We start from the raw sequence: 72,089 nt of genomic DNA, 5'->3' as shown, positions 1-72,089 counted from the left end.
AGATTGTGAACCACTGAATTAAGGGGGTCATTCAGACCCGGTCGTTAGCGCCGATGTGCTCGGACCGGGTCGATGGCCCCCCACAGAGCATGCGCACGACGGCACCGGTGCCATCGTGCGCATGCGTGAGACCCGCTACGACCGGCGCTGTCGATGTTGATTGACAGCTCGCCCCGTTTGGAAGGCGGGCCGGGGGGTGGCAGCCCAAACGGAGGCGTTCCCATGGGAACGCCTACCGTTTGGGGGCGGCCCCACTGACATCACTAGTGATGTCAGTGGAGAGCTTCCGGCTCAGACAGAGCCAGAAGCTCTCCGGGGCTTACGACAAGGGAGACCCTACCCTAGGGTCTCGGCGTAAGCCCCGATGGTCGTGATGGTCTCTGACCATCGCGTCCATCACCGGAGTGGTCGTTAGAGCTGTGGGTGTTAACCCACAGCCTAACGACCGCAACAGAGGCGGGCGGTCAGGATGCAAGTGGCCGCCCAGTTTCTGAGCGACCGCTTGCATCCTTCGACCGCCTCTGAATGAGGCCCTAAGTCCTTTCTTCTGCTTTGGTATTTTAGCTTCTACATAAAGCTTCTAAGTGACACAGGCCCAATATTTGGAAATATTACTTAGAAAGAGTAAATTATTTGATTGTATATGTCAGCCAGCTGCAACATATACCCCTTACATTGTCACACAACTATGCACTATATATGGTTGTATGTAACAAAAGCTACTTCATACTTCATGTACATACGTGTAAATGTATGTTGCAGACTTTTAGTTCGACCTTCTAAATCATGCCCAGAAAGTAACTAATTCCTAATTCATTGAATGTTATATCCCAGTAGCTAATAGTTACCAAAAATGTTTTCAGAAGCAGCTTCTGCTCTGGAGAGATGGGTTCTGGTTCTGTGTAGGTTCCCTTTTTTGCTGGTCCGAGATATCGCTTACAATGCTGCTCCTCCCACGCTGCGGTCACTGATCATGCTCCACAGTGGATTGTAGGACAGGTGACATAGATCAACATAAACAGGACAAAGAAGTCCTGAGATGGTTGCTAATGAAGTTGGAGATGACCACTGAGGCATAAGGCAGAACACACTGAAGAGAATAGGAAAATCACTACAGAGCCCATAGATATGCTAATGGTTTATCCGTGGTAAAGGGGTAGATGGTTCCCAGCTATCGTGGCACACGGATCCAGGAGAACAGAGACACAACCCAGGAGTATGGAAACACACAGAACCGGAAGAATGGAGACAGTCAGACACAGGAGAACAGCGACACACAGTTCCAGCAAACCGGAAACACAGACCCAGGAGAACAGAGACACACATAACCAGGAGAACTGAGGCATACAGAACCAGGAGAACTGAAATACACAGAACCAGGAGAACAGAGACACACAGAACCAGGAGAACAGAGACACAGAGGACCTCATTCAGAGTCGGTTGTTGCGGCCGCACGGTCGTAAGGTAAAAGGGGCCGAATATGCAAATGAAGTGCTCGCAAGTTGCGTCGTTAAGATGGGATCGTTAGCTGGATGAGCGAGGGGAGGATGCGCCCGTAAGACTAAAAATATGCCCCCTTCTCGTTCCCATTACACGTCATCTCCGGGCATATAAGGATTAATCGAGACCATTGGGAACCATCGGAGCTGGTCATAGACCTTAAGGTTGACCATACCCTCTCTTAAGCACTACGATCAAGTCAGTGTAAAAACCTCCCATGTCACATGTGCCATGACGCTACTTAGTTAATTATGCACTCCCATAAAACGCCGTTTGCATAGTCAGGCACGCCTGCGTTCGGATCTCCACTCCCCCGTTCACAAGCACCTTCCCCTGTTACCACCCACAAACGCCTCATCCTGTCACTCAAACTAACGACCTGGCCAAGTTGAAGGAGAGATCAATTTCTGATCGTAATAGCTAGTTTGCGCACGCGCATTACGAATTTAACGCATGCGCAGTTTAGCGAACATCGGTGGCGTACGACCATGCGGCCGCAACGACCGACTCTGAATGAGGTCCAGAGATCCAGGAGAATGGGGACACACAGACACAGGAGAATGGGGACACACAGACACAGGAGAACAGAGATACACAGAACCAGGACACCAGAAACACAGAACTAGGAAAACTGAGGCACACAGGACCAAGAGAACAGATACACAGAGATCCAGGAGAACAGATACACAGAGATCCAGGAGAACAGATACACAGAGATCCAGGAGAACAGATACACAGAGATCCAGGAGAACAGATACACAGAGATCCAGGAGAACAGATACACAGAGATCCAGGAGAACAGATACACAGAGATCCAGGAGAACAGATACACAGAGATCCAGGAGAATGGAGATATGCAACAGAAGGAAAAAAGAGACACATAGATCCAGGAGAAACACAGACCCTGGAGGATGGAGACACATAGACCCAGGAGAACAGAGACAGACAGAACTGGGAGAACAGAGACACACAAACCCAGGAGAACGGACACACTGAGAACCAGGAGAACGGAGACTCTGAGAACCAGGAGAACAAAGACAGACAGAACTGGGAGAACAAAGACAGACAACCGGGAGAACAGAGACACACAGACCCAGGAGAACGGAGACTCTGAGAACCAGGAGAACAGAGACACACAGACCCAGAAGAAAGGAGACATACAGACCCAGGAGAACGGAGACATACAGACCCAGGAGTACAGAGACATAAAGACCCAGGAAAGGCGAGACACACAGACCCAGAAGAACAGAGTCGCACAGATCCAGAAGAACAAAGACAAACATACCCAGGAGTACAGAGACACAGAGCACACCAACTGTAATTGACAAGGCTTATGTTATACCTTGCAGATTATCGAGACACTGGGAGAAACATGAGCAGAACATTACATTTCAGATGAAAATAGAAATTTTTTGGAAGCTACAGTTGTGTTTTTATTAAGGGTCTTATTTATCAAATCATTTATGCAGATAGTAAGGATCCCTCAAAAGTATGAAGGAGGAACAGCAGATCTACTCTGGGTCCTCTATATCAACAGCAGCCAAAGCCCCCAAAGGTTACTATGGAGGAATGGAATGCTGTCAGATTTACCAAGCCGTTTGGCCCTGATAGGATAGCTCCATCTCCAGATGGCATTACCCTATATTAGCCTATGGGCTACTACTTAGCAGAAAATTACCGGGAGAGGATTGCTTCTAAACCCTCTCCATTGCCATAACCTTCCCTGCAATGGCCGCCGCATATGCGTGGACTGCTGACCGCACTTGTGCAGAATGGCCCCAGCTCCAGATATGGAAGAGCAATGATTGCTTTTGTGACACATTGCAGGGCCAGGCGCCTTTCGGAGCACCTCTTCCTGCATGTGATTATTAGTACATTCTGGCGAATGTGAATTTTTCTATTGCCACAAATGGTGTCGATAAAAAATTCTAATTATTGGGTCTGAAACCCGATAATTAGTAAATATGTCCCTAACAATTTAATATCTGTAAGTGGCTGTAGTATCACAAACTTGGATTTTGTCTGCTTGAAGGATAATGTACAGCCCGTTATTCCCTCCCTGACCTGTATTCCTGTATAAAAGCATCTGAGACAAATATGTTCAGACCACGCAGCGGCCTCCCCATCTGGTTCATCATTCTCAATTAAGCAACCCTCATTTGTTTATAACCAGGATACGTCTTGTTGTTGAGCGATACAAACACGAGCTTCTCAAGGGCTCTTGTATGGGAGACGGGGCATTGTGAGCTTCAGTTCCCGCATGCCAGTGCCCATAAACCCAGACAAACGCGCTTTCTGTTTAGTCACAGTGGATCAGAAGAAGATGTGATTGCACTAATAATGCGCTTTGTAGGGGAACTTCACTTAACAATGTTACACTTACATGTACTCAGTTTATTCAAGCCGGAGACATATGCACAGTGCAATTATTGGTCCCCTGCAAAAAGAAAAAATGTTTTACCATTTTCTATGGGGTCAACCCAATTGCGAAGGGCACGAATTACAAACGGCATAGAAATGCCAGCAACGGCATGCCAATTCCTCCCTCCCCCTCGCGGCTCGAATCTCACCCCGGACTGGCACATTTTTACTCGCAGCAAATGTGCGAGTCCAGTGTCACCGTAAATGCATCATAGTCGCACTTACTCGTGGACGTGAGGATGGTTAGGTCTAGAGCGAGGTGCTGTAAAGGACCTCTGACGTCACAACCACGTGACACGCGGCAAAAGGGGAAGGGGCAAGGTTCAGAACGGGGGCCAAAAGTGTCCCTACGGCTCGCTTCGCTCACCACGCTTCGGGCACGGTGGCTTGCTTCGCTCGCCACAAGTTTACATTCCCCCTCTATTCCCACGTGGATATAAACACTGGTTGTGGATCGGCCTTGCCGTAGCGGTCACGTGGTTGTGACGTCAGAGGTCCTTTCTCCAACTTGGATCTGGCAACAACCGTGCGAGGATCTCGCACCTAACTGGAACGCCCCAACTGCGCAATGCAAAACTCGGGTGCATGCGGAGTGCGGCTGACAAACCGTGAAACATTTTGTCGTATGTGGCAGAAGTTAACTTATGTCCAACTCCAAAGTGCGCCCTTGAGGCGCTACCACCACTGAATTGAATGGACAACACATGGAAAATGTATGTCCGAGCATTTGGGGGGGGGGACATGGGCTTCACACACCAGAAAATGATCACAGCAGCGAAAAAACATTTTCTTGATAATTCACCGGGATTCAGTTGATCTTCTGACCGATTGCTCACAGTACAATAAAACCTTTCCTGCTCCTACAGGTCATTAGGTCAGTTGCTCTTGGTGACAACTGTTTAAAGGAAACATGGGCTATCGCTCAGCAGTGTTGATGGTGTGTGGTGGGATGTTAGGACTTGGCTGGAGCAACGGTTGGCGTTTAGAATCAAGGGGATGTTCGCTTTGGCTGGCTCTTTATGCTGGTAAAAGGCTACAGATATAGGATATGGTCAGACTGTCACATTTATTCAGCAATGTACATCAGGCACATTAGGGTTAGGTGGTATGCAGTAAATTCTGTATTTAGTGCTCTTCCATGCCAGCAATTACCATATCTATGTTACAGATTTATTTTATTTTAGTTAACAGTGACATTTTAATTACATACAAGAAGCTATTGTCCTCTGTTGTCAGTCATGGGTGGCTTAAAGAGCATATCCTTTTAGAAACTTGGGGGCAACCTGTACTGCGCATTTTTGCGCCTATTACGGTAGGCAGATTCTGCTCGCACCTCCACAATCTGCCCTCCAGAGTTAACCCTGCAGAAACCGGCAGTCTCTGTGCCTCTTAAAGTCAGGAAGATCCCATGATTTTGTTCTCGGATATCTTTAGTCTTCGGCAAATTGACATATACAACCTGGGTTCCACTCCCTCGAGGTCGCCAGATAGAAAACTCCTGGAGTGACCAATCTGGTTTGACGCAACTTAGTCCAAGGGCGCAGAATCTATCAGGGGGTCAGGGGTGTTGTGGAATCTGCTCAGGCTGCTGTGTAGTGAGGAGGCCTGATCTCTGCCACTACTAGGTCAACATACGGAGTCCAGATAGACCAGGTAAAAATATACAGATGAAAACAACACGCTGCATGGATCTAAACTAACTGCACAGCCCACTTCACTGCTAACCTACGCCAGCGGCTGGTAGGTCATGCTAGGACTTGTAGTCCAACAGCCGAGACATGAGCCATGAACCGTCTGCCTCCTTTAAGCTCTTCACACACAAAAATATCTGCAGGGTACGCTGCTAGAGGCTCAGCGCACTCTGGGACATGTTACCTAATTGCCAGACCATGTTTTTCCAAGCTGCTGGGCTGTGAAAACTTTGTGTAAGAGAAGTAGATGAAAATAAATCTGTGGCAGACGGGTTATGTTTATCAGGCACTAACCTGGCGGCTTGTGGGGCAATTATAGAAAACCAGAAGTTTCTGACTCTTCTCAGCTTCCAGCTTGGAAGGACCTGAGGAAAATCTGGCAGTGTGGATTCTTCTGTATAGAGATGCCCACTCTATGGGGAGCTCGCCTGCACAGAAACATGAGTGTAAGCTCCATAGGTTACATCTGATATTCAGTGCCAATAGGCTCAGCACCTTCCCGGACACACGAGTGTAAGCTCCATAGGTTACATCTGATATACAGTGCCCATAGGCTCAGCACCTGCCCGGACACATGAGCGTAAGCTCCATAGGTTACATCTGATATACAGTGCCCATAGGCTCAGCACCTGCCCGGACACATGAGCGTAAGCTCCATAGGTTACATCTGATATACAGTGCCCATAGGCTCAGCACCTTCCCGGACACATGAGTGTAAGCTCCATAGGTTACATCTGATATACAGTGTCTATAGGCTCAGCACCTGCCTGGACACATGAGTGTAAGCTCCATAGGTTACATCTGATATACAGTGCCCATAGGCTCAGCACCTGCCCAGACACACGAGTGTAAGCTCCATAGGTTACATCTGACATACAGTGTCTATAGGCTCAGCACCTTCCCGGACACACGAGTGTAAGCTCCATAGGTTACATCTGATATACACTGCCCATAGGCTCAGCACCTTCCCGCACACACGAGCGTAAGCTCCATAGGTTACATCTGATATACAGTGCCCATAGGCTCAGCACCTGCCCGGACACATGAGCGTAAGCTCCAGAGGTTACATCTGATATACAGTGCCCATAGGCTCTGCACCTGCCCGGACACATGAGTGTAAGCTCCATAGGTTACATCTGATATACAGTGCCCATAGGCTCAGCACCTTCCCGGACACATGAGTGTAAGCTCCATAGGTTACATCTGATATACAGTGTCTATAGGCTCAGCACCTGCCCGGACACATGAGTGTAAGCTCCATAGGTTACATCTGATATACAGTGCCCATAGGCTCAGCACCTGCCCAGACACACGAGTGTAAGCTCCATAGGTTACATCTGACATACAGTGTCTATAGGCTCAGCACCTTCCCGGACACACGAGTGTAAGCTCCATAGGTTACATCTGATATACACTGCCCATAGGCTCAGCACCTTCCCGCACACACGAGCGTAAGCTCCATAGGTTACATCTGATATACAGTGCCCATAGGCTCAGCACCTGCCCGGACACATGAGCGTAAGCTCCATAGGTTACATCTGATATACAGTGCCCATAGGCTCTGCACCTGCCCGGACACATGAGTGTAAGCTCCATAGGTTACATCTGATATACAGTGCCCATAGGCTCAGCACCTGCCCGGACACTTGAGTGTAAGCTCCATAGGTTACATCTGATATACAGTGTCTATAGGCTCAGCATCTGCCCGGACACATGAGTGTGAGCTCCATAGGTTACATCTGATATACAGTGCCCATAGGCTCAGCACCTTCCCGGACACATGAGCGTAAGCTCCATAGGTTACATCTGATATACAGTGCCCATAGGCTCAGCACCTGCCCGGACACATGAGTGTAAGCTCCATAGGTTACATCTGATATACAGTGTCTATAGGCTCAGCACCTGCCCGGACACATGAGTGTAAGCTCCATAGGTTACATCTGATATACACTGCCCATAGGCTCAGCACCTGCCCGGACACATGAGTGTAAGCTCCATAGGTTACATCTGATATACAGTGTCTATAGGCTCAGCACCTTCCCGGACACATGAGTGTAAGCTCCATAGGTTACATCTGATATACAGTGCCCATAGGCTCAGCACCTGCCCGGACACATGAGTGTAAGCTCCATAGGTTACATCTGATATACAGTGCCCATAGGCTCAGCACCTGCCCGGACACTTGAGTGTAAGCTCCATAGGTTACATCTGATATACAGTGTCTATAGGCTCAGCACCTGCCCGGACACATGAGTGTGAGCTCCATAGGTTACATCTGATATACAGTGCCCATAGGCTCAGCACCTTCCCGGACACATGAGTGTAAGCTCCATATTTTACATCTGATATACAGTGCCCATAGGCTCAGCACCTGCCCAGACACATGAGTGTAAGCTCCATAGGATACATCTGATATACAGTGCCCATAGGCTCAGCACCTGCCCAGACACATGAGTGTAAGCTCCATAGGTTACATCTGATATACAGTGTCTATAGGCTCAGCACCTTCCCGGACACACGAGTGTAAGCTCCATAGGTTACATCTGATATACACTGCCCATAGGCACCTGCCCGGACACATGAGCGTAAGCTCCATAGGTTACATCTGACATACAGTGTCTATAGGCTCAGCACCTTCCCGGACACACGAGTGTAAGCTCCATAGGTTACATCTGATATACACTGCCCATAGGCTCAGCACCTGCCCGGACACACGAGCGTAAGCTCCATAGGTTACATCTGATATACAGTGCCCATAGGCTCAGCACCTGCCCGGACACATGAGCGTAAGCTCCATAGGTTACATCTGATATACAGTGCCCATAGGCTCAGCACCTTCCCGGACACATGAGTGTAAGCTCCATAGGTTACATCTGATATACAGTGTCTATAGGCTCAGCACCTGCCCGGACACATGAGTGTAAGCTCCATAGGTTACATCTGATATACAGTGCCCATAGGCTCAGCACCTGCCCAGACACACGAGTGTAAGCTCCATAGGTTACATCTGACATACAGTGTCTATAGGCTCAGCACCTTCCCGGACACACGAGTGTAAGCTCCATAGGTTACATCTGATATACACTGCCCATAGGCTCAGCACCTTCCCGGACACACGAGCGTAAGCTCCATAGGTTACATCTGATATACAGTGCCCATAGGCTCAGCACCTGCCCGGACACATGAGCGTAAGCTCCATAGGTTACATCTGATATACAGTGCCCATAGGCTCTGCACCTGCCCGGACACATGAGTGTAAGCTCCATAGGTTACATCTGATATACAGTGTCTATAGGCTCAGCACCTGCCCAGACACATGAGTGTAAGCTCCATAGGTTACATCTGATATACAGTGTCTATAGGCTCAGCACCCGCCCGGACACATGAGTGTAAGCTCCATAGGTTACATCTGATATACAGTGCCCATAGGCTCAGCACCTGCCCGGACACATGAGTGTAAGCTCCATAGGTTACATCTGATATACAGTGTCTATAGGCTCAGCACCTGCCCGGACACATGAGTGTAAGCTCCATAGGTTACATCTGATATACACTGCCCATAGGCTCAGCACCTGCCCGGACACATGAGTGTAAGCTCCATAGGTTACATCTGATATACAGTGTCTATAGGCTCAGCACCTTCCCGGACACATGAGTGTAAGCTCCATAGGTTACATCTGATATACAGTGCCCATAGGCTCAGCACCTGCCCGGACACATGAGTGTAAGCTCCATATTTTACATCTGATATACAGTGCCCATAGGCTCAGCACCTGCCCAGACACATGAGTGTAAGCTCCATAGGTTACATCTGATATACACTGCCCATAGGCTCAGCACCTGCCCGGACACATGAGTGTAAGCTCCATAGGTTACATCTGATATACAGTGTCTATAGGCTCAGCACCTGCCCGGACACATGAGCGTAAGCTCCATAGGTTACATCTGATATACAGTGTCTATAGGCTCAGCACCTGCCCGGACACATGAGCGTAAGCTCCATAGGTTACATCTGATATACAGTGTCTATAGGCTCAGCACCTGCCCGGACACATGAGTGTAAGCTCCATAGGTTACATCTGATATACAGTGTCTATAGGCTCAGCACCTGCCCAGACACATGAGCGTAAGCTCCATAGGTTACATCTGATATACAGTGCCCATAGGCTCAGCACCTGTCCGGACACATGAGCGTAAGCTCCATAGGTTACATCTGATATACAGTGTCTATAGGCTCAGCACCTGCCCGGACACATGAGTGTAAGCTCCATAGGTTACATCTGATATACACTGCCCATAGGCTCAGCACCTTCCCGGACACATGAGCGTAAGCTCCATAGGTTACATCTGATATACACTGCCCATAGGCTCAGCACCTGCCCGGACACATGAGCGTAAGCTCCATAGGTTACATCTGATATACAGTGTCTATAGGCTCAGCACCTGCCCGGACACATGAGTGTAAGCTCCATAGGTTGCATCTGATATACACTGCCCATAGGCTCAGCACCTGCCCGGACACATGAGCGTAAGCTCCATAGGTTACATCTGATATACAGTGTCTATAGGCTCAGCACCTGCCCGGACACATGAGCGTAAGCTCCATAGGTTACATCTGATATACAGTGTCTATAGGCTCAGCACCTGCCCGGCTCCAATCCCGGGATTCAAATACTCCCTACTTCCCAGGGACCTGGTCTTACATTATGCATCTGTGCAGTATAGCAATATTGTAAACTGTGCGAGGTGCAGCCATTTGTTTGGTGGGGATGTAGTTAAAATCCTGGCTGTTGAGATGCCGGTGCTCAGAATGCCGGCGCCGGATTCCAGACACCAGTCAGAATCCCGGCATTAGTATCTCAATGGTAAGTAGTTGGGTAAGGGGGAGGGTTAGGCACTAGGGGGAGGATAGGTTTAGGCACTAGGGGGGGGTTAGGTTTAGGCACTAGGGGGGGGTTAGGTTTAGGCACTAGGGGGAGGATAGGTTTAGGCACTAGGGGGGGGTTAGTTTTTGGCACTAGGGGGGGTTAGGTTTAGGCACTAGGGGGGGAGGTTAGGGTTAGGCACTAGGGGGAGGATAGGTTTAGGCACTAGGGGGGGGTTAGTTTTAGGCACTAGGGGGGGAGGTTAGGTTTAGGCACTATGGCGGGGTTAGGTTTAGGCACTAGGGGGGAGGTTAGGGTTAGGCACTAGGGGGGAGGTTAGGGTTAGGCACTAGGGGGGGAGGTTAGGTTTAGGGACTAGGGGGCAGGGCTGGATTATAAGCGGGGCGACAGGGGCGGTCGTCCTGGGGCCCCCACGCATAAGTGGCCCCCACGCACTATCCCCAGCCACATTCTCCTATTGAACCCCGGCCACCTGCCGCCATGACTCCGGGCAAGGTCCCACTGGGCTGGTGCTTTTGGTGGCCGGCGGCCGCACAGCCAGCCCTTCACTCACCCCCCTCCCCAGGCTTCCGCGATCGGGCAGCTTACACAGAAAAAAACTGGCCGGCGGGGGAGCTGCCGCAGCATCTCCTCCCATGAGCCTTTGCAGAGCCCAGAGCCGTCACCACTGACGGCTCCGCCTGCAGCTTCTCCGCAGCCAGTCTCCAGCCTCCTCCGACGTCACAAGTTCAACCAGTCAGCAGATGCAGCACAGTGCAAGGCTGCCAGCGTCCACCGGTGAGTTCTGTGAGTCCCCTCTCTTCCCTTCTACCTCCCTATACTCAGATACCTCATACATATAATATATATATATAAATTTTATATATATGTATAAATCATATATGATATGTATTACTTTTCATTATATAAATATATATATATTTAATTATACATATTTACTCTATATACACAAATACACATATATGTATATACATATATATATATATACATACATATATGTAAAATATACATATATATGTGTTAAAATATGTATTTACATACAAACACGTGTGTATATATATATATATATATATATCAGGCTAAGGGCCGCACTCACATGATAAAATTCGCAAAATATCCTGGGGTGTCGCCCATGACGTCCAAATCGAAAGTCCGAAAATATAGAAAAAATAAGGGGCACTCACCAGATTAGCACATAAAGTGACAAAAAGTTTATTCCTCACATATTGAGCAGACAAATAAAACAATGTGGTCTCGACGTTACGGTCCCATCAGAACCATTTTCAAGAGGCACAACCGTACAGCATGCACATCAGGAGATCAATCGATCCCTACACGGGATCTGTAGGGATTGATTGATCTCCTGATGTGCATGCTGTATGCTGTTTATATGTATATATATATATATACATATTATTATTATTATTAGCATTTATTTATATGGCGCCACAAGTGTTCCGCAGCGCCTTACAAAGTACAAAAACAAATTGTATACAAGTGACTTACAGAACAATACAATACAGGACATGGATAATATATATTGCTACATTAGAGACCATATCACCCAGATAAGCAACAGAACATAAGCAACCAAGTGTTAGGTGCCCTAGTGGTGAGTAAGAAGTAAATGACACTATAGTAAGGAGAAGCACAAGAGGGTAGATGGCCCTGCTCGTGAGAGCTTACATTCTAAAAAGGTGGGGGAAGACAAACTGGGTTGACACAGATGGGGTAGATGGGGACGAATGAGCATGTAGCAAGGAGTTAGAATGATAGCTGGAAGGCTTTGATGAACAGTATATAGACAATATATCAGCACCAACTGGAGACACTGAGCGTCTTCATAGAAAAGTTATTCTTGATAACGGGCGGAGGCCCGAAACGTAGGATATAAAATTATAACTTTTCTATGAAGACGCTGAGTGCCGCCAGTTGGTATTGCTCCTAGGAGGGCACAAGTGCATTAAACATCTCATCAGGAGCGAGTGCCAGGAATCTAGAAGATTGGTATATATATACACACTATATATATATATATATATATATATTCAACTTCTATTGATAGGGACCCCCACAGGTTTGTTGCCCAGGGGCCCCCGCAGACCTTAATCCGGCCCTGCTAGGGGGCGAGGTTAGGTTTAGGTACTAGGGGGCGAGATTAGGTTTAGGGTGCGGGGAGGGACGGTTAAGATACTCACCGACAGGTGTCGGTATCCTAACCCTGTCAGGGTGCCGGCGTCAGGATTCTGACCACCGGGATCCCATATCCAACTCGTTTGGTGACTGGTCTTCAATAGCGATGTGTTGTTTATCTAGGGAGTGAGCGCCTGCTGTATTTTCCCTTTCGTGCATGCCCAGGTGTAAGCTAGCTCCACGTGGGAGGACAAACACTAGATGTAAGGAAGCATGTATCGTACGTATGGCAAGGTGTCTGCAACGCAAAATACAGACGTGGAAACCGCAAGTGGACAGACACATCTCTATGGGACAGCTTTACATCCCACCTTATATCGGGCCTACGTCCAACTTGTGTTTAGTGACATGATTGGCAGCCTATAGTTACCACCTTCCAGGCGCAGTCCCAGTTCTAGCGATTTGTTCCAGTAACCGCTTGTACTCACTTCTCGCCCCCTTTGCTGTACAGTTCTGCGTACCGGATGTATATCTCCCTATCTACCCTTACGGTCTAATTAAGAGGTGGCCGCACTGCCAATGCCGGACGTATTAGTGCGATTTCTACTTTAGGGTCCATAGGGTTCCACAGGATACCTTGGGGTATAGGCGATGCGGCAGCATCAGGCACCACAGAGTTAAAACTTTAGCCTCCCAGGATGCACTGGGGTCCCCTCTATACCCTGCCCCCCAGCCAAGGCCATCAGTTTTTGTCGGTGCCTGGCCAGGAGTCGGAGCACATGTAGCAGAGTGGGGCTGTTACAGCCCCTGAAGACTTTTCCAAAAGCAGCTGTGGCTGCACATCTAGAGCAGTACAGCATGGACAGTCTGTTCAGACATCCATGCTGTCGCTCCTTCACCCCACCGGTACCAGAACGCCGGTACCGATCCGGGGATGTTGGTGGGGGTCTGGGGTCACGGCTAGCGGTGACCCCGGACCACCCGGACTGCGGCCGGATCTAAGGGGACCAGGTAAGCGGCGGGTCCTGCGGAGGGTACCCTCCGGAAGACACAGTCCTCAGTCCCCAGACAGGGGGCTCCCTGGGGACTGGCTTGCGAGTGGAGCCAGGTATTAACCTGCGCTTCCACAAGCCCCAGGGACAGCGGGCCGCAACTGAGCGGAAAGCGTCCCTGGGGTTAAATGCATGCCAGGGGAGCGCGCCTTCCCTGTTTACAGCCGGCGCCTCCCCCGCTGCACAGTGCCTCTCCACAGCGGTCTGGCGGGCTGTGTTCAGCGTTCCTTCCCCGGGGCCCGCCTCCTCTCTGCTCCTCGGCGGCCATTTTATGAATAATGTGCAAGCGCTGCTGGACGCTGATGACTGGTGGCTGTGTGGTCCGGGTCCCCCTGCATACCTCTCCTTCGAGCAACGATAAGGTCAGTGTATGCTGCGCTGTTTCCTACCAGGCTCTGTGTCTGTGTAGTTGATCTCAGTGCTGGTAGTGCAGGGATTTATTTCTGCATTGTATGTGACTTAATGCTAGCGCTGTCTGCCTGTACTCTCACTTCTGACTGTCAGCCATATTTTCTATCCGTTTTTCCTCTGCTAAAGCCCTTCCGGTGCGGTGCTGCAGGGTCGTCATTGCCTCACTATAAAAGTATTTATTTGTGAGGAAAGTCACATACACTCCGTTACACTCATCATGTCTGAGAGTGAACGTGATTTTCCCCTACTGCTAAAGTGTACCACTTGTAATGTACTAATAGCGGAGGGTATTGTAACACTGGGAGTTTATGCAGGGCGTGTTTTCTAATATCACGCCCAGTTACTGTGTCTGCGCCTGTACAGGAACACCCTGGCCTTGTTGGGCTTGGGTTAGCTGGCCACACTCCCTGCGTTGTCCCATAGGGGTTATCACGGCAGTCGGTTGGGTCCTCACCCATATAGGGGTTCCCCAGGACGCTGAGTGGCCCACAGTCTCTCCTGCTCTCACCCACCTAGGTCTCTCATGAGCCTGCCTGTGTGGGTTCACGGTCCAAATTGGTACAGAACCTATCGGCCGTGTTACAGGGGGAGCCATCATTGCAGTCTGCTAAGCAGTCTGTAGTGTCTCAGAATGTTCTGCATGATGATGTCATGACATTTGATGACAGTGACAATTTTTGACCTTGCAGACCAGAAGTCTAAGTCAAAAACATATATACCAAACCTTATACGGGCAGTCCGTGCGGTCTTGGTTATTGAGGATGGCAACCCCCCCGTTGCCCAAACTAAATAGACTCCTCCGCAGGTGGATTCTCATGTTACACGCCTAGTGTGGAGTACTACGTTCCCATGCCCTCCATGCCTCCTTCAAGCATGCCACGGATCATTAGATGGAAATATGCCTAAAATCCAGTTATTCCCTTGCTGGAGGGGCGTCCAGACGGCTATGGCCGTGGGCTAGGTGTCCACAGCCATGGAGCGCTGGGCTGATAATTTGTAATTGTCTCTGGACTCTGACTCGTCGCCTGAACTGGCGAAGTTGGTAGGCAATCCCAGAGACTCAGCCACATCTATTAATGAGGCAGCCGTTTCCAGAATCTCCTCGCCAGCCGTGGCAGTTCGCCGCACCCTAGGGTTGAGCTCTTGGAAAGCGGATGCAGATTCCAAAAAAGTTTTGGAATGCTTGCCCTTTAATGGACAGCTCCTCTTTGGCTCTGATTTGGACAACATTGTGGCGACTCTGGCAGCAGCTAAGTCTGCGTGTCTGCCATCGGCTCCGATCCTATCCGGGTCTGGTGCTTCATCCTTTCGGGCCTCTGGGGCCCACGGTAAGTCCACAGTGCAGTCCTTTCCTCAGCAGTCAACAACCAGAAAATCTGCCAAGCCAAACAAGCAGGCTTAGAGCACAAGATGTCCTACTCCCAGGTCTGATGATAAACCTTCAGCCTAAGGCCTCCCCTTGGGGTACCCTAAAGTGGGAGGCCGGCCTCTTCAGTTTGCCCAGTGCTGGTATCTGACTACCGTGGACACTTGGGTCAGAGAAGTGGTCTCTCTGGGGTACGCCCTCTCATTTCGACGTAGGCCTCCCAGCCGGTTTTTCACTACAGGTCTTCCATCAGTTAAGGCCATGGAACTCCAGAAGAGCTGCACTCTATGCTCCGAACTGGAGTTATAGTACCTGTTCTGTTATCCCAACAGGGAACGGGATATTACTCGATTCTCTTTCTGGTACACAAACCCAATGGGTTTTACCGGCCAAAACCTCAGGTGCCTAAACAAGTCTTTGAGGTTCTTCGGTTCAGGATACAGACCCTCTGTTCCATTATATTGGCAATGGGACCTAGGGATTTCATGGTGTCTCTGGACACTTATGAAGCCTACCTTCATATACCTATTATCTTGGCGCAACAGCAGTTCCTCGGGTTTGCTATGTTAAGCCGCTATTTCCTGTTTCAGGCACTGCCCTTTACTCTGGCCACTGCGCCTCGAGTATTTGCCATACTCATGGCGGTTATGGCAGCCCACCTTCGAATGCAAGGGGTCCGCCTGTTGTCCTATCTGGACTACCTCATGTTGTTAGCAGGGTCTCCAGAAATCCTTCGGCGCCATCTGCACCTAACAATATCTGTGCTGCACAATTATGGCTAGCTGATAAACGGAGAGAAGTCCTCCCTGGGTCCCTCACTGAGGATGCTCCATTTCGGAGCCCTGTTAGTCTTTCAACACCAGGGGATCTTTTTGACAAAGGACAATATCTCTACATTACAGACGCTGCCTTCGCAGCCGACGAGTGCCTGTGCACTCAACAATGCGGTTACTGGGTTCCATGGTGTCGATGTTCGACATGGTGGAATATGCCCAGTTCCACTCCAGACCTCTGCTGCAGCTAATCCTCAATGGATAGAATGGGTTGCCCAATCGGTTAAATACACAGACAATTGTGCTTTCCCCAGTGGTCCGTCTGTCTCTATCCTGGTGGCTACTAACTGCTCCCCAAACAGGGTGCGCCCCTTTTCAATTGCGGACTGGGTCCTTCTAATGATGGGCGCCAGTCTCCAGGGCTGGGAAGCAGTGACGGGTCCACACTTTGTTCAACGGTGGACACCAACAGAATATGCATTTCCAATAAATCCCTTGGAACTTCGGCCAGTATTCAAAGTTCTCCAGCAGATAACACATGTCCTCCACGGACGGTCCGTGCAGATACAGTCAGACGACGCCATCACGGTGGCTTACATAGACCGCCCAGGGGGAAACTGAAGTCGGGCAGTTCTGATAGATGTGTCCCGCATTCTAGCTTGGGCAGAGGCCAATCTCCCTGCCATAATTCGACAATGTTCATGCCAGGAGGCCTCAACTGGGATGCAGACTTTCTCAGCCGTCAAGACGTGCATCCAGGGGAATGGTCTCTTCACCAGGAAGTATTTCACCAACTGGTCAACAAATGGGGCTTTTTCAGAAAAAGACCTCATGTCCTCCCGACACAACCACAAGCTGCTTATGTACGGTTCAATCACAGAAGACGAAGGGGCTCTTCTGGTGAACGCTCTGTGGGTCAGGTGGACCTTCAGGTTTGCGTATCTGTTCCCTCCGCGTTTTCCCTTCCTCTAATTACTCGCAAATTCAAGCAAGAAGGCGACACGCTTCTGCTCATAGCTCCAGCGTGGGCCAGACGGCACTAGTTCTCAGATCTTCGGGGTCTCTCAGTCGACACCCCGATATTGTTGCCACTGCATACGGACCTGTTGTCTCAGGGTCCTTTCCAGCACCCAGACCTTGGTTGTCTGGCTTTGACCACAGGGCTGTTAAGTCAGCCCTCTTAAGGTCCAGGGGTTTTTCCAGCTCTGTTAACACCATGCTCATAGCTCGGAAACCTACTTCTGCAGGGATTTACCACCGGGTGAGGCATACCTTCTTTGAATGGTGTCGTCCTAGAGGTTCTGATCCCCAGGTCCTTAGGATATCCAGGGTTTTGGCTTTCCTACAAACGGGCTTAGATCACGGTCTTCGCCTTGCTTCACTGAAGGTGCAACTTTCTGCTCTGTCAGTCTAGTTTCAGCGTAGGATCGCTACACTTCCTAATGTCCACACCTTGATGCAAGGTGTACTTCGTATTCATCCTTCCTTCGTCCCGCCAGTGGCTCCTTGGGATTTGGCTGTGGTCCTGAGGGCTCTCCAAGGACTGCCATTGAAACCTCTGGGCTCAGTGGCTTTCAAATGGCTTACAGCTAAGACTATGTTTCTTCTGTCCATTACTTCGGCCAGAAGGGTGTCAGATTTGGGGGTTCTCTCAAGTCCTCCCTTTCTGATTTTTCATAAAGACAGGGCGGGGCTTCGCACTCACCCTGGTTTTCTACCTAAGTTGGTATCTAGTTTCCACATTTAATTAGGAAATCCTAGTACCGGCCTTTAATTCCCCAGTCCTCTTTGGATGTGGCACGTGCTCTAAGGATTTATGTTGACCGTACCTGTTCCTTTAGGAAATCGGACTGCCTTTTGTCCTCTATAGTTTCCATAAGAAAGGTTGACCTGCCACTAAACAACTTTTGGCAGGATTGATTCGCATGGCCATTTTTCAGGCTTACATTCATGAGGGCCTTATTAGAAAAACCTCTCTTAATCCTCACTCTACTTGGTCCGTGGGTCCTTCGTGGGCAGTTCGCCGTGGTGCCTCAGCTGTTCAGCTTTGCAAGGCAGCCACGTGGTCTTCTGTCCATACCTTAGTCAGATATTATGCATTTCCTGCCTTCGTCTCTCAGGATGCTTCCTTCGGGCGGCAGATTCTCCTTCCAGCACAGGAGCGTCCCCTCCCTTAAAAGGATACTGCTTTGGGACATCCCCAAGGTATCCTGTGGATACCCTATGGACCCTAAAGTAGAAAATAAGAGATATGGTAAGAACTTACCCTTGTTATCTCTATTTCTACGAAGTCCATAGGGTTCCACAGGACTCCCGCCCTGTCGCAGCTGTACTGCAGATGGGCTTTAATCTGGTCACCGGTTTTTCCATCTCCTACTAGTGAGAATGTGTTTCTTCTGTGTTCCAGACTTTCTTCTCTCTCTCTTTGTTCTCCTCCTCCGGTCTATGGCTTGTTACAAAACTGATGGCCTTGACTGGGGGGCGGGGTATAGAGGAGGGACCCCAGTGCATCCTGGGAGGCTAAAGTTTTAACTCTGTGGTGCCCGATGCTGCTGCTGCATCGCCTATACCCCAAGGTATCCTGTGGAACCCTATGGAATTCGTAGAAATAGAGATAACAAGGTTAAGTTCTTACCATATCTCTTATTTGTATTGCTATTACGCAGGCGTCCGGATTGTGTTCGTACAGAGTCGAAGTTGCTATTTCAGATGCACGCACATAAAAGTGTATTGAAAATGTAATAGACATTCCTGGGCGATGACTGGGCGGTATCAGAGAGCAAGCGCAGAGATTGTTCCTCTTATGAGGGTGTTAGCGGCGGTGTATGCAGACGCTCAACTGCTCACATAGGAGGACCACACTCGGATGGAGAAACTGCACCTGCCACACTTGCTTACTCTCCCGGGACGGCCAGGAGACTCCTGAAAAGCAGGTGGTGCTCCTGGCTGGGGGGCAAATCTCCTGGCCCAGCCTTCATCCGCTCAGAGTCACATCATCATAGCACCCCCCTGGTATTCTCTGCATTGTATAGCACGGGCGGGGCTGCGATGACTAGATCGCACCACCATTTCCCTGCACCACCCACCATTGCAGCCGCAACTCCACCTGCTGCACCGACTTGGCTGCCCCCTCCCGGAGGCGACAGGCAGAAATTCGTCAAGTATGAGTGAAACCGATGGTGACTTCAAATCGGGATTACAGTGTGTATGGGTGCTGAAAGCGAGTGTCTCAGTCCTTGCACATTTGGACGCACGGGATTTCACCAGGGAAGGCGTTTGTAGCAGCAAAAAGTACGCAGATGGACGACCACCAATAGACGCAGCTGTGGCCTCTTCTGCATCCACCTTTGAATGAGGCCCTTGATTTGTTACTTAATAAACAGGTTTATTTCTAATGTAGCAAATTGACATTTCAGTAAGCTGGAGATTGTCCTGCCCTTATTCCCATGGGATGCACCTGTTCTGATGTAGATGGTCTCTGGAAATTATTTAACCGATGTGACGTCTGTACATTGATTGTGCTGTGGAGATAAAAATGAAATAAGTAAACAGACTGCAATTTTACAGATGGTCGCTGCTGAGTGTTTGGAAGCCTGGCTCTAGATTTCGGGGTCCTTCTCCCAGATAGACATGAAATACCGTACGAGTTTCGTACAACAGAGGCACGTCTCCAGACAAAGGCTTACGCTCATCCTGCGATGTTGTGCGTCTAGCCCTAAACCTGCCGTCACTTTCAGTCTGAGCTGGTGTTCAGCCAGATTCTGTACTGTGCTACACCCAGTGACCTCATGCTGATAGGAATTATAGCTGCTAAAGATACCATACAAACATGGACTAGGTTATGGGGTGTGCATGCTGGTGGTTAGTTCTTTGATTAACCCTGTGTTTGTAAATCTCTAGTGAAGGGAGTTCTGTGGTAAGGCTGCATTCTCAGTGATGTCACTGCCTCCTAGTGACTGGATAGGCTGCATTCTCAGTGATGTCACTGGTTGCTAGTGACTGGATAGGTTGTAATCTCAGTGATGTCACTGGTTCCTAGTGGCTGGATAGGCTGCATTCTCAGTGATAACACTGGTTCCTAGTGACTGCATAGGCTGCATTCTCAGTGATGTTACTGCTTCCTAGTGACTGGATAGGCTGCATTCTCAGTGATAACACTGGTTCCTAGTGACTGCATAGGCTGCATTCTCAGTGATAACACTGGTTCCTAGTGACTGGATAGGCTGCATTCTCAGTGATGTTACTGCTTCCTAGTGACTGGATAGGCTGCATTCTCAGTGATGTCACTGGTTCTTAGTGACTTGATAGGCTGCATTCTCAGTGATGTTACTGCTTCCTAGTGACTGGATAGGCTGCATTCTCAGTGATGTCACCGGTTCCTAGTGACTTTATAGGCTGCATTATCAGTGATGACACTGCTTTCTAGTGTATAGATAGGCTGCATTCTCAGTGATGTCCCTGCTTCCTAGTGACTGGATAGGCTGCTTTCTCAGTGATGTTACTGTTTGCTAGTGAATGGATAGACTGCATTCTCAGTGATGTCACTGGTTCCTAGTGACTGGATAGGCTGCATTCTCAGTGATAACACTGGTTCCTAGTGACTAGATAGGCTGTAATCTCAGTGATGTCACTGGTTGCTAGTGACTGCATAGGCTGCATTCTCAGTGATGTTACTGCTTCCTAGTGACTGGATAGGCTGCATTCTCAGTGATAACACTGGTTCCTAGTGACTGCATAGGCTGCATTCTCAGTGATAACACTGGTTCCTAGTGACTGGATAGGCTGCATTCTCAGTGATGTTACTGCTTCCTAGTGACTGGATAGGCTGCATTCTCAGTGATGTCACTGGTTCTTAGTGACTCGATAGGCTGCATTCTCAGTGATGTTACTGCTTCCTAGTGACTGGATAGACTGCATTCTCAGTGATGTCACCGGTTCCTAGTGACTTTATAGGCTGCATTATCAGTGATGACACTGCTTTCTAGTGTATAGATAGGCTGCATTCTCAGTGATGTCCCTGCTTCCTAGTGACTGGATAGGCAGCTTTCTCAGTGATGTTACTGTTTGCTAGTGAATGGATAGACTGCATTCTCAGTGATGTCACTGGTTCCTAGTGACTGGATAGGCTGCATTATCAGTGATAACACTGGTTCCTAGTGACTAGATAGGCTGTAATCTCAGTGATGTCACTGGTTGCTAGTGGCTGGATAGGCTGCATTCTCAATGATGATACTGGTTCCTAGTGTATAGATAGGCTGCATTCCCAGTGATGTCACTGGTTCCTAGTGTATGGATAGGCTGCATTCTCAGTGATGTCACTGGTTCCTAGTGTATGGATAGGCTGCATTCTCAGTGATGACACTAGATACTAGTGTATGGATAGGCTGCATTCTCAGTGATAACACTGGTCCCTAGTGTATGGATAGGCTGCATTCTCAGTGATGTCACTGGTTCCTAGTGTATGGATAGGCTGCATTCTCAGTGATAACACTGGTTCCTAGTGTATGGATAGGTGCATTCTCAGTGATGTCACTGGTTCCTAGTGTATGGATAGGCTGTATTCTCAGTGATGACACTGGTTACTAGTGTATGGATAGGCTGCATTCTCAGTGATGTCACTGGTTCCTAGTGTATGGATAGGCTGCATTCTCAGTAATGTCACTGGTTACTAGTGTATGGGTAGGCTGCACTCTCAGTGATGTCACTGGTTCCTAGTGTATGGATAGGCTGCATTCTCAGTGATGTCACTGGTTCCTAGTGTATGGATAGGCTGCATTCTCAGTGATGACACTGGATACTAGTGTATGGATAGGTTGCATTCTCAGTGATGTCACTGGTTCCTAGTGTATGGATAGGCTGCATTCTCAGTGATGTCACTGGTTCCTAGTGTATGGATAAGCTGCATTCTCAGTGATGACACTGGATACTAGTGTATAGATAGGCTGCATTCTCAGTGATAACACTGGTCCCTAGTGTATGGATAGGCTGCATTCTCAGTAATGTCACTGGTTCCTAGTGCATGGATAGGCTGCATTCTCAGTGATGTCACTGGTTCCTAGTGTATGGATAGGCTGCATTCTCAGTGATGTCACTGGTTTCTAGTGTATGGATAGGCTGCATTCTCAGTGATGACACTGGATACTAGTGTATGGATAGGCTGCACTCTCAGTGATAACACTGGTTCCTAGTGACTGGATAGGCTGTAATCTCAGTGATGTCACTGGTTCCTAGTGACTGGATAGGCTGCATTCTCAGTTATGTAACTAGTGACTGGATAACCGCAGCCTCGGTGATGTCATTGGTTCCTAGTGACTGGATAGGCTGCATTCTCAGTGATGTCACTGGCTCCTAGTGACTGGATAGGCTGTATTCTCAGTGATGTCACTGGTTCCTAGTGTATGGATAGGCTGCATTCTCAGTAATGTCACTGGTTCCTAGTGTATGGATAGATTGCATTCTCAGTGATGTCACTGGTTCCTAGTGTATGGATAGGCTACATTCTCAGTGATGTCACTAGTGTATGGATAGGCTGCATTCTCAGTGATCTCTAATGTATGGATAGGCTGCATTCTCAGTGATGACACTGGATACTAGTGTATGGATAGGCTGCACTCTCAGTGATAACACTGGTTCCTAGTGACTGGATAGGCTGTAATCTCAGTGATGTCACTGGTTCCTAGTGACTGTATAGGCTACATTCTCAGTTATGTAACTAGTGATTGGATAACCGCAGCCTCGGTGATGTCATTGGTTCCTAGTGACTGGTTAGGCTGCATTCTCAAGGGCCTATTCATCATAACTTAATTATCGATGGAGGCAATTAGGTTTAGAACTCGCTGGAGTTCTACCTAATTACTGGAGGAATTCATCATTCCTCCTCGCTATAACTATCTATTTCGAAAAGCTGTCATTTTTGCGATCACAGCTTTTCGGGAAATAGTTTTCCCTCTCTACGCTAACTTGCCGCAGCTGGAATCAGAGCTGCGCATTCGCTGTTAAATCTGTAGAACCAGCGCATGCGCAGCACTGCCTACAGCTGCGGTAATTCTGTGTGCCCCCCCAACCCCCCTCCGCATAGCTCCCCCCTGTCCCGCACTTACCTGGCCGTTGTAGCTGCCTACGACTCCGTCCTGCTGGTCTGACACGTGTTCTCCTGGCAGACCACTGCTGGAAGAACACAGTGTCCGAGCAGCGACCGGAGCCAGAGGAGGGACCAGAGCGCCGGTCCGAGCAGCGACCGGAGCCAGAGGAGGGACCAGAGCGCCGAAGGAAGACGCCGGGGGATCTGCCCAGCTGGAAGAAGGTAAGTCTCACCTGCTATTCGCCACCTCACAGTGACGTTTAGTAACTCCATCAAATTCCGAAAATACATAATTTCCATATCCCCATACTAATGTACTAATGTATGGGGAGTGTGGAAATTAACGCAGGGGGACCTAGCCAGGAGCTATCAGTGATGTCTCCTGTGTTAAGTCTCTTCATGAATACTAAAATAACGTTAATTAAGGAAAATGTCCTTTAAAATGTTATTTTAGTGTTGAGATGTCAGAGATGTCATTGGATCCTAGTGACTGGATAACTGCAGTCTCAGAGATGTCATTGGTTCCTAGTGACTGGACAGCTGCAGTCTCAGTGGTGTCATTGGTTCCTAGTGACTGGATAACTGCAGTCTCAGAGATGTCATTGGTTCCTAGTGACTGGACAGCTGCAGTCTCAGAGATGTCATTGGTTCCTAGTGACTGGATAACCGTAGTCTCAGAGATGTCATTGGTTCCTAGTGACTGGACAGCTGCAGTCTCAGTGGTGTCATTGGTTCCTAGTGACTGGATAACCGTAGTCTCAGAGATGTCATTGGTTCCTAGTGACTGGATAACCGCAGTCTCGGAGATGTCATTAGTTCCTAATGACTGGACAGCTGCAGTCTCAGTGGTGTCATTGGTTCCTAGTGACTGGATAACCGCAGTCTCAGAGATGTCATTGGTTCCTAGTGACTGGATAGGCTGCATTCTCAGTGATGTCACTGGCTCCTAGTGACTGGATAGGCTGTATTCTCAGTGATGTCACTGGTTCCTAGTGTATGGATAGGCTGCATTCTCAGTAATGTCACTGGTTCCTAGTGTATGGATAGATTGCATTCTCAGTGATGTCACTGGTTCCTAGTGTATGGATAGGCTACATTCTCAGTGATGTCACTAGTGTATGGATAGGCTGCATTCTCAGTGATCTCTAGTGTATGGATAGGTTGCATTCTCAGTGATGACACTGGATACTAGTGTATGGATAGGCTGCACTCTCAGTGATAACACTGGTTCCTAGTGACTGGATAGGCTGTAATCTCAGTGATGTCACTGGTTCCTAGTGACTGTATAGGCTACATTCTCAGTTATGTAACTAGTGATTGGATAACCGCAGCCTCGGTGATGTCATTAGTTCCTAGTGACTGGTTAGGCTGCATTCTCAAGGGCCTATTCATCATAACTTAATTATCGATGGAGGCAATTAGGTTTAGAACTCGCTGGAGTTCTACCTAATTACTGGAGGAATTCATCATTCCTCCTCGCTATAACTATCTATTTCGAAAAGCTGTCATTTTTGCGATCACAGCTTTTCGGGAAATAGTTTTCCCTCTCTACGCTAACTTGCCGCAGCTGGAATCAGAGCTGCGCATTCGCTGTTAAATCTGTAGAACCAGCGCATGCGCAGCACTGCCTACAGCTGCGGTAATTCTGTGTGCCCCCCCAACCCCCCTCCGCATAGCTCCCCCCTGTCCCGCACTTACCTGGCCGTTGTAGCTGCCTACGACTCCGTCCTGCTGGTCTGACACGTGTTCTCCTGGCAGACCACTGCTGGAAGAACACAGTGTCCGAGCAGCGACCGGAGCCAGAGGAGGGACCAGAGCGCCGGTCCGAGCAGCGACCGGAGCCAGAGGAGGGACCAGAGCGCCGAAGGAAGACGCCGGGGGATCTGCCCAGCTGGAAGAAGGTAAGTCTCACCTGCTATTCGCCACCTCACAGTGACGTTTAGTAACTCCATCAAATTCCGAAAATACATAATTTCCATATCCCCATACTAATGTACTAATGTATGGGGAGTGTGGAAATTAACGCAGGGGGACCTAGCCAGGAGCTATCAGTGATGTCTCCTGTGTTAAGTCTCTTCATGAATACTAAAATAACGTTAATTAAGGAAAATGTCCTTTAAAATGTTATTTTAGTGTTGAGATGTCAGAGATGTCATTGGATCCTAGTGACTGGATAACTGCAGTCTCAGAGATGTCATTGGTTCCTAGTGACTGGACAGCTGCAGTCTCAGTGGTGTCATTGGTTCCTAGTGACTGGATAACTGCAGTCTCAGAGATGTCATTGGTTCCTAGTGACTGGACAGCTGCAGTCTCAGAGATGTCATTGGTTCCTAGTGACTGGATAACCGTAGTCTCAGAGATGTCATTGGTTCCTAGTGACTGGACAGCTGCAGTCTCAGTGGTGTCATTGGTTCCTAGTGACTGGATAACCGTAGTCTCAGAGATGTCATTGGTTCCTAGTGACTGGATAACCGCAGTCTCGGAGATGTCATTAGTTCCTAATGACTGGACAGCTGCAGTCTCAGTGGTGTCATTGGTTCCTAGTGACTGGATAACCGCAGTCTCAGAGATGTCATTGGTTCCTAGTGACTGGATAGGCTGCATTCTCAGTGATGTCACTGGCTCCTAGTGACTGGATAGGCTGTATTCTCAGTGATGTCACTGGTTCCTAGTGTATGGATAGGCTGCATTCTCAGTAATGTCACTGGTTCCTAGTGTATGGATAGATTGCATTCTCAGTGATGTCACTGGTTCCTAGTGTATGGATAGGCTACATTCTCAGTGATGTCACTAGTGTATGGATAGGCTGCATTCTCAGTGATCTCTAGTGTATGGATAGGTTGCATTCTCAGTGATGACACTGGATACTAGTGTATGGATAGGCTGCACTCTCAGTTATAACACTGGTTCCTAGTGACTGGATAGGCTGTAATCTCAGTGATGTCACTGGTTCCTAGTGACTGTATAGGCTACATTCTCAGTTATGTAACTAGTGATTGGATAACCGCAGCCTCGGTGATGTCATTGGTTCCTAGTGACTGGTTAGGCTGCATTCTCAAGGGCCTATTCATCATAACTTAATTATCGATGGAGGCAATTAGGTTTAGAACTCGCTGGAGTTCTACCTAATTACTGGAGGAATTCATCATTCCTCCTCGCTATAACTATCTATTTCGAAAAGCTGTCATTTTTGCGATCACAGCTTTTCGGGAAATAGTTTTCCCTCTCTACGCTAACTTGCCGCAGCTGGAATCAGAGCTGCGCATTCGCTGTTAAATCTGTAGAACCAGCGCATGCGCAGCACTGCCTACAGCTGCGGTAATTCTGTGTGCCCCCCCAACCCCCCTCCGCATAGCTCCCCCCTGTCCCGCACTTACCTGGCCGTTGTAGCTGCCTACGACTCCGTCCTGCTGGTCTGACACGTGTTCTCCTGGCAGACCACTGCTGGAAGAACACAGTGTCCGAGCAGCGACCGGAGCCAGAGGAGGGACCAGAGCGCCGGTCCGAGCAGCGACCGGAGCCAGAGGAGGGACCAGAGCGCCGAAGGAAGACGCCGGGGGATCTGCCCAGCTGGAAGAAGGTAAGTCTCACCTGCTATTCGCCACCTCACAGTGACGTTTAGTAACTCCATCAAATTCCGAAAATACATAATTTCCATATCCCCATACTAATGTACTAATGTATGGGGAGTGTGGAAATTAACGCAGGGGGACCTAGCCAGGAGCTATCAGTGATGTCTCCTGTGTTAAGTCTCTTCATGAATACTAAAATAACGTTAATTAAGGAAAATGTCCTTTAAAATGTTATTTTAGTGTTGAGATGTCAGAGATGTCATTGGATCCTAGTGACTGGATAACTGCAGTCTCAGAGATGTCATTGGTTCCTAGTGACTGGACAGCTGCAGTCTCAGTGGTGTCATTGGTTCCTAGTGACTGGATAACTGCAGTCTCAGAGATGTCATTGGTTCCTAGTGACTGGACAGCTGCAGTCTCAGAGATGTCATTGGTTCCTAGTGACTGGATAACCGTAGTCTCAGAGATGTCATTGGTTCCTAGTGACTGGACAGCTGCAGTCTCAGTGGTGTCATTGGTTCCTAGTGACTGGATAACCGTAGTCTCAGAGATGTCATTGGTTCCTAGTGACTGGATAACCGCAGTCTCGGAGATGTCATTAGTTCCTAATGACTGGACAGCTGCAGTCTCAGTGGTGTCATTGGTTCCTAGTGACTGGATAACCGCAGTCTCAGAGATGTCATTGGTTCCTAATGACTGGACAGCTGCAGTCTCAGTGGTGTTATTGGTTCTTTTGTGAACTGATATATTGAATTCACAAGACCATGGATTCAGGCCAGAAAATGTCTAACTTTAGTTAAGGTGAAATAAATAATTTCCAGCATCCATATACTTTAAGGGGTAGATTTACTAAAGCTTCTAAAACAGACGAGTGGTGATGTTGCCCATAGTAACCAATCAGCTTTTGTCTATCATTTTCAACAGAGAAATGATAGCTATAATCCGATAGGCTACACCTCCACTTTTCATTCTTAGAAACCTTAGTAAATCTACCCCTAAGGGGTCAATCCAAATAGGTGGGAATTGCGAGTTGCTATTTTCTCTTGGAATTTGCATAGCGATTGCAATCCAATTAGCAACTCACACTGATTCAGTCAGACTGAATCCACATTTTTCCATGATGGAAAGAAAAATCTTTATTTTAAGGTTAAAATGTCGGGACACTGTGCTGAACCCCTTGGCTAATTAGGCAATTTGAAGATTCCAAATAGCATCATTAGTCCAATAATTCCATGTCATTTTTAGGGGGGGGAGAGGTTAACAAATTGCCCCCAAAACAATTTTTTCCGTAAGTTTAGGCACCCCAAAGCTAATTACAATATATATATAATTTTTTTTTTCAATTTTCAAAGTGCCCTCAAAGAATCCCAAAAATAACTTTTTTTCCTACTTTTTTTTTTTCCATTTTTTTGTTTAATTCGTTTGAGATTAAACAAAAAGTTTGTTTTGTTATCATTTTAACAAAACACAAATCAATAATTTGACACCATTTAAAAACCTACAGTACCTTCCTAATCAGGGCCGGATTATATATCTATATATATATCTATATACACATATATATATACACACACACACACACACAGGGCTTGATGGGAAAGTGGCAGTGAGATGTTGGTGGGAGGGGGGTACACTGGGCTGAATGAGGAAGGGGACACACTGTGACTGGGCACCAAAAAGTCTAGTTACGGCTCTGACTATATAGAAAGGCAGGCGAAAGGTATCAGGGGTAGGAGGGGGAGTAAACGCTTTACCTGCAAAGATGGAGATCCGGGTGCGGACAGGGAGCAGCAGGACGCCAGCGGCCAGCCATAATCACAGGCACTGACGAGCTAATCAGGGGAGGACAGAAAAGCAGAGATGTGCAACCTGATCCCACCTGGCCACCATACGGCAAGCAACATGAAGCATCTGAGCGTGTTGCTCTGGCCCTGGGGGCGGGGGTTAATCGTGAGCTGCGGCAGGCCCGCAAAAAAAAAAAAAGTTAGCCAGGGGGATGTGGCCTGGGACAATGTGTGGGGGCCCCAAGACGACCGCCCCTGTCGCCCTGCCTATAATCCGGCCCTATTCCTACCTGTTCCTAATGCCCACAAACAGCCTTCTATATGGTCCTGCTAACAAAATTATCCATTTTGGGGGGTCCAGGATGGTCTCTCCTCTTTTTCATGCATTTCTCTCAAATCTCATTTGCGAGTAGTGTGAATAGGCATTTTTAATTGCATTGGAGAATCCAAGCCCGCTACTCACAATTCGCACCTAACGCACCACTAAGTCTTTATGCAGAGTTGACAGGTTCAGATATTCATGGCGCTTGACGGAGCTTAAGTCTGCTAAGCTTGGCCCATAGCGTTAGCATTTTGGCCTAGAATTTATGTTCGATGCTGGGAAGGTAGAGAGCGTGTGTGGCACTAGCTGACATAGGAAAGGCTGAAAGTCTGTCTGGTGTTACCTGCCTGCCGATACTGTATCTCATATTTCCGTCCCATTAATAATACTGGAAGAAAGTCCCATTCCGAGACAATCTTACTGTTGTGTTGTACAGACAGATCCCTGCTATCCACTGGAACATTACCAGGTCTATAAACTGTCTCATTCCAGAGGGAAAAAACAAACGCTTTTAATTGTTTCTGTTCCAGAGAAATCCGAAGTCTCATGAGCTTGAATAGTATAGAAGCAGAAGCCTTTGAAGACCTCCCGATGCTGGATTACTTGTGAGTATATGTCACTAAGTTCATTCCCATCTCTCCATATATATTAGTCTGGGAGCTACAAAAGGCGCACGATGCAAACAGTTCTCAGCACAACAGCTAGAGGGCACCACATCTCATTCATTCCACCGATACTGTCACTGGCTGCCTACGAAGGAACATGCTGTATGCCATTAAGACAAATGTAAAATTGAAGGAAGAAAATGTACATTTTGTTTTTGAAGTCCCCCCTTCATCATTTAATTTTGAAATTTCCCCTCCATCTACGCCACTTACCTAGGATTCTGATCTAAAATAGCACCAACCACAGGCACCCACACATCATAACCAAGGCCAGTGGTTCCCAAAGTTTCTCAGTTTGAGGCACCCTTAGGGTCTCCATTATATTTTAAAGCCACCCCTAGTCCAATATAATTACGAGCAGTCTCGTTTTTTAAGGAGTTGGGTAAAAATAACGTAATAAGAAAGAGAACTGTGCTATCCTTACCCATTGCCCCCTCCTTCTCTCTCTCATTGTCCCCTCATTCTCTCTCTCATTGTCCCCTCCTTCTCTCTCTCATTGTCCCCTCTGTCTCTCTCCCTATACCCCCTCCATATCTCTTCCATTACCCCCTCCATGTCTCTCTATTTGCCCCTCCATGTCTTTCTCCCTTTGCCCCTCCATGTCTCTCACCATTTGCCCCTCCATGTCTCTCTCCCTTTGCCCCCTCCATGTCTCTCACCCTTTGCCCTTCAATGTCTCTCTCCCTTTGCCCCCTCCATGTCTCTCTCCCTATACCCCCTCCATGTCTTTCTCCCTTTGCCCCTCCATGTCTCTCCCTTTGCCCCGTCCATGTCTCTCACCCTTTGCCCCTCCATGTCTCTCTCCCTTTGCCCCCTCCATGTCTCTCTCCCTATGCCCCTCCATATGTCTCTCCCTTTGCCCCTCCATGTCTCTCTCCTATGCCCCCTCCATGTCTCTCTCCCTATGCCCCTCCATATGTCTTTCCCTTTGCCCCTCCATGTCTCTCTCTTTGCCCCCTCCATGTCTCTCCCTTTGCCCCCTCCATGTCTCTCCCTTTGCCCCTCAATGTCTCTCTCCCTTTGCCCCCTCCATGTCTCTCTCCCTTTCCCCCCTCCATGTCTCTCTCCCTATGCCCCTCCATGTCTCTCCCTTTGCCCCCTCCATGTCTCTCTCGTTGCCCCCTCCATGTCTCTCTCCCTTTGCTCCCTCCATGTGTCTCTCCCTTTGCCCCCTCCATGTCTCTCTCCCTTTTCCCCCCTACATTTAGTTGTGATAGTCAGCGCCGTTCTGCAGTAACGCTCCTCAGATCAGACACTTCTACTGTCTGATCTCCCACAATGCTCGGTGTTATAGGATCCCATTCAGCAACCAGCAGCCTCTGTTTCTTTACAGTGACAGCTCCCCCCTCCTCATTGCAATGCTCCGCTCTACTCCGGGCTGCCAACCCTTCTCCCAACCGTGCAAAAAAAAAATACACTGGCCGGTCTCTTTCTCTTTTCACGGAACCCCAGGGAGCTGCGATGCACAGTTTGGGAACCACTGACCTAGACGGTTGTTGCAGGTGGGAGAAATGAGGATTTATAATATGGGGTAAATGATTGTGATTGTGTCACTTTATGAGAGGGGAAATATCAGCCAGAGCATGGTGGGTAGTCATGGAATACATCGACCACCTTACCTTGCACATCTTTAGTCGCAACCATCGGTCGCACCATCAAAATATGCGCCAGCCCTGTGCTCGGTGCATATTTTCCAGAAGTATGGGCTGTAATGTGAGCGATTCTGAGTCTGCAACCAGTCCTGAGACATACCCACGCCACGCCCATAAGACATCTCTGCGCGCCTGTATAGCCACCTCGCAGGAACGCTCACCACACTCCAATACATTTCTGAGTCCCTGCTTCTCAGTTACTACTGAGACTCTGGGCCTGATTCAGACCCGCTCGCGAGCGCTGAGCACTCGCAAGCGGGTCGATGTTGGCCCAGTGCGCATGCACACGATGGAGGCAGCTCCGTCGTGCGCATGCGCGAGACCCGGATAGCGACGGGTAAGCCGTCGCTCCGGGTCTCGCTACAAAGGGGGCGTGCTGTCGATGTTGAGTGACAGCACGCCCCTTTGGTGGGCCGTGGCTGCCCAGACGGAGGTGTTCCCATGGGAACGCCTACCGTCTAGGGCCGGCCCCACTGACATCACAAGTGATAAGAGCAAGAAGTCCACTGGGACTTGCGGCAACGAGACCCTACCACAAGGGACTCGCCGCAAGTCCGATGGTCGCGATGGTCTTGACCATCGCGACCATCATCTTGGCCGCTCGCACTAGCTGTGGGTGGTCACCCACAGCTGTGCGAGCGGCCAGGAGGCCGCTCTAAAAATACAATAGGCAGGCACTGATTCAGAGCGAGCGATCTGAAAGAGCGTCCGGCTCTGAATCAGGCCCTCCGTGCGTACACGCCGTGGGATGCAGGAACTGTGACTTTGTGCGTACATGCCGTGGGATGCAGGCGCTGTGTGACTTTGTGCGTACATGCCGTGGGATGCAGACGCTGTGTGACTTTGTGCGTACATGCCGTGAGATGCAGGCGCTGTGTGACTTTGTGCGTACATGCCGTGGGATGCAGGCGCTGTGTGACTCTGGGCCTGATACAGAGCCGCTCGCTAGCGCTGAGCGGTCGCAAGCGGGTCGTTGTTGGCCCAGTGCGCATGCGCACGACGGAGCCGGCTCCGTTGTGCGCATGTGCGAGACCCGGATAGCAACGGGCAAGCCGTCGCTCTGGGTCTCGTACCAAAGGTGGCGTGCTGTCGATGGTGAGTGACAGCACGCCCCCTTTGGTGGGCGTGCCGGGGGCGTGGCTGCCCAGACGGAGGCGTTCACATGGGAACGCCTACCGTCTGGGACTCGTGATGTCAGTGGGGCCAACCCCAAGCGGCAAGCGTTCCCTCGCCTCCGTTTGGGCAGCCACCCCCCGGCCTGCCCACCAAAGGGGGCGAGCTGTCACACGACATCGACAGCTTGCTCCATTTGGTGTGAGACCCAGAGCGGCGGATTGCCCGTCGCTAGCCGGGTCTCGCGCATGCCGTCTCTGTCGTGTGCATGCGCTGTGGGCCACCATCGACCCAGTTGCAAGTGCTCAGTGCTTGCGACCGGGTCTGAATCAGGCCCTTTGTGCATACACGCCATGGGATGCAGGAGCTGTGTAACTTTGTGCGTACACGCTGTGGGATGCAGGCGCTGTGCAACTTCGTGCGTACATGCCGGGGGATGCAGGACTTTCTACAGACTTAGACACATGCGCAGTTAAAAACATTGACCATTTGGGTGAAAATTCTCATTGCGTCCGACTCTGAATTAGGACCTAAGTGATATTCAGGTTACACTCCCCAAAATGCATGACCGGAGGTGAAACTACAAGTGTCAGATGGCGGGGCTGCTTAATGGGCCCAGAAGTAATGGGTGCCAGGAGGTCACCGCTCAAGGCCACTTCTGAGCATATCCTGGACTCATCCTATGCTGTGGTAGCACTACGATAGCTGTAATATGGTAATATAGCAGGAAGCGTCACTCCTCCTGCACGCACTACTGATCCCAGCTGCATCCTTGGGGTCACGCAAGCCAGATGAGTAAAAGAGGCCAGAAAATCTCAGTCAGCCGATGGAGATCCTGGCCACTTCATACCCCCCTCAATGGCAGCGCCATGCCTCCATTTTGGGAAACGGAGGCCGTCTCTGCCCCCGCCCTGTCCAGAAACAACAGCAGAATGTCAATCAGGGTGGGATCACAGGCCCATACTACACATGTACAGTATGGATCAGGGCTCTACACATGTACAGTATGGCTCAGATTCACGATAATCGGGAATCTGCGTAATCCCTGTCACTGCGCCCGACGGTGAATCACCCCCTGAAATCACTCTACAGACCAACATTTTGAATACCACGCCTAGCAGGGCTGCCATCAGCAGGGGAATGCCCGAACTGGAGTCCCGTTCCTGGACAGAAGGGGGCCTGCCCGCAGTGGCACTGTGTGGCTGCGATCAATCTCCCCTCCTGTTTGTAATCTCCATATGCTAAGCTTTGCTGCAGTCTGAATGTATTGAGTGCTGAGCTGCACAGGAGCCTGCTAGACTGATATGAGAGTGTGACAGTGTGTGTGTATGAAGCCAGCCCCTCAGCCCCAGACCTAATTTAAAGGTGTCCTGGTTTTGTGGGATTGTGTGACAGTGTGTGCCCCTGATGAAGTTCAAACCTAGGCAAAAACCTAATCCTATTCAAACTACACCACCATGTAAAATTTGGTAGAAGTAGGCACAAAACTCTCGCCGTACATAAAGGACAAACAGACGCGCATGCACACACACACACGCACACTTACTTTCTTGCTTATTATTTCGATAAGCCCCATCCTACTTCTGTAAGTTATGTGCTGAATTATGCTCCTTGTTTTATCTTATTTGAATGATATGGGGCACCATTAGTGTCACCTTTTCCTATTTTCTTGGTGCGTTTTTTTTCGATCCTCCGGCTGGAGTAGATTGCAACAAGGTTGAGCAGTCATCAATAAAATGTATTACTTTGTACTGTCTAGATGGCTCCAGAGGGACTATTTATTTAGAATATACATATAGCGCAATAGCTGTGTGCGGTGTGGGGTCTGGAAGCAGAATTTTGGTATTGTGCTGTTATTAATCGTGCTGGTGATTCGCTTCTCTCATTTTCTTGTTTCAGAGTCATTTTAAACACAGGACTGTCCATTTTTCCAGATTTGAGTCAAGTCCATTCTCTGGCTGCTAGTGTCTTTGTGTGAGTAAATCCATCCGCTTATCGTACATGTGAATTCAAAGATTGGACCCTTTTGCACAGCAGCTGTAACCTATTTCTGTGTGTTTCAGCCATGTCTTTATATCACCTGGAAGAATTCTGTAATTGCTTTTCATGTGATTCAACACAGCACTGTTATGCTATGTGTATGGACTGTGATTGCAACACCGACTGATATAACAGAGTGTCAAAATAAATATAACTTCTCTGATGATATAAATACAATGGTTAGAAGCATGGTGGAACGCTGCAAATGAGAGGAACAAGTTGGATTCTACGGTATAAAAAGAAATTTCGCTACTGACAATTAGTAAAACGCAATGAGAAAAGTTAAGCCGCGTATCCACTTGCCGATATAAATGAGCGATTACGACATCGTTATCATTCAATCGCTCATTAATCGTGCATAAATCGGGCAGTATAATGTTGGAAACGACCAGCGATGCGTGCTCCCACTGGTCATTTCCGACATCAATCATCGCCTGAACATGCCGGTCAATCTGTCGATAATGACAGATTGGGTAAGTTCAGGGATGAGGGAGGGTGCCTGCACTGAACATATCATTCAGTGTAGGCACTACAGGGGATGAGGAACAACTGTACGATTACAATGTTGTAAGAGACAACCTGGTCCTCTATGACCGTTACATTGATGATTTATTTATTATTTGGAAAGGGGGTTCTGATTTAGCATGTGAATTTGTGGATTATTTGAACACTAACACTAAAGGTGCATACACACACAACAATTTAGTAAATGAACGATTTTAGTAAATGAAAATTGTGTACTAAAATCGTTCATTTACTAAATGTAATAATCGATTTTTTTTTAACTACAAACGATTTTTGCATATTCCCTTAATGAAAATCGTTGAGTTGGTCAGTCTAACTGAACTACAAACGTGAACGCGCATGAACAATAATTGTTCATCGTTTTAACTTAGAAAGTGAACGATTTTTTCAACGATTGAACGATAAATGATATCGTTAAAGATATTTGTTAAAAAAAAATCGTTGCGTGTGTATGCACCTTTATAATTTAAAATTCACACACACTTTTAGTTTTGATAAAATAGATTACATTGACGTGTCCTTCCTCATAGAGAAAGACAACAGGGTAATTGCTTCAAATTCTAAGAAACCTGTTGGTACAGGTAACTATCTATATCATCAAAGTGGACACCACCGTCCCTGGATAACTAATATCCCATGGAACCAAATTATGCATCTTAGACGAAATTGTAATAGAATAAAGTATTGAGCGCTATGTGTATTATAAATAATGATTATGTGGCACCTGTGGAAATAAAAATGGGTTAAAACAACTTTGTTTATAGCTCCTTTTGGAGAATGTGGTGAATTCCTTTCTAGAGTGGACTGGCACTTCCGCCCGCAGAAATAGATGTAAACTATCTCTCCCTACCTTACCCTTCCTGAGACCGGCCGCTCCGTCTCCTCCAAATGCGGTGGTTTCAGATGTGGTGATGGTTGGGGAGTCAGAGAGCTGAAGCCTGCCTTGGCTGTAGCTCTCTGTAGTCCTGTGGCGTCTGGCCGCGATCGGCCGCTGGTGATGACGTCACTCGGGACAGCGTGTGCAGCTGACTGTGAATAAGATAGTCCAGAGCAAATCCATGATCGCCACCTGCTGCCTCCAACGCGTTTCGTGCGCTTGCGCACTTATTCAAGGATGGCATGTCCTCCACCAGTGATGGTATAAATAGCAAAAAAACGTAGAAACCGGAACTTCCTCCAGGAAGTAGGTTAAAAAGGTGGTAGCCATGTGCTTCTCCTCCATGTTTTTGGATGGAAAAGATAATTTAGAAAATAATTAAGGTGCCACATATAAAAAAAAGTGTATGAAATTTTTTGGATATATAAAGGTAGTGTATAAAATTTGGATATTCAGAATAAATATATAAAATGTTTATTATATGTTTAAGATCAAACTAAAAAAGCTAATATATAAATAAACTCAAGTCTATATAAACGCATTTAATTCGATGTCTATATTTAATCCACATGGATGTAAAGTCATTAGTTCATAAATCCATCTTTTTTCTGCTCCTCTTAAGTTATTGACTACATTTCCTCCTCTCCAATTACACTGGATTTTCTGAATGATTGTGAATTTTAATCCTTCTGGGGTTTTTTTTATGAACTTCTAGAAAATGGTTAGAGACACTATGGGTCACCAATCCTCTTTTTATATTGTAGACATGTTCTGCAAGTCTAATTCTTGCTTTTTTCTTCGTTTGGCCCACATATTGCATGCCGCACGGAAACTCCAGAAGATAAATTACTTCTGGAGTGTCCGTGTGGCCTGCAATATCTGGGCCAAACGAAGAGAAAAGCACGAATAATCAGACGCCGGACCATTCGCCCCTCCTGCCGGTTAAGTACAACACTTAGCCCGGGGATGGGGGGTTAGGTTTAGGAACCACCGGGGTGATGCCTACACACTAAGCGATGTGGTCATGATCTGATATCATGTCCGATTTCCCTTGAACTCTCCCCGGCATTCCAGGACACGATGTGCAGCAAAAGCTGCACGATGTGTCACAAGATCTATTGTGCATGATCTAAAGATTTGTCGATCTTTAGATCGTGCAGGATAGCAAACAGATGCTTGCACGGATCAGGGATATCTGTGATGCATGTATCTGTCTGTAAAAAAATAAAACACAGATGCACGGAAGGGAACAGTGAGACCCGTCTGTGCTGCTGTTTAAAAAAAATGAAGACCTGTGTAAAAAAAAATGGCGTGACCCCTCCCCCAAAAGAGCAACCAGCCCCCGGGCTTTAGTGACCCAGTGCTGGTTGCGCAAAATACGGTGGACAAATGACGTAGGGGTCCCCCGTATTTTGTGCAACCAGCACTGGGCTCTGATCCGTTCCTGGTTCTGGAAATACAGGGGGAAAAATGAGTAGGGTCCCTTTGTATTATCCAGAACCAGCACCTGACTTTTTCTAGCGGGGGGCTAATGCCACAGCCAGGGGAGCCCTTTCACCAGGCCACCCAGCCGAAGCATTAACCCTGACCGCTAGTCAGCCCAGGCCAAGGATCCCTGGGGAGCTGGGGACCGCCCCAATAAAGGGGTCCCCCTCTCCAGGGCGCCCCAGGCACAGGCTGATAGCCCGGGGCTATCCCCAGCACCCCTGGGCGGTGGGTGCCGGGTTGATTGTGTATAGGGTGTGTAAAAAATAGATGAACTAATATTGTCTTTTGCTGTGGAACTGCAGGTCCCAGCAAGCCTCCTCGGCATTCTGGGACTTGGAGAACCACAAGTACCAGCATTCGGGTCATTACGGGCCCCACTCGTACCTGTAGTTCCACTGCAAAAGCAATATTAAAATAAACACAGGACACACACACCGTACAAAGTATAAGTTTATTATACATACATGCACTCACATATACACACACATACTCACCTATGTATCCCTATAGCATCGGTCCACTTGTCCAGTAGAGTATCCATAGGGGACCTGTTAAAAAAAAACACACTCACCATCTCCTATGCGAAGTTCGGTCCTCTTTGTTCCAAAGTAGGCATTCCAGAAATCGCGGAGCCACGAACTAAAGTACCGTTCTTTAGGAACGGTACTTCCCGAATGAGAGCTTAGCGGCGGGATTTCACCATGGAAACCCCGCCGCTGAGCGTTCATTGGCTGAGACGCGAGCCCTCCGCCTGTCAGCCAATGAACGGCTTTCACCATTGAAGTCAATGATGAGAACCGCAAAGGTAACTCAAGGTTAGGGTTAGGCACCCCCCCCGGGCAAGATTAGGGTTAGGCACCCGCCCCGGGAGGGTTAGGGTGCAGGGAGAGGGGGTTAGGTTTATGCACCCATTGGGGGGAGGTTAGGCACTAGGGGGGGAGATTAGGGTTAGGCACCCGTAAGGGAGAGTTAGGGGGAGGAGAGGGGAGGGTTAGTATGCAGTCGGGATCTCCTCCATTGGGCATCTGCTGTCGGGACTTCAGCTGCCGGCATTTCAATTCCATTCCGATCCATATATATATTATATATATATATATATAATAATATATACACACACAATATGGTCCCAACGAGCAGCAGGTCCAACAGCCTGAAGAGGGAGGCCATCCACAGCACCCCAGTGGCTGTACTACAGGAATCAGAAGTCGGTCAGGCAGCACCTCGGCAAGTGTCACAGAAGTGGCAGGAGGAAGGTCCGACACGCACTGGCTTCATCCATGCATCGGAGATTGAGGCGGTGAGGTACCAGGAGCAGTGGTGCTGCCTCTAGGGGAGGTCAGGTGTCAGTGCCACTTGTACTAAGGGGAGGGTCAGTGCCACTTGTACTAGGAGGGTTAGGGGTCAGTGCCACTTGTACTGGGGAGGGTCGGTGGGTGGACGGGGGAGTGTGATGATGGGGGAGTTGATAACGGGCTGGCATGGGAGACTGAAGGTGCTGCGGAGAGGTGTGCTACCCACCTGCATCCACCGCTGCTGCTACATGTTGCAGCCGGCTCCTGCACCTCCTGACAAGTCCGGTGCTGAAAACACGGGACCCGCTGCTGAGGACTGAGCTGCTGCCGGAGCAAGACACACAGGACCCGGGTCTGAAGACAGAGGACCCTACAGAGCTGAAGACAAGGGAGACAGGACCCTCTACTGCTACAAGGTGAGTGTGACAAAAGTAGGCGGACACTACCAGCCAGTGTCCACCTACTTATCGTTCAGTTGGGGGGAACTATCCCCCTACACTAGAACGATAGTTGGTGAAAATCAAACATGTTTGATTTTCACCAACTAGTTGGAACGACCGTTTTTGCCCGTTTTTCAGTGTGTGGGAGCAAACGGCTGACTATCGTTTGCTCCCACACACAGGACGATTATTATTCCAACCAGCCAACTAGTTGGCTGGTTGGAACGATATCGTTCTGGTGTGTGGGGGCCTTTAGTGTGCCTTGAGGACCGAAGTTGGGAATCACTGACCTATGGTATCAAGTAAAGACTTATGAGCCAGTTCACACAGCTGAAAGTAACCAGCAATCAATTAAACTGTCCCTTCTGTATGGAATTAATCAATTAAACCTTGGGCTTATAAGGACGATTAGGAGCCATTAACCCTTGTCTTGAAAAAGCTCACAACGTGGAGCGAAACTAGTTGACGAAAGGGTTATCGCTGGAATAGAGGTAGATACCCAACCCACCCAAGCCCGTCACTTTGCATCTTTGGTTATTGAAGTGAGCCCTAAGCAGACCGGACAAACAAACAGCCGCGGAGGGGATCGACCGGGCGCTAGCCAGCTTGTGTGCACTACATGTTTTTAGTGTTGTGAGTCACGTTTCTGAGTATATGTATGGAATGTAATAAACTGTCCTTGGTACATTATTCAGATAGGTGCTACCACAGTTGCCTAGACAACTCTTTGTTTTAGATTGTACAGATGCACTATTAATTTCTCTATGTAGGTGGTTAGTGGTAAAGCATATAAAGAATGGAATAATTAGCCAGTGTCGGAACTACAATACACCCATAACCTTGTCTCTCTGCAGGGAGATTGCTGATAATCCGAACATGGCCTTAGTGCCAGCCTACGCCTTCCAAGGACTTGCGCATGGTTATCTGACCCTGTAAGTGAAACCCGCTGCGAGATCACTGTGTGATGGGGCATTTGCCATCAAGCAGAGTCTATCAGTGAATTTACAAAGTGTCATGTATATTAGGAATGTTTAATCATTACGTTTGTTCAGTCTTGCCCTAAGTTTCTACTGCAGCACTGTTACAAAGCTAAAGTGCGGTGCAGTATTTCCTACCCTCTCTATCACAAATGGCAACAGAAACCTTTAATGTGCCTGCAGCAGATTTAAAGGGGCTTCTGATATTAAAATAAAATTAAACAAAAATCCACAATGATAGAATGGTAAGGACTATGTATGGTATGGAACATGTCACCTCACATGGTCCATCTGGTAAGTGACCCATATTGGATATTTTATAGATGAAAGAGATGGTGGGACTGCAGACTTCCAATTGCCGCAATCCGGACAGTTCACTGCATTTAGGATATGACAAAGTGGCTGATAATGGGCAGTATTCAATTTGATGCGAAAAGCCGTCATTTTCGCCTATTGTCTTTTTCCCCGTATTCAATTACATTGACTTTTCGCCAGTACGAAAAGTCAATGTAAAAAAACTAGGAAAAAAATAGCCTACAACCCTGGGAATTGACAAAAAAAAATGTTCTGTGTTAAAAAAAAGTTTTTAAAAAAAATCGGGACATCCCAAAAAAATAATTTAAATTTTGGGATAAAAAAAATTGGGAACAAATCCTAAACTACCATAATAGATTCCAGAGGGGTTCCCTTGTATGCAGCTGGTGTTTTCTTAATTGCGGGGAGTAGCGGCAGGTGCATTATTTAAGAATTTAAAAAATAAATTTTAGGGACTTAAAAATATGCTTGCACCCATTTTCATGTACCCCAAATTTGATGGCCATAGTTATTTTCCCCCAAAAAATAACCTAAGTGCTATTATTCACCACCTCTTCATAGCCACATTTATGCACCTGCCGCGGCTATTTAAAAACCCGACTTCCTTCTGCAGGCAAAAACGGGGGAACCCATAGTGATCCCCCATGTCTGGACATTTTTAGGGGGGTCCTAGGATGATTTCCCGAAAATTCACGTTTTTTTTTTTTTAGCCGATCCAAGTTTCTCCGGTTCCCATTTTCACCTACTTTGGAATTGAATACGGGGAATAGCGGGCACGCGTGCGATACTTTTCCACCTGGAACACAGGCGAAGGAGGCGAAAAGTCCAGCCTCAAATTGAATACGGGCCTATGTTTTGAATCACCGGAGATAGGGCTAGAGTAGGTAGGTGAGGTGGGGATAGTGGTGCCAGTAACTTGGGTAAGGTGTAAGCACTGGTCCACATGGGCTTCCAATGTCATGTGTGGTACATGGTGTCTTCAGGACAACCTTCCCCCCAACATAACTCAGAGGAGGATGGGAAAATGTTATGTAAGATTTGCGGAACCGGATACCTTTGCATTATTTCTATATTAAGTGGGTCCTTAATCTTTAACCAGCTATTTGATATTATAATACTCTGCATAATCTATAATAAAGAAGCATCTCATATAGCTCAATGAACTCTCTCTCTCTCCCTCCAGGAAACTGTACAACAATGGATTCACCGAGCTGCAGGGTTATGCTTTCAACGGCAGCCACCTGACCACTGTGTAAGTAAAGTCTGTGTCTGGGGGACGGTTCCATTACAGCCTTCATGTCTAATTTATCTATTAATATGTGACACTCATGGAATGGATCCTGGCCATTATTATTATTACTGTATTAGCTTCTGCTCCTGCTCTTCTCCATTACTAAAATGCAGGTTTTGTAAAAACAGCCAGACCTTGCAAAACATAATCCTCGGAGACGTGTTCAGTCTCAGTATCCGCAGCCGGGTGTCAGAGCTTTTCTTATGTATAAAGGTGAATTTCAGCCTCAAGGATCATTTTCTGGCGCAGCTGAACCAGAACGTCACATGTGTAAGAAGCTGCTGCATCGTCCGTTTCTAGCTGAGTGTTCTCTTTTCTAGTCACACTAACGGCCCCCATACATCAGCGACGGATCGCTGCCTTCATGCAACCCTGCATCGCAGGATGGGTGAGATCCACAGATATGCGATCACCGTCCAAAAATGATCGGGATTGGCACGGATTGTGGAACAATGATGGCCGCCGCTGTGCGTTTCTGAACCGATCGTGAGATCGGACACCTGATGTATGGGGACCTTTAGTTAAAAATCGGCCAAATTTTTTTTTTTTTAAAAATCCCCAAATTCTGCTTAAAAATGTTGGTACAACTTAAAAAAGATTTGCTGCAGCGACAGAAGTTGATTTTGGTGCTTAATTTTCACACAACTCACAAGAAATATATTTACCCATATGAAAAATTACGTAAGCCCCGGACCTTAAAAATCGGCCCAAATTTTTTTTTTTTTAAAAATCCCCAAATTCTGCTTAAAAATGTTGGTACAACTTAAAAAAGATTTGCTGCAGCGACAGAAGTTGATTTTGGTGCTTAATTTTGACACAGAACTCACCAGAAATAAATTTACCCGTATGAAAAATTACGTAAGCCCCAGACCTTAAAAATCGGCCAAAATTTTTTTTTTTCAAAATTCCCCAAATTCTGCTTAAAAATGTTGGTACAACTTAAAAAAGATTTGCTGCAGTGACAGAAGTTGATTTTGGTGCTTAATTTTCACACAACTCACCAGAAATATATGGGTATTTAAAGACTGCCCTAATAAGCATCCATTAAGCTTACTGCTACTGTGTATCAATATGCATGCAAACAATTCAGCATGGTTGGTGCAGTGGTTAGCATTACTGCCTCACAGCACTGAGATCCTTAGTTTGATCCCACCAAGGCCCTATTTGTGTGGGGTTTGTGCAGGGCCGGTGCAAGGTTTCTTGGCACCAATGGCATTTCTTCAGCCTTGCGCCCACCCACCCTCAGATAGCTACACAAGCCCTTATACCAGTGTTGGCTAACCTTGACACTCCAGCTGTTATGGAACTACATAACCCAGCATGCATTGCTACAGTTTTGCTATTAGGGCATGCTAAAACTGTGGCAGGGCATGCTGGGATATATAGTTCCACAACAGCTGGAGTGTCAAGGTTAGCCAACACTGCCTTATACAGTGCCCCCATCAGTGGTCCCCTCAATGCAGTGGTCTTCTCTATGCAATGCCCCTTATATAATGCCCCCAATAGTAGCCCCACCTATGCAGTGCCCCAGGTAGTGGTCCCCTTATGCAGTGCCCCTTATATAGTGTCCCCAGTAGTAGTCCCTCCCCTGTGCAGTGCCCCCAGTACTAACCCCCCTAGTGCAGTGCCCCCAGTAGTGGTCACCTCGATGCAGTGCTCTCAGTAGTAGTCCCCCACCTATGCAGTGCCCCCAGCAGTAATCCCCACCTTTGCAGTGCCCCCAGTAGTGGTCCCACCAGTGCAGTGCCCCCAGCAGTAATCCCCCCAGCAGCAGTGCCCCCAGCAGTAGTCATCGTCCCTCCCCCCAGCAATGCTGCAGTAGTAATCATGCCCCCAGTAGTAGTCCCCCACCTATGCAGTGCCCCCAGCAGTAATCCCCACCAGTGCAGTGCCCCCAGCAGCAGTGCCTCCAGCAGTAGTCATCGTCCCTCCCCCCAGCAATGCCGCAGTAGTAATCATGCCCCCAGTAGTAGTCTCCCCCCAGTAGTGATACCACGGAAGTGAAAACGAAAACCTCCACTTACCTTAATCCTCGCTCCGCTGTCCGCTCCTCTGTCCCCCGGGCCAGCCCGCTCTGCATGATGGGAGAGACGTCATGACGTCTCTCCCATCACTCACTACGGGAGCCAGAAAACGGAGCTTATGAGTGAGCTCCAGCCCGGCTCCAGCAGTGGGCGCAGCAGCCGATGAGTCTCTCTGACTCTAATCGGCTGCTAAAGCAAAGACACAGCTGCTGGCGCCGGCGGCTGTGTGTTTGTTACTAGTAGTGTAGTGCGGACTGCACTTATGTGCCATCCACACTGCCGCCCTGCAGTGGCCGGCGCTCTTAGCAGCTGCCTCAGTTTGCCTAGTGGTAGCGCCGGCCCTGGGTTTGCGTATGTTCTCCCGTTGTTGCATGTGTTTCATCTGGGTGCTCTAGTTTTCCCCCACACTCCAAAAACATTCCTTAGGGGGAATAGTTTACAATAGTCTACAGCAGAGGTTCTCAAACTCGGTCCTCAGGACTCCAAACAGGTCACATTTTCCACATTACCCAGCAGGTGCACAGGTGTATTCATTACTCGCTGACACATTTTAAAATATCCACGGGTGGAGAATATCATTTCACTTGGGATTCTGTGAGGAGACCTGAAAAACATGCACTGTTTGGGATCCTGAGTGCCTGATCCGGCAAGGATTGCAAGTGCTAAGAAAGACGCACGCAGTTGGCCGATATTCGCGATCTGCGCATGCACGAACTAGCCCCTGCGATCAAGAGTGAGATCGCAGTGACTACGCAGACCCACCGCAGAGTGATTGACAGGAAGTGCCGTTTGTGGGTGGTGACGGCGGGGTGGTGGAGCGAAAGCAGGCGTACCATTGCGTTTGAATGCCGCTACAGGGGCGTGCATAATTAAGCTCCTGCGACGGCATACACAGCCTGACCTCTAGATACCGACAGGAAGTTTAGCAGTGTGTGAGGTCTGACCTGCCTTAATTGTGCGTGAGGCTCCGATGGTACTTGATGGTACCAATGTTTTCACAGACATGTATGGTATTACGGATGTGAGTAAAGGGAAGTGAGTGTCTTTATGTTGTGCGGCGGCATGGCGATCGCAGTTATTTGCAGAATTTCGCTGCAGAACTGCGTACCCGCTTGCTGCCGCGATCGCATCAGCGATCCTTGCTGAATCAGGCCCTGAGTTTGAGAAACTATGGTCTACAGCACAGGTTCTGAAACGGCGTCCTCAGGTCACCTCACAGAATCAAAAGGGAGATACTTATCTCCACCTGTTGATCTTTTAAAATGTGTCAGTGAGTAATGAACACACCTGTGCACCTGCTGGTGACCTGGAAAATGTGACCTTGTGGGGTCCTAAAGGACCAAGTTTGAGAACCTCTGGGCTCCAGCACACGGTTGGATGATGCAGCAGGACTGATACTTTTGTTCTGGCTAAGGTGCCACTATTAAGGTAAAATGTACCCAGGGGCACACCCTTTTTAAAGGGATTATTCCCATGATCACAACTCCCTGTGTAGATGCTAAGGGTGTCCTTCTACAAACGTTCAACCTAAATTTAGTGCAGCTTTCCTTAAGTCCTTTACAACTCTGAGATTCAAACCTGAGCCTCAGCTGACATTTCTACCAGGAGATTTCTCCAAAACAGCTCTCTCCACATATATTCATCAAGAGAGAAGAATTTCTGCCATGACCGTGTTCATGCTCTGAAAGCTATTACAAATGAGTGTCGTCCAACATAAAAACTGGGGGTCACGCGTTAGGTTTACAGGGCTGCATAAAGACAGCTATGCTCTAAAACAAGGGTAAGCTGCATGAAAAGACTTTGAAGTAGTCTTAAAATTGCAAACGCAAAGGTTAACTTTTATATCGACTCCTTGGCGTAGCAAGACAATATAAACCTTGTGTATAGTTGTTGGACTTGCCGAAAGTTTTGCAGTTTCTTTTGAGAAATGTTGCCAAGACTTGGCGCAGTTTGCGTCCTGAGTATTTATGGAAAAATACAAAGGAGCTCATTCAGAGCCGCTCGCACCGAGCGTATGCAAATTCGGCTACGTGACGGCATGGCAGGCGCTCGCTAAAGGCATAAGCACGCCCATTTTGTGTTGGTGAGCGATCACTTTGTGTCTATAGACGCCCATTAGCTTATGTAGAGATGCCCACTAGCGCACTTAATCTCCAGGAAGTGTATTTAAACATTGGTACATAGAGGACCATCGGAAGGGCTCGCAGCGCTTGTGGTTGCCTTACCTTACAGCAAGCACTGCGGGGACTTCAGTGTAAAAAAAACAGGCAGGTGACGTGTACTATGACACTGGCTGATAATTATGCACGCCTCTGAAACGGCGTTGCTACACTTAGGCACGCCTGCGTTCGCACCTCCACTGCCCCGTTATTAGTGTGCTGCCCCTGTTACCACCCACAAACGGCTTCTCCTGTCACTCATTACACTGGGCTATCTTTGCTGGGCGATTGATGGATTCCGATCGCTCCGAGTAGTTCGTGCACAACAAAGCGTGCGCGGTCGCTTACCATTGGCTGCGAGCGAGCGGCCGCTTACGAATGGGGACGGTGGCTAAACTCTATTCACCTTCAGATGGCGAAATGTCCCCGCTGGAGTTACAACAAAGCGCATGCTTGGACATCGACATCTTGCGTTAAATATTTGGCGGTCGCATCACGATGAATACCTGGGGCATACACACTTCTAAATGAAAGGGGTCTATTTATTAACAAATTATCGATAATGATGCATTTGCATTGGAGTTTATCACGGTACAAATACCACCGCGACCCTTGTTTAAATAGGCGCTTTTCAATTGCAAAACCGGCGAACCTCACTGCCGGAGGTTACTGACAACGATACGGCTTCTTCGCCACTTGATAAACGTAGAGAGAGGTTTCGTAAGTTGGATGGGGTCGCTGACAACAACTCCAGGGACAAATCCCGACACCCTGGGACAGTGCCTAGAAATGAGGCCGTTTGGCCACTGTGTCAATGGGCAACCGCCAAACGTTCCGCCCTGACTCGTCAGATCTTGTGCAGCGAAGCTTCTAAAGGAGCTGAGTGTGAAAACAAGACTCTGTAATAACAGAAACCGAAGACTTGTCCTCACGCAGGGCGAATAAACATCGCTGTTATTTTGTGCTCATGTAATTGCTGGTTAGAATGGCTGTGTTTATGGAAGTGCCTGCTCCTCGGATTCCCCCTAATCTGTGTGTGCAGAAGCAGGTAACGGGGAGATTACCGGGATCATCTCTTGTTTTCCTCTATCACACGTTCCTGTCTGCAGTTAATGCCTGTACCGACCCCCGGCGCAGGCAGCGCAGCACTAAGCAAACATATGCTGATCACGAAGGATGGAAACCTTGCCTGAGACGTCCATCCAGCGTGAGGGAGACCCGGAGACCTGCAGACTTCCATCAGTGTAAAGTCTACGGATTGCATATACAGGATCCTGAGAACCATACAGTGTAGGAAGAGGAACTACAAGACCCAAAACGCCCTCTTAAGTCAGTGCCTCCACCAAGGCAGGAGCTGCTCTTGCTGGCTGATTAATTACTTGTTGCAAACTAGCAGGCATCTTGCTAGCTGCTGTGGAACAACAAGGCTCAGCCACCCCCCTTTGCGAGACAGGAGCTGGGGAGGAGGCAGTGTACACAGGATTTGGACAATATGGGGTTTTCCCCTACTGCACCTCCTCCTCCTATTAGAATAGCTTAAGCCAGCTTGTCGTTTAATTTCTGCTTAAAATGTGTGTGATGAGATTACAGGCCCACAGCCATCTACAGGAAAAATAAAGGATTATTGGATAGACTTGTAAGTCACCGAGAGCCTCCACCCTTCCCAGTGCATCCACAGGAGTAGTAACCCCCTAGTGTGACCTCCAGTCCAGACATTAACTGTTAGGTGATCATTAATTGCATAGATAGAGCCGGGCTATGATATAGTAATACCACTATTTCTCTCCCCTGAGTCTCATTTGCAGTAACGATAATGATAATTTTAAACGACTTGGGCGCCCTCAGGGTAGGAGACCATATAGTTCATCCATTTTTTTTTCACTCATCATTTGTAAATATCCTGAACACTTTGGGGTTATGATTTTCAGTAGCACACAAAGGAACCCCTCACTCCTAGGGGCCTATTAAAAGAAGCCCGTTGTTCAGAAAATCATGCAGAAACAGCAGTTTCACGTTAATCTCCAGCAAAAGGCTAATTAACGCTGCATGATCAACGGAGACTACGGTCTGACCCCTATGTGCCTCGGATGGCCTAAACCACTATATGCCTATGGAGGTTAGCGCAACTGCTGTCCCTACGAGTTATAGTTTGTACATAGCCGGGGCAGTTTTTGTAAAAAAAAAAAAAAGTAAAAGTCCATTGGGAGTCAGACTGTTAATGATCGTGGCATGAATGCATAGGCCTCTACATGGTTTATTGTAAAATATGTAATAGTTTCAGGTGCCTATTAGAATTTTAGCTTTGTGAGATGACATTGTAATGTGAGGGAAGATATTTTACTACTCATGGCAGACTTCCTGCCGGTAATCTCTTTGAAGGCCATATTTGGGTAGTGTATAGATCCCCTTCAGTAGATGTACCTGGAAGTAACGTGGAGTGAGGATGGAACTGAGGTTCCATGCCCATAGGGGCCACCAAAATAAGAAATGTGTCCCCTCGCGGTACATTTACTGAAGGGAATCTACCCGATTCCGCCATATTTGTGGGTGGCTATAGAGTCTCCTACAATTAACGCGAATGCCATGAGCATGCTTTGCACATACTGTTTAGTACAATACCTCTAAGAAAATGTCAACAGTTCTGTCAAGGTCAGGAAATTTTGACATATACTGTATATCTGTATTATAGTAGCTCTGTTATACATGACCATGGGAGCTGAGAAGGGGGTGGAGCGGGTACTAATTACCTAGGCCCAAGCTTATTGGAGGGGGCCTAGGTCTGACGCCGCCCCCTCCCTCTTCCTGTCAGCAGGTAAAGTGAAAAGGGGTGTTTTGAGTTTTCATGTTATGTTAATGTCACATAAAGTTACTAAAGGGCAATTGGAGTAGAATTCATAAAATTCTACTCCAAACCCTAATTATCACTTATTTTTAGTAAGCAGATCGCATTTCCCATAATTGTAATGGCAAATGAGATCTGGCCAGCCTTACTAAAAATGTGAAAAAATACTGGGGGAAGCCCTGTGATAATAACGCCACCTGGAGATGGCGTTATCCAGGGTTTCTATCCGTTCCCCGACTTGTACTATGCTCTAACAGGCAGAGCCGTGCCCCAGTGATCACCTGTGTGGTCTAAATAGACCACAAGCTGATTACTGGAAAAAAAAAAAAAGGACCAGTGATCGGTGCTCTGGTGATGTCCTTTGGGGCTCCGGTCAACAGGTCTCCCGGCTCCTGCACTGTGACTCTGGTCAGCTGCTGCATAGAACAGGTGACCGGGGTCACAGTGCAGGATCGGAGACCAGCTGATCGGAGCCCCAGAGGACATCACCAGAGCACTAATCACTGCAGGTAAGTGTAATCTGAGTGGTGGGGAGGGATCGCGGGAGTTTGTGGTAGCCAGCTACGGGTGCATGCGCAGTCTCCCTGTATTTTTTCTGAAAAATACAGGGAGAAGTGTGGAGATGGGATTCGCAGGGACAGAGCTTTATCGCAAGCTCTGTCCCTGCAGGGGATTTTTGATAAATCCCAGTAAGATTTCCTAAATTCGTAATGCAAATTTAGTCAGAAATATCACATTACAACCGCATTTTAAATGCGGATTGTAGTAAATAGAGCCCTAAGTAAGGGCGGGGTGGTGGTGTTAAGTCGGCCTGGTGGGAGGTTGCTAAGTGTGCCCAGTAAGGGAGGGGGGTGCTAGATGTGCCCAGTAAGTGGGAGGGTGGCAAGTGTGCCTAATAAGGGAGGGGGGTGCCTCCAAATGGGGGGAGGGATGCTGGATGTATCCAGCAAATGGCATGGTGCTAAGTGTGCCCAGTAAGGGAGCGGGATATGGTGCTAAATCTGCCTGTCAAGGTGTGCCCAGCAAGTAACATGTGGTTAGCATGCGCCGTTAGGGGGCTTGTCCTACACCAGGTCAGTGCCCCTGCACCTTTTCTGCACCTGTTTTGTATAGGTGTGTCCCTGCGTGACATTACACTCTGCCTACACAGTAACACTCTGAATATTTTAGTTGTGCAAATGGCAACCAAATCAGCCAGCTATACTGGGAATTAAAATAGTGTCAACGAGACCCCGAAATTGCCGTTTTGTTTTCTCAGCCTGAGAACATTTGGATTTTTTTGCAGACGCCAAATCTTCAAGAGTCAAACCCAGGAAGGAGAGAGGGTGTAGGTGGCTTGTTAAAACGAAGGGAATGGGTTGAGGCATGCACTTGCCAGGCTGCTGTTTTTTTCGTTTTTTTTTTAAGTTTCCTTCTTCCCACGCTAAAGCAATTCTCTTCTGTCCGCAAAACCAGGTAACCTCTTCCATGCCAGGCTGGTACTGTATATCATGCAGCAGGAGGAGTTGGCGGAATCTGGCTGCACCAATTTGCACCTTGCCAGTAACACATGACCTGCTTCCTAATGCTACATGTATGCATATGATTGAACTAGTTTAGCAAGACGAGGGCCAACGGTAACACCCTGATTGGTTTCTAAGTACATTCCCCCACTGTGGAGTTAGTGCTTTCAACCACAACAAATCTTCTGCTCCAACTGCAAATGCTTTATCCGCTCTCTCTCTCTCTCTCTCTCTCTCTCAGGGACTTGCACAACAATAAGCATCTGGGCGGCCTCCATGAAGATCTGTTTTTGGGTGTTCTGAGCGGTCCCACTGCATTGTAAGTGTCATCAGATCATATCTTCAGCCGATGAAACATTGGTTTATGTTAATGTTGAGGTACAGAACCTTTTGCCTGAGGCCCCTTGTAATATAGGAAACGGTGTTTAATTAAAAGGTACTTGTAACTCCATAAATGCAATTACCGGGCCGATCAGTCAAACATCAATGGGATTTGCAGAAACGTTGAGAAAAAACGTCCAGAAACGCTCGGCTGCGATTATCCAATCAGCAGGTTTTAACATAAAATTAGATTGGTGTGTAGCGCCAATATCGGCGGAAAAAATACCCGTTTATCGTATCTATGGGAAAATCGCTGTAGCGACTAGCCAGCTTTAGCAGTAGGGATGGAAGGAGCCAAACAGCGATTTTAGGAGAATATACATTCGATCCTCTAAATGTAGTGTCTGTGTTTCCTTCGCTGTTAACATGCAACTATCAGCTTTGCACATGGAGGGCCCGATTCACAAACGAACATTACTGCAAACGCACCAGCATACTCTCACGGATCGCGGTTGCTAAAATACGCTAATGCTTTCCAAAGCACACCTGAGCATAGGGGCTCCCATTGCTGCCTTCTCATAGCCGTGCAACAGCGTAAACATCTATACCATCGACGCAGAGCAGACAGCCATGCTCCATATGCGGCAGTTGTGACCAGCCGCAGACTCGGCAGCTCTCCTGACACGCAGTGAGCTCTTGTGCTGCTAAAGAGATCGCCGCGATGCCTCATTTATGAAATGGCGTTTAAACGGTCAGTTACGCCTGCGTTTTTCTCACCACCCTCCGTTACCTCCCCCCAAACTCTGACTACCTGTCACTCACTTTGCGAGTGGGTCCTCTGTGCGTGCGCAGTGCAGCTTTCGTGCATGCGCAGCTACGTAAAAATTGCCATGGCGTCCGTCTCTGAAATGTCACACTTAGAATCAACTCCAGACCTTTTACCTGCTTAATTGATAATGAAATAACGAGGGAATAGCATACACTTGTCCAGGAAATAGCTTTTAAGTTGATAGTCCCATTACTTTTGGCCCCTTAAAAAGTGGGAGGCACATATAGAAACCGTTGTAATTCCTACACCATTCACCTGATTTGGATGTAATTACCCTCAAATTAAATCTGAAAGTCTGCAGTTAAAGCACATCTTGTTTGTTTCATTTCAAAGCCATTGTGGTGGTGAATAGAGGCCAAAATATGAAATTTCTGTCAAAGTCCCAATATTTATGCACCTGACTGTATCTAGTACAGTCTATAAAATGATAGCTAGAATCTGATTGATTGGTTGCTATGGGCAATTTCTACCCTTGTCCTCTATAGAAGGTTTGATACATCTCCCCGATGATCTTCTAACAACATGCTTCTAGAACATACTGAGGCATTCCTGATGTCAGGGGTTAAACAAGGTCATCATATTTCTGTACATGGATGCTTTTGTTTTCCCAGGGACATCTCAAAGACAGCTGTTGCCTCCCTTCCCACCAAAGGCCTGGAACACCTGAAGCATCTTCTGGCCCGAAGCACCTGGTACCTAAAGAAACTGCCCCCTCTAAACACCTTTGTTCACCTGGAGATGGCAAACTTGTCTTACCCGAGCCACTGCTGTGCCTTCACAAACTGGACCAAAAAGAAGAGGTCAGTAACCCCCAATACAGACTGACACATGACAAAAACTTTTCCATACATTCAAATCCAGCAAAACTGAAATGAACCCACGAGTATGCCAAAAAAAAAAAGTTTGAAAACTAAAAAGTTGACTGAAGTTATTTATAACCACCACGGACTACTCAGGGGAAACCTTCGGCACTTCAGCTTGGAGAAGTCCAAACCTGGTTTTGCTCCAATGTACCTGTTTTAATAGACATGCACCTGAATTAGGTCCACAATGCTCTTTAACCACTTGCCTGGCATGGTTGCAATTTTCTGGCCACACCAGGCGAAATTTCGACCAGTCAGATAAACATGAGGGCGGCTGCAGGAAGAGAATCTTCCCGCAGCTGCTGCTCTTAGAGTGACCTTCCGGTCCCTCTGCTTGCCTGTACACCCTCTCCCCCTGTGTCTGCTGTGCTGCCCCCACCCAGCGGCTGCAAAGATTAGCAGCCACTGGGAAAAGCAAAGTAACCTCCCCCTCACCCCCTTAGTGTACCTGGTGCCTGAACCTGGTGTCAAATTGAAAGTTGTGATGGTCCCGATGTTTCAATGTATGGAAAAAAATATTTTTTATTTTTTTTTGTACAAATCTTAAAAAAGATAAAATAAGAAATATATATAACTTTTTTTTTTTTTTTTATGAAATTATTTTGGATAAGTTGAAATAGATGTTCTTCACCCAATTATTATTATTATTTATTTATATGGCGCCACATGTGTTCCGCAGCGCCTTACATAGTACATAAACAGATTGTAGACAAGCGACTTACAGAACAATACAATACAGGACATGGATAATATATATTGATACATTAGCGACCATAACACCCAGATAAGCAATAGAGCATAAGCAACCAAGTGTTAGGTGCCCTAGGGGTGAGTAAGAAGTAGATGAAACTAAAGTAGGGAGAAGCACAAGAGGGTAGAGGCCCTGCTCGTAAGAGCTTACATTCTAAAAGGGAGGGGAAGACAAACAGATTTGACACAGATGGGGTAGATGGGGGGCAAGGAGCATGTAGCAGGGAGATAGAATGATAGCTGGAAGGCTTTGATGAAGTAGTGGGTCTTGAGAGCCCGTTTGAAGGATTGCAAAGAGGTGGAGAGTCTGATGGGGAGTGGGAGAGAGTTCCAGAGGTGGGCAAAGTGTTGGAGGTGGGAATGGGAGGAAGTAAATCAGTTGGCACGACAGACGGCGTGCATTAGTTGAACGAAGAGGAGAGTGAAGGGAGATGAGATCAGAGATGTATATGGGAGAAGATTGGGTGAGGGCTTTGTAAGCGAGCGTGAGAACCTTAAATTGGGTTCCAAAAGGGAAGGGGAGCCAGTGGAGGGCTTGTAGGAGAGGGCAGGCAGATGTAGAGCATTTGGAGAGGAAGATGAGACTTGCAGGAGCATTGAGGACAGACTGGAGAGGAGAGAGATGGGATTTGGGGAGGCCAGATAGGAGGAGGTTACAGTAGTCCAATCTGGAGATGGCCAGTGAGTGTATGAGGGTTTTAGTAGCATCCTGGGTGAAATAGGGTCTGATCTTGGAAATATTTTTGAGATGGAAACGACAGGACTGCAAAAGGTTCTGGATATGTGGTTTGAAGAAGAGAGATGAGTCCAGAATAACTCCAAGACAGCGCACCTTGGGACTAGTTGAGATAGTTATTCCATCAATTGATAAAGAAATAGCGGGAAGTGAGGTTATGTGGGAGGGTGGGAAGACGATCAGCTCTGTCTTAGACATATTAAGTTTAAGAAATCGCTGGGACATCCAGGAAGACATAGCAGAGAGACAGTTGGAGATATGAGTTAGAAGAAAGGGGGAGAGATCAGGGGGGGAAAGGTAGATTTGAGTATCATCAGTATAGAGATGATAATGGAGGTCAAAAGAGCTGATGAGTTTACCTAGAGAAGACGTATAGAGAGAGAATAGGATAGGTCCAAGAACAGAACCTTGAGGAACACCTACTGTAAGAGGCTGTGGGGGGAAGAGGAGTCATGAGAGGAAACCGAGAAAGATCGTTCAGAGAGGTAGGATGACAGCCAGGAGAGGGCAGTGTCACGTAGACCAAGGGAGTGAAGGATATGCAGCAGGAGAGGGTGGTCCACATTGTCAAAAGCAGCAGAGAGATCAAGGAGAATGAGAAAAGAGTAGTGGCCTTTGGATTTGGTAGCAAGGAGGTTGTTGCTGACTTTCAGGAGGGCAGTTTCAGTGGAGTGGAGAGAACGGAAGCCGGACTGAAAAGGGCCAAGGAGGGAGTGGGAGGAAAGAAAGCAGTAAGGCGGTTGTAAGCAATACGCTCAAGGAATTTGGAGGCAAAATGGAGGAGAGAGATGGGTCGGTAGTTAGAGAGGTTAGGATCAAGGGTAGGTTTTTTTAAGAATGGGGGAGACAAGGGCATTCGTGAATGCAGAAGGAACAGTGCCTGAAGAGAGGGAGAGGTTAATGAGGTGGGCAAGATGGGAGCAGACAGGAGAGAGGTAGTGGAGGAGGCGGGAGAGGATAGGATCAAGGGGTATCAATTGTCATTAAACAAAATAATGACTATTTCGGAGCGGTTTTTAGAAAAAAATAATTAAGTGGTTAAGAAGGACAAAGCTGGCCTTACAATGGGCCGACCAGAATGTTTTTACCATAATGCGGGATAAGAATGCACCTGATCCGGTGTATAGCTTTGCGGCATTATATATTGTGAGAGCTTGAAGGGGTGGAAATGACGCATATGCCAAAATAGTTGCTGATTTAGCAGCAATGTTCATGGTCTTAGCTTGTACACTACCTTAGCCGTGTGTTTCACTCCATGACATGCATCATTGGCCAGTGCACATAGTTCCTGATTTAGCAGCAGTGTTCATGGTCTTCGCTTGTACGCTACCTTAACCACAAGTTTTGCTCCATGACGATGAATCATTGGCCAGTGCACATAAAGCAGAAAGTAAATATGCAGGACTTTTGAATGAAAGACAGCAATGGTTTCTCCTTAATGTTATGACTTGTTTAAGATCTAAGTAAGAACATACAGAGATGTGTCCTCATACACTATTGCCACAATTGCGTCAAAAAGCCCTTCTTGGCGTGCAAGATCCCGTGCTTGCTTCAAACGTCTTTCTATTAAATGTGCGTCTTAGTTGCCATTGTATGCGACAAAACTGCTTACTGACACTGTACGGAGTAATTTGATATGCGACACTTGTATATATGTGTGTGACAGAGTTTGAACTTGTATACCAAGCACTATGATGCAACAGCCGTGGGTTTTTTTTTTCACGCCAAGTTCTGTTGCGTTTCATCTGCGACTTTGTACGTATTTACAGCCAATTCCTGTGTGGTTAAAGTCGCAGCCCGGTGTCTCTAGCACAGATTCAGGGTGTTCCGCTGCGCCTGTAGTGCAAATAAGATACAAATTTAAAAAAGATAATCACTACGCTACACCGCAGCTCACCCGCGCCACATTGAGGCTGGGTGTCATCAAACTGCCCGATGGGCAGTGTGGGTGGAAATAATTTGGGGGACAGTCATCACAAGCCCATTGATGCAGGGACAACTGTCTGGTTTTGGGGCAGATTGACTGCTTCAATCGGTTTTACCATGGGACGCTAAATATACTCCCAAAACCAACCACACAAATGACGGCATTAAGGTTTCAGTCTGCCCAGAACCACCAGCTCTAACGTTGCCGTACAAATCCCCATGAAAATACCACCAAAATGTATCTTAGGTGACATGTCCAATAGAGCAGGGAGAGAATGAGTAGTACAACGATAATTTTGACATATCTACTGTATTACAGATACATAGTATCATAATATTTCACAGCACACACCATGAAGTAGAAAAATTTTTCCTGCTTCCCGCACAGTGGGGGAGATGTACTAAGCTCTTTAAAGTTATATATTGGAAAGTGACTAGCCACTCATCTCCTAACTGTCATCTTACAGGCTGTGTTTGATAAATGACAGTTAGGAGCTGATTGGTTGGTAGTTTATCACTCTCCAATTTATCATTTTGGCAGAGAAAGTCTTGTTGTTGCTGTCCGCGAGCTGTACCCATGATCCCTGGAGTATGCAGCACTGTACAGTCTTGGAACACGGTCTGCCATTGTACAGTTCTACTAAATTTCACTGCTGGGATTCACTCAGAACTTTCCTTATTGTTTATATAAAACAGATCTGGCTTTATGAGAATGAGGCACAAAAGGAACCTATGCGGGAGATACACTCAGTACCAGCCAATCAGCTCCTGCCCTTTTTACAAACACAGCCTGTAAAGTGACAGTGAGGAGCGGATTGGTTGGTACTTTAATTCTCTCCACGGATTAGTACATCCCCCTTAGTGTGATCACAGTAAGGATGTGGTGCTGGTAGGGTTTCACATACACTCACCATAGTGTTAGTGCGCTCAAACCAGAATACAGAATGGCACAGGCAACATACTGTCCCCCTCCCCCTCCCCAGCTATTACATCTCTTTGAAGCCCAGTTTCAGGGAGTACTAGCTCCTTCCATTCAGCAACAGAGAAGCGATAGTCAATTCACCTTGATCCACCAGTTGCACAATCTGCCAACTCTGGTCTTCTGTCACTCCATGTACATGTATGTGGCCATCCACTAACTAGATTGCCCAATAACTTATACATGGAAAGTCCTTTTGGCTGTTGGTTCTTGGTTTTAACATGCTCTTCCTGAGCTCAACCATAGTATGGCCAAGTGTTTAGTTTATACATGGAGTAGAAATAGTCGACATGGCACTAGTTTACAGGTTTATCAACTCAGGGTTCAAATGCAACATGTGTCATGCTTTGGAGTACAGAGTGGAACGATTAGCCATAAACAGCCAACGGGGCCGATGTGGAGTTAGCCTGGCGCCCCAAAGTGAGGCAGTGGTGGGGCATATACAGTACAGGGCTCTTCTGCGTCTGCTGTAGGGAGGAGCAAACACAGGCGGGAATATTGTCTTTTGAGACTCTTTGCTCTGCATAAGCCCTAATGTGATAATGGAAATGATGTGCTGCCCATAGATCACGATCTTACTGCTTTGCTATTGCTGTGCAATCTACTAATTATGTGTCTATTTAATTGCCCCCACAGCGACTTGGAAGCTATTATGTGCAATCAGTCGTATATGCAGAGCTCCCATAAGAAGCGCTCTCTGAGATCCGTTGTAGGGCTAGGTCCCTACCACCAGGATTACATGGACGGAGACCCCGAGACTGAGAATTCCAAGTCCACCGACTTCCTCAGCAGCCACTATTCTGTTTTCTTTGAGGACCAGGGAGACGAAGAAGTGGGCTTTGGGCAGGACATAAAAAATGCGCAGGAACAATATACACACGCCTTCGATAGCTACTATGACTATATCATCTGTGGTGTCGGCGAGAAGCTGGTATGCACACCGGAGCCTGACGAGTTCAACCCATGTGAGGACATCATGGGCTACAACTTCCTGCGCATTGTGGTGTGGTTTGTCAACCTCTTGTCCATACTGGGAAATGCTTTTGTCTTGTTCATCCTCATCACCAGTCATTACAAGCTGACAGTGCCTCGTTTTCTCATGTGCAACTTGGCCTTTGCCGATTTCTGCATGGGCATCTACCTTCTCCTCATAGCCTCGGAGGACCTCCACACTCGCTCCGAATACTACAACTATGCCATTAACTGGCAGACTGGCCCGGGCTGTAATGCAGCTGGATTCTTCACCGTGTTTGCCAGTGAGCTGTCTGTGTACACCCTGACTGTTATAACACTGGAGCGCTGGTACGCCATTACATTCGCAATGCGCCTGGACCGCAGAATCCGGCTCAGGCACGCCTCGTTCATCATGCTGGGTGGTTGGGTCTTTTGCTTTTTTCTCGCTTTTTTGCCGTTGGTAGGAATTAGCAGCTACATCAAAGTCAGCATTTGCTTACCGATGGACACGGAGACGGCGCTCTCCCAGGCTTACATCATCTTGGTCTTGGTGCTCAACATTATCGCATTCGTCATCATCTGCGCTTGCTACATCAAGATCTACATCACGGTAAGAAATCCCCAGTACATATCTGGAGACAAAGACACCAAAATCGCCAAGCGCATGGCAGTCCTGATCTTCACCGACTTCCTCTGTATGGCGCCAATTTCCTTTTATGCCTTGTCTGCCATAATGAACAAGCCACTTATCACGGTATCCAACTCCAAGATATTACTGGTGCTGTTCTACCCACTTAATTCCTGTGCCAACCCTTTCCTCTATGCCATTTTCACAAAGGCGTTCCGCAGAGATGTCTTCATCCTTCTTAGTAAGTTTGGCATTTGTGAACATCAGGCACAGGTTTATCGTGGACAGACGGTGTCAGCTAAGAACAGCAGTGGATCGTACAGTCAGAGAAGTAGCCGAGGGACAGGTCAGACAATGGCAAACATTCCCGATGTCCTAAAAGAAAACCAGACTGTGGTGGGAACACAAATCGCCCTACTGGATGACTGCCGGCATTCCAACTCTACAAAGACTGGTGACTGGTACTAACTTATCAATGGTTTTAGTGAAACACAACAGGGAAGTCCTGGTGCCAATTTGGTACCACTAGGTATTACTGATGGTTTAGGTGCCTCTCTACCAGGTGGACCTTACATGACGGTTGGACTTTCAGAGGTTGAACCCCGAACACTTAACAATGACACTTTTACTGAACTGTATTCTTACTTTTTTAGGGACATTCATAATAATACATGTTCGACTTTAACACACTAGTAGTGTTGGAAAGATTGAATGGGCTCTAGTGCTAAGTTTGGAAGAGACTCTTTGCCGACAGTCCAACCATTCAATATTCTATAGAAAGGTGAAACATTATAGCCTCAAATTATGCTGAGAGGTAGAAACGAAAGACATGATACTCCCTTATAAACATCAATTATGAGCTTACAGAAACCAGCTCACTAAAAATAAACCTATTCCATTTGTATTATACTCTGACAAACTTTTATTTTTCCCTTTAAACATCATCATTCTATGAAAAGGCACCTTAACTTTTCAGGATCTGAGTACACTTTAAGGATATAGAGTTTCAGCTACACAACTTTTTTTTTTTTAAAGAATAAAATCTTATAAGCCTTCTTCCAAACAAGAGGTTTTATCGCAGCCTGCAGTCTCTCTACCAGGGAACCTGTAACAGACAGCGGACCAGACCACTCTAAAGAATAAGGTGTCTACTGCAGGCGGCTCATGGAAACTAAAAGCACAGGGAAAAATCTTCAAGGAACAGTATTTAAATCAACATCTCAGCTTAAAAACAGCTGTCCAAGATTGACAAGAAAAAATATATACGCGGGGTGTTGTGCGATCCACTCGACAGGTCGCCGAAGAACACCAGACGCTGAGTAGAGACCACCGATGAAACAGAGGTCTCCATTGTCTATGTATCCAGTCTAAGGTGGATGTGGCCCAAACAGTATCGTAATGGCAGGTTGTGAAGCCTGGAACGCTAAGTGGGTTATTATTGGTCGGGAGCACAGTTCAATCCATGCTCTCAATGCAACAAGCGCTAGAGAAAGGTTACAGGTAGCACTTCAAAATGATTGAGGGCAAGAATTAGGCGATTGGAAAGCTCAGGAAAGATTCGTATTACATGCCTTCCTCCACTGTGTGCAGGAGACACAGGTCATGCAGCAATCCCTGTTTATTCTTTGAAATAGCAAGTTAAGCACCTTTTACACATGTAAATCATCTCCTTCTTAAACTCTCTAGAGAGTAAACAAGTTTGGCTTCCCTACAGAGAGACAGGCCCTTAGTAATGTCATGTAATCACAAAGGGGAGAAATGGTGGGGGGAAATATTTTACAGTGCAGGTAGAACTCAGAGGGGAGCCCTAAAGCCTCTCTGCTCACTAAGTCATGTGACTAATTTATAACAAAGCACATCTCCTTCTTTTCACAGGAGTCTGGTATGATCATGAAGAAGCACTGAGATGTATCTCCATTTATTTTTAATAATCTCACCCCAAATATAATTACTGTATAATTAAACAAAGCTACAATGAACAGTACCCAGTATTAAAATCATTCCCTTTAAAAAAATCAAAACAAAAATACAAAACATGATTAGCTTATAATAAAACGAAGGTATTCTGTTAAGATATTATTTCCTGCTTCTATTGTGCCATCACTATTTCCCATTACCTGTCCAGAGCAGTTGGTATGGCAGCCCCCATTCATAATAATCAGCCCAAACATACCAATAAATGAGAGCTTCTCTAGGAGGAATTCATTTGGATTACAGAGTTTTATTAGATAAAATATATAGGGCCTGATTCACAGGTGGATGTGGAAACGCACGCGGCAGTCTTTATATGCCGCTGCAAAGCATATGGCGCTTCAAACTCCTTCCCTCGTGTACATCCGCGTGGCCGGATGTGTGAGAACTGAGACGCCCACCCTCAGCGCCTGTACACGCAGTAATACTCACTGGCGCTCCCTTATTCGCCATCGCAACTTACGCCAGCGCTCTGGCAGTTACCGCCTACGGCCTCCTCGGTCTGCATCTGTGCAACTGGCATCACAGCTGCTTTCATCAATACGTCCCCGACCCTCCCATAACGTGCCCACTGAGCGGACCATTTTTTGCGCCACCTCCCAGTCACTGCTGGGGAACGCCAATCACTTTTCCGCAACACTTCCGATACCGTGCTCCTCGATGGCAGCAGTGTCTGTGTGCGGACGCTGTTCGCCATATGAGTTTTTAGGAATTTTTCACGCATGGGCACATCGGCATGGCGGTTTCATCTTTGAATCAGGCCCATTAAGTAGAAGCAATTTACGCAGTTTCGCGCTTTAGGAACAGATGATTGAAACATTGTATCGCATGAACGTCAAATACACATTTGCAGATTGTATTCACCAGTGATTCTGACATCAGCATCTGTTCAGCTTTAATCTACTGCCACCCACACGTCTTGATTTTATTTTTAAATATTGTTTTAATTTGATTAATAAAACTGTAACTGAATATTGGATCTTAATGTGTATAGCCAGCTTTATAAACAAACCATATGCTAAGTACTGGTGTACACAGACATGTTGGCTTGTATCCCATTTATAAATAATTGCACCCTCTTCATAAATTGATCGTCGGGGTTATATACAAGTCAGAAACACAGCCCATCAGATTATGCCCAGGGTTACCCTACGGCTCTCCCCCCTGTGAGGGAGATGCTAGAGGTTCCGATATTACAGAACCAGACAAATTTCAGGGAGATCGTCGCTAAAATTAATTGGTTAGAAGGCTGGTCCAGCCTAATAAATGGTCGCTACTTTAAATATAGCGACAATCTCTCTAAAATCCAGACGGTCCCCTATAACTGGAATCTCTATCATAACCCCCTGTGTCTCTGCTTTTTCCTGTTCTTAACTGACCTTCAGATAGGACTACATGTATTAATTCCTTAGGGGTGTACTAGAGGAAGTAAGTTCAGAGACCCTAATATCCTGTAATTATTCAGAATAATTGATGTAGTTTTACATAGACCATGACTGCAATTCAGATAAGACTATATTTCAGAATGCACAGTAAACGCTTATATTAAATTAAAATATATTCTACAATTAACCTTTTTTTTTATTAATTTTTTTTAAATAGGGCAAAACAAGGGCTCTACAGTGCCATAAAGAGCATATACAATAGTACAGTGCAAACATAACAGGACAGTATACTATGTACATGGTAGTCAAAAGCAAAAAGGTCACTACGACTAGGCAACTATCCCTGGCTGACTGGCGCAGCAAGCGGACTCAGGCACTGATTTAAAAAGTAATGCCCGGGGGGGGGAGCGGGCTCTATGGTATAGGTAAGGGAATAAAGACTTCACAAGCAATGAGGGCCCTGCTCATTACAGCTTACGATCTATGAGGGAGGGGCAGTTGGACATGGGAGATGGAGCTTATGTGCAAGGACAGAAGGGTGGGTTAGAGGAGTACATGCCAGTCTTTGATAAACAAATCGGTATTGAGAGCCTGATTGAAGCTTTGACGGGAGGTGGGGAGTCTGCCAAGGAGAGGGAGTGAGTTCCCGTGCTAGGGACCAGTGGGAGAAGTCCTGGATAAAGTACTAGAGAGAACATGTACAAATATTTTGTACACCATTGTGCCTTAGTATACTGTATAGACCCCAAATACTCTTAGGTGCTACGTGCCTAAGGGACAGCGCGGGAGATGCACCAAGTCTTGGTGAGAGAGAAAGCACCAACCAATCTGCTCCCAACTGTCACTTTAAAGGCGGTGTTTTAAAAATGACAGTTAGGAGCCGGTTGGTACTTTATCACTCTTTGAGGCTTAGTCCATAGACCCCAGTGTGCAAGTCTGTGTGTAACACACTTTCCTTAGCAATATCGATAACTATGGACACAAATGGGAATGCAAGGTGGCAGATATTGCTAAGGAGAGGCGAGATACTGACAAAGGGCCTGATTCAGAGCCACTCGCTATTTGCGGTCGTTCGTTTAAAAAAAAGGGGTGGCTATTCAAATGAACCGTTCGCACTTTGCGGTCTGTTCACGCCTCTAAGTCTGAACGAGCGAGCAAAACTTGCGGTCGAAATTTTGAAAAATACGCCCCCTGGCCGCTCGCATCATACGTCATGTCCGCTATTTATTAGATTAATCGAGTACATCGAACAGCGTATGAACTGATCGCTATTCTTGTGGTTGGTTTTTTCAACCGCTATTTTGTGAGCAGTTCTGGCTATAAAATAACCCAGTGACGTGGTCAATGACGCTGCTGTATTAATTATGCACACCCATAAAACACCCGTTTTGACCTTTAAGCACGCCTGCGATCGGATCTCCACTCCCCGTTTTCAAGCACCTTCCCCTGTTACCACCCACATACGCCTCCTCCTGTCACTCAAAATAGCAGGCATTCGCTATTTTGCGAACAAACGAGTTTCGGCCGCAATGACTGGTTCGCGCATGCGTGTTACAATCCGTACGCATGCGCAGTTGTGCGAACATCGCTCAGTGCGAACGAGCGGCCGCTTACGAGCGGTTCTGAATCAGGCTCAGAGTTTAGGACGGCAGCAAGTGTATTTCTCAGCGATTGCACCCAGCTGACCTATTCCACGTACTAGGAGTTATTCTACTAAATTGGAGTGGCCAGCACTGTGGTTTTAATTAGGAAACAGCATGAGTAATTGCCTGTAAGAAATATGGCATTAATATAGACTGGATCAGGATAACAAAAATACCAGTTTATAGATGGAGGAGCTCCGCGGCGAGATACCAGCTCCCCCGCCTCACACCCCGAGCGCGATAGACGTTCCTGAGCGGTTAGCTAGATTCTTTATCCGTGTATTGCAGGCAGGGTGCCCGCTGTGCGTCAGGCTGCCGTACAACGCAGGCTCCTATGTAGGAGAGAGGCGTGTTGTGATTAGACCTGCCACTGTTATTATGGGTGGGTGAGGTGTAAGTGTCCAGGAGACGTCATCCGGGGAGCAGGCAGCACTGTTCTACGTTCACAGGATGATCACTCAGCCGGCCAGCTCGCTCATTAACCTCTTTGCAAACTAAACCGTCTCCTGTGATCAGTGCAGCGTTTCCTCGCTCAGCATGCAGCACACATTTCCCCACAGCTGGTTTTTCAACATCAATTTTTAAACAACTTAAAAGTTGCCACTTATTTATTGAAACTACTAATAAGCAATTTTACCAAGTATAAAATGTTTCCAGATCGCAGCCGAAGTTAAAAAAGCGTGACATGGTATGATACAGTAGATACTGCTACCAGTTACATGCCACTAGAGAGGTGGCCAGATCGGGCACAGATGCAGAGGCAGGATGAGTTAGAGGGGGGCCTGCCTTACAGAGCGGAAATGTGCTAAACATGGAAAACGTCGTGGCTTAGATGCGTTCCTGAGCCTTACACACACAGGCAGATGCGTTCCTGAGCCTTACACACACAGGCAGATGCGTTCCTGAGCCTTACACACACAGGCAGATGCGTTCCTGAGCCTCTCACAGATACGTTCATACGTTCCTGAGCCTCTCACACAGATACGTTCATACGTTCCTGAGCCTCTCACACAGATACGTTCATACGTTCCTGAGCCTCTCACACAGATACGTTCATACGTTCCTGAGCCTCTCACACAGATACGTTCATACGTTCCTGAGCCTCTCACAGATACGTTCATACGTTCCTGAGCCTCTCACACAGATACGTTCATACGTTCCTGAGCCTCTCACAGATACGTTCATACGTTCCTGAGCCTCTCACACAGATACGTTCATACGTTCCTGAGCCTCACACAGATACGTTCATACGTTCCTGAGCCTCTCACACAGATACGTTCATACGTTCCTGAGCCTCTCACACAGATACGTTCATACGTTCCTGAGCCTCTCACACAGATACGTTCATACGTTCCTGAGCCTCTCACACAGATACGTTCATACGTTCCTGAGCCTCTCACACAGATACGTTCATACGTTCCTGAGCCTCTCACACAGATACGTTCATACGTTCCTGAGCCTCTCACACAGATACGTTCATACGTTCCTGAGCCTCTCACACAGATACGTTCATACGTTCCTGAGCCTCTCACACAGATACGTTCATACGTTCCTGAGCCTCTCACACAGATACGTTCATACGTTCCTGAGCCTCTCACACAGATACGTTCCTGAGCCTCTCACAGATACGTTCATACGTTCCTGAGCCTCTCACACAGATACATTCATACGTTCCTGAGCCTCTCACACAGATACGTTCATACGTTCCTGAGCCACACACAGGCAGATGCGTTCCTGAGCCTCTCACACAAATCCATTCATACGTTCCTGAGCCTCTCACACATTCTTGAGCCACACCCACACAGATGCGTTCCTGAGCCACACACACACAGACAGACACACAGGTTTTCATTCCATTATTTTATTTTGGCTAAAGGCAACAAGGAATAGTGGGCCTGATTCAGACCCGTTCGCAAGCGGGTCGATGGTGGCCCAGTGCGCATGCGCGAGCACAAAAAGCGCTCGCTCCGGGACTCACTACAAAAGGGGCGGCTGTCGATGTTGATCGACAGCTCGCCACGTTTTGTAGGCGTGGCCAGGGGGTGACTTCACAAACAGGCATTCCCAAGCGAACGTCTGCCGTTTGTGGGCGGCCCCACTGACATCACCAGTGATGTCAGTGGGAGAGCTTCCGTCTCGATTTGAGCCAGAAGCTCTCTGGGGCTTGCAGCCACGAGACCCTTCCACAAGGGTCTTGTCGCAAGCCCGATGGTTGCGATGGTCTTGACCATCGCGACCATCATCATAGCCGCTCGCTATAGCTGTGGGTGGTCACCCACAGCTATGCGAGCGGCCAGGAGGCCGCTCCTAAAACAAAAAACAAAACAAAACAAAAAAACAAAAACATTGCCCGCCCTGATTCAGAGCGAGCGCTCGCTTTTTGCAAGCGCCTCTGAATCAGGCCCAGTGTTCCCGCTAGCCTGTTTTAGCAGGGCGCCGCGCCCTGCCCTATTTTAAATTGGCAGAATGCGCGGTGCCCTGCTAAAACATGGTGGGTGCCATCTCCACCTGCGGGCCGCAGTGTCCCTCAGGTGGGAAAAATAGCGGTACAGCGATTACAGTCAGTGAACAGATGGTGATGCGCTGGGCACACCCCCAAGAGCTATGCCCCTTTCTCATGATCACACCCCTTTTCAGGCACATGCTGGAGTAAACACTACAAATGCCATCTCTAAAAAAGGTGTCACTTGTAGTGTCACCCGTTTGCCAGGCACCCCCTCTTGCGCCTGGCAAAAATGGAGCAGAAATCTCAAAAGATGGACGCAGAAAGGTCTTTTTGGCGGGTACACGTCGGGGACTTGAAGCCGTTACAAAGCCTTCCCTGGTGTACATCCGTTCGTATGAATGTGCAAGGACCGAGACACCCACTTTAAGTGGCTATACACGCTGTAATACCGCCTGTTGCGTCTTCAGACTCCCCCCCACCATAGGCCACCCTATGCTGTTTCTCTATACATGTATGGCCTCCAATGTCTGGGTACACAACCACTGTAGCGACATAAAACCTCTGTGCCGGAACACTGTGGGAAGCATGCGCAGTAGGAGTTTAGCTATTTTAATGTACGTGCAGTAGCAAAAAAACAAAAAAAACACTACATGCCTTGAATATCGGCATTACATGCGACCGAGAGACAAGCCCAAAGGCACTTTGTTTGGTAGTGTTCTGTATTTATGGTAGTATGTGTGCATTTTTCCTGCAAGATTATGCAGTGTGTGCTAAAGTTTACTTTGACAGCAAAAGCAGTTCAGCTAATATACTCTATTGGTGCGTACACACTGGGCGATTAAAGTGGACGACTGAACGATAACGATATCGTTCAGTCGTCCACTTTATCGTCCATTTTTAACACAAAAAAGATGAACGATGACGACGACGCGCGTTCCCGCGGGTCGTTCGTCATCCTCGTTCATCGGGCTGACATGCAGGCCAACCTGACGACCTCGTCAGGTTGGCCTGCATGTCAGGGAATGGGGGAGAGAGCCCGGCGCTGAACGATATCGCTAATGATATCGTTCAGCGGCTGTGCTCAATGTCATGAACGACATTGAGCACAGCCTGCCGGGGACACACTAGACGATATCGCTCAGGGAGCATATCGTCTAGTGTGTATGCACCTTATTACCGATGCATTGTCCGTGCGTGCAGAGGGAAATATGGGCACCAGTACTGCCACCTACTGGCATAAAAAAAAAGATTCACAGTGTGCATAAGATGCATTTAATGCCAGGCTTTCATGTGTTCTATCAATATTAACAACTGGGCAAAGTCTATAAATACTTCCAAAGCACAAATTATAAAATTCGCTTTTAGGGTGTGTACTGGTCCAAACAAGCACTATAAAGGCAAAAAGGATATAATTAAGTGGAAATTGAGATTCTGGCTTATAAAAAGGCAATAACCTCATCTGACACCATCCTGCGGGACATTCTCTCTACAGCTACAGCACCCATATTTAGGTAATGGCACTCTGGGATACCTAAGGGTGGGTACACACTAGGATGATTTGTCATATTGTAAAGAGATTGTTTATATAATCCAGCGTGTACCGTACCCTTAATTGCACGATTCCGTGGACGACCTACAAGCTAGTTTGATTGACTCTGCTGCACAATTAAACGATAATGTGTGCGCTGCAGTGCGTTTTAATGAAGGCTGGAACGAGGTATCGTTCATTGAATCGTCTAGTGTGTACCAGCGATCTGCGATGGCCCGGGGCGAAGGTAAATCCTAATGTGAACCCAGCCTAAAGCTGGCCACACACTAGACCAACTTACATCCAACTAGTTGATTGGTTGGAATGACAATCTGGTAACGTATGGGAGTAACTGATGATCAGCAATTTGCTCCTAAATGCCAGAAAACAGATGAAAATGGTCGTCAGACAAGTTTGTTAAATGTTTGATCTAAACAATTTGTTCAAACACCAGTTTTGGTCCATTTTCCAGCATTTGGGAGCAAATTGCTGATTGACATTTGCTTTCATACCTTACCCGATTTTCATTCCAATCAACTAGTTGGCTGGTTGGACAGATAATCTTGAGATGTGTGGCCAGCTTCAGACAACACAATACTTCCTTTGGGCCCCACATGCGGTGAGATCATTACAGGAACATATCCACAGTTTTCTCAAACTGATGTAAATCAGGGGGAATGCGACATTTCTAGACACAAACTTCTGAGTGATGCTACAACCCTACACCTACTGCACACACAGCGCTCCAACTGCTGAGGGGGAGATACCGTATCCAATACAGATCCTGATGGTGATGCTAGATTCTATCATCTCTGTCCTAATTATAATCGGGATGGAGCCGGCCTCCCGACTGTCTAGTCCTGGCAGGGGTCTAATGACAGGCGTGGAAATCCCAACGCCTGTCATTTTACTTACGCTGGGAGCCAGACACCCGGCATACCGATCCGGGAGGGTTAGGCACCCCCCCCACCCGCAGGAGACTTCGGTTCAGGCTGCGGGGAAGGGGGGCAGGGGGGGGGTTAGGTTTAGGCACCCCTAAGGGAGGGTTAGAGTAGTAAATACTTACCCGTCGGGATCTTCACTGCCGGTCTTTCAGCATCCAGCGGAATTGCATACCACACCCATTATATCAGCAATGGTATTATATCTACTTGCATGTGCACAATGATCTTAGAATTAGAGCTATTCATAGACCACCATGTTTTGGTTCCAAAAACATCCTGTTTTAGACGACCCTGATGTAGGTTTAAGCACGGGGGGGTGGGGGGTTCGGCTCCAGGCAGTGAGGGGTTGGGTTAGGAGACCGACCGGTAACAAATTACTGCCGCTGCCATCCCTTCTCCATGCCCCATGTTCTGACAAATTACTGCCGCTGCCATCCCTTCTCCATGCCCCATGTTCTGACAAATTACTGCCGCTGCCATCCCTTCTCCATGCCCCATGTTCTGACAAATTACTGCCGCTGCCATCCCTTCTCCATGCCCCATGTTCTGACAAATTACTGCCGCTGCCATCCCTTCTCCATGTCCCATGTTCTGACAAATTACTGCCGCTGCCATCCCTTCTCCATGCCCCATGTTCTAACAATGAAATACAACAGTTTTCTCAAAACACATGACTGCAGACTCAGGCCCACATTGTTAGATCTTCTTTTGTAAAATGGGCAGATTACTGCCACCAATATCCAGGTCACACGTGATGCTTTATAAAGTTCCTCATTGAAACAGTATCTAGTCAAACAATTAAATACAAATCACTAATTGGCTTCCTCAACCATTTCATTTATGGGATTTGTTAGAATCTTTTACATCTGCAAACGATCACAGTGTTGCTAATATCCTTTGGCAAGTCAGACATTGTGGTATAATCTGCTGTAAATGAAAGTCATCAATTGTTTCTCAAATAACTACAATTCCAGGATTTGCATGGATAACTTTTTTTTTTACACATGAGCACTCAGAGGATGCTAGTATAGTTATATTTTCCCCAAATAAACTACACACCAATATCCCAATCTGGTGACCGGATCTCATGGTTTTGTAAATTGTATCTAACATTTGGGTGATATTGTGGTTGCTGCAGAGTCACACAGCAACACCTCTGTATTCTAGCCTCTTATTACAGAGCAGACAGTGCCCCTCACACACTATGCGCTGCTAGTTTAGCCTATTACAGGCCAGATAGTGCCCCTCACACACTATGCACTGCCAGGTTAGCCTATTACATACCAGACAGTGCCCCTCACACACACACTATGCGCTGCCAGTTTAGCCCATTACAGACCAGACAGTGCCCCTCACACACACTATGCGCTGCCAGTCTAGCCCATTACAGAGTGCCCCTCACACACACACTATGCGCTGCCAGTCTAGCCCATTACAGACCAGACAGTGCCCCTCACACACTATGCGCTGCCAGTTTAGCCCATTACAGACCAGACAGTGCCCCTCACACACACACACACTATGAGCTGCCAGTTTAGCCCATCACAGACCAGACAGTGCCCCTCACACACACACACACACTATGCGCTGCCAGTTTAGCCCATTACAGACCAGACAGTGCCCCTCACACACACACTATGAGCTGCCAGTTTAGCCCATCACAGACCAGACAGTGCCCCTCACACACACTATGCGCTGCCAGTCTAGCCCATTACAGACCAGACAGTGCCCCTCACACACTATGCGTTGCCAGTTTAGCCCATTACAGAGTGCCCCTCACACACACACTATGCGCTGCCAGTCTAGCCCATTACAGACCAGACAGTGCCCCTCACACACACTATGCGCTGCCAGTTTAGCCCATTACAGACCAGACAGTGCCCCTAACACACTATGCGCTGCCAGGTTAGCCCATTACAGACCAGACAGTGCCCCTCACACACACTATGCGCTGCCAGTCTAGCCCATTACAGAGTGCCCCTCACACACACACTATGCGCTGCCAGTCTAGCCCATTACAGACCAGATAGTGCCCCTAACACACTATGCGCTGCCAGGTTAGCCCATTACAGACCAGATAGTGCCCCACACACACTATGCACTGCCAGTCTAGCCCATCACATACCAGACAGTGCCCCTCACACACACTATGCACTGCCAGTTTAGCCCATTACAGACCAGATAGTGCCCCTCACACACACTATGCACTGCCAGTTTAGCCTATTACAGGGCAGATAGTGCCACACACACACACACACTATGCGCTGCCAGTTTAGCCCATTACAGGCCAGACAGTGCCCCTCACACACACTATGCATTGCCAGTTTAACCCATCACAGACCAGATAGTGCCCCACACACACTATGCACTGCCAGTCTAGCCCATTACATACCAGATAGTGCCCCATACACACTATGAGCTGCCAGGTTAGTCTCTTGTGTTCTGCAACAAGTAGGAAAGATTGTTGGAGAAGGGAAAGGGCAGGGTGGTTGTGGTCAGTAAAACACACAGCTCTCTGAACTTTTTCCTCTTGCTATATAAGAGATCTGATACTGCCCCTCTTACAGCACCCAACTGTAACCGCTTAAGCTGGGTACACACCAGAAAGCTCTATCTGCAGATGACTGTTGTTCTTACACACTGGACAACCATCACTGCCAACTGGCCAGGGGTAACGCTGGCTGGTGGTCACACCGCACCACCCTTCCCTGGCGGCTTGTGCAGCAAGTGTATGGGCAGACAACTGACCACCCATATACAGCACGATGAGCAGATAGATCTACTATCGGCCGTGCAGCACAGCCAACGCAATATGTCAGAACGACATCCTTCACAGACATATCGCTGGTTCACACACAAACACACAATACATTGGCCGATACACCTGCCAATGTGTACCCAGCATCAGTCAACAATGAGAGGTCCACAGCAGCCTTTTGCCATCAGAGGTGATGGCATATTAACACTCAAACGACAATAAAATGAGATGTGGTCAGATAAAAACATTGAATTCCCTTTTACTGAACTGCACCTAACACCACCTCCTCCTGCACCATCTTCTGTAACGTCAGCCGAGAGCAGCAAGGTGCAATCTAAAAAACACACCAGATCTGACAGCTCCGGAAATGTACTTTGTTAGTGAATAGCCCCTCCGCTATTTACAGGTTACAATGGCCCTCACACAAAACAGCAACATATAAAAGCCGGCAAAAAAAAACAACTATAATATAAAACTACCAAGTAATACAACAGGATACAAACCTAATAAGTAAACCAAATAAAGGGATTTTACTATGAAGCAGATGATGTGTGTAAGGTCCTGAGATACAAATGACAAGTGCGCGTTTCTGCCCGGTTATTGCTGTGGACACAGAGCAGCGCTGCTACTTAAAGTGGAAAAAGTATATACTATAAGCAGCAAATTCATTTTATTTTCTAAATACAATATTTAGTTTCACTTAAACATACGCTACATATATACGAAGCAGCGACGTGTGCCTCTAAAGGACAGCTTACAGTTTCCACAGCTTTCTATAAAACCTAATGGAACCGACGAGAGAAAATGTTTCTAATTACTGTTTAATGATCTTTCAATCTACACAACATTAAGAGATGGAACATTAAACCAGATCAGAGCTTAAGTACAACATAACCCCGGACCAAGAACAGCTCATTTATATCAGGATTATATATCAGACAATGCTGGTCCCAACAACAGTACAAGGAGCATGGTGCAAATCTATCAGTGTATAGGGGACGCCAATTAAGAGCACTCCATATAGGTCTCAATATACAGAGACCACTCTGTATCCTAGCAACATTAAAACCAGACTCCATGGGAACAAAACTAATGGTAAACAGCAATATATCCTAAAGGGGTAACCAGTACTGCCCCCCCAGTGATAGGAAAGATAGTACAGGGGTGAAGCCACTCACCCTGATGTTAGTCACACTACGTTCTCCATAGACTACGTATATATCAGGCACACCTT

The 72,089-nt window shown here is 47.5% G+C and overlaps 1 protein-coding gene across 1 annotated transcript; it reads left to right on the top strand.

Moving 5' to 3' along the window:
* The first annotated feature begins 29,522 nt into the window (after window positions 1-29,522).
* On the top strand, window positions 29,523-59,619 carry TSHR (thyroid stimulating hormone receptor). Its single transcript, XM_088460900.1, has 7 exons — window positions 29,523-29,597; window positions 34,322-34,396; window positions 39,939-40,016; window positions 41,560-41,628; window positions 50,436-50,513; window positions 51,956-52,144; window positions 57,235-59,619. Exons 1-7 carry the CDS (start codon window positions 29,539-29,541, stop codon window positions 58,646-58,648), a joined length of 1,962 nt encoding a protein of 653 aa, XP_088317026.1. The 5' UTR covers window positions 29,523-29,538; the 3' UTR covers window positions 58,649-59,619.
* The last annotated feature ends 12,470 nt before the right edge of the window (window positions 59,620-72,089 follow it).

Source organism: Taudactylus pleione, unplaced genomic scaffold (genome assembly GCF_031769625.1).
Source record: "Taudactylus pleione unplaced genomic scaffold, aTauple2 ptg000987l, whole genome shotgun sequence".
Taxonomy (NCBI): domain Eukaryota; kingdom Metazoa; phylum Chordata; class Amphibia; order Anura; family Myobatrachidae; genus Taudactylus; species Taudactylus pleione.
Note: the sequence above shows the minus strand (reverse complement) of the source record. Positions and strands in the feature narration are given on the sequence as shown.

Coding starts and splice junctions, on each gene's coding strand:
- TSHR (XM_088460900.1), top strand. CDS start 29,539: ATGAGCTTGAATAGTATAGAAGCAGAAGCCTTTGAAGACCTCCCGATG. Junction 34,397..39,938: donor CTGGCTGCTAGTGTCTTTGT/GTGAGTAAATCC, acceptor GTCTCTCTGCAG/GGAGATTGCTGATAATCCGA. Junction 40,017..41,559: donor GCGCATGGTTATCTGACCCT/GTAAGTGAAACC, acceptor CTCTCCCTCCAG/GAAACTGTACAACAATGGAT.